This window comes from Saccopteryx leptura, chromosome X, assembly GCF_036850995.1.
Source record: "Saccopteryx leptura isolate mSacLep1 chromosome X, mSacLep1_pri_phased_curated, whole genome shotgun sequence".
In the NCBI taxonomy this organism is placed as follows: Eukaryota; Metazoa; Chordata; class Mammalia; order Chiroptera; family Emballonuridae; genus Saccopteryx; species Saccopteryx leptura.
In genome coordinates, this window is record NC_089516.1 from 16,235,278 (window position 1) to 16,306,887 (window position 71,610).

The 71,610-nt window shown below is 46.3% G+C and overlaps 1 protein-coding gene, 1 long non-coding RNA gene and 1 pseudogene across 2 annotated transcripts; 2 read left to right on the forward strand and 1 right to left on the reverse strand.

Moving 5' to 3' along the window:
• Positions 1-5,658: 5,658 nt before the first annotated feature.
• LOC136386162 (uncharacterized) lies at positions 5,659-24,596 on the reverse strand. Its single transcript, XR_010747898.1, has 3 exons — positions 24,370-24,596; positions 22,661-22,721; positions 5,659-5,939 (listed from the first exon to the last, which is right to left on the reverse strand). It is a non-coding gene; the product is annotated as an uncharacterized lncRNA (long non-coding RNA).
• On the forward strand, positions 17,866-19,255 carry LOC136385947 (jupiter microtubule associated homolog 1 pseudogene; annotated as a pseudogene).
• An 11,979-nt stretch (positions 24,597-36,575) lies between the features above and the next one.
• On the forward strand, positions 36,576-39,374 carry SAT1 (spermidine/spermine N1-acetyltransferase 1). Its single transcript, XM_066356987.1, has 6 exons — positions 36,576-36,839; positions 37,030-37,081; positions 37,171-37,254; positions 38,488-38,589; positions 38,692-38,732; positions 38,864-39,374. Exons 1-6 carry the CDS (start codon positions 36,774-36,776, stop codon positions 39,032-39,034), a joined length of 516 nt encoding a protein of 171 aa, XP_066213084.1. The 5' UTR covers positions 36,576-36,773; the 3' UTR covers positions 39,035-39,374.
• Positions 39,375-71,610: the final 32,236 nt, after the last annotated feature.

The window sequence follows — 71,610 nt, forward strand, 5'->3', positions numbered from 1 at the left end:
TGGCTTCATTCTCTAAGAATGGCTTCCTAGGCCCTGGCCAGTTGGCTCAGCAGTAGAGCATCAGCCCAGTGTGTGGAAGTCCTAGGGTTCGATTCCTGGCCAGGACACACAGGAGAAGCGCCCATCTACTTCTCCACCCTTCCCCCTCTCCTTTCTATCTCTCTCTTCCCCTCCCGCAGCCAAGGCTCCATTGGAGCAAAGCTGGCCCGGGCCCTGAGGATGGCTCCATGGCCTCTGCCTGGGGTGCTAGAATGGCTCCGTTACAGTGGAGCAACAGCCCAGATGGGCAGAGGGTCGCCCCCTGGTGGCGCATGCCAGGTGGATTCCGGTTGGGCTGGGTGGATTCTGGTTGGGCGCATGCCAGGAGTCTGTCTGCTGCCCCCTCGCTTCTCACTTTGGAAAAAATAAAAAAAATTTAAATTTAAAAAATTTAAAAATAAAAGAATGGCTTTCTCCATGTGATGAAACAAGCTCCTAAATGTTACATCTTACAACCACAGCCACATGCATAGAGATTAACCCAAAAATCTGCATCCCGAGTTCAAAAAGTCTTGAAAAGAGATTCATTGGCCCAGTTGGGATCAGGTACTGCCCCCCCCCACCTGGACTGGTTGACTTGTGGCAGCAGGGTAAGGTCTTAGGATCGGCCCATTTGACTCACAGCCAGGTCAGAATCTACTAACATGGCTACCTCCATAAGTAGTCACTCAGATGGGGATATAGAGCACTTTCAAGAAACCGAGTACTGGCCCTGGTCGGTTGGCTCAGTGGTAGAGCGTCGGCCTGGCGTGCGGAAGTCCCAGGTTCAATTCCTGGCCAGGGCACACAGGAGAGGCGCCCATCTGCTTCTCAACCCCTCCCCCTCTCCTTCCTCTCTGTTTCTCTCTACCCCTCTCACAGCCGAGGCCCCATTGGAGCAAAAGATGGCCCGGGCGCTGGAGATGGCTCCTTGGCCTCCGCCCAGGCGCTAGAGTGGCTCTGGTCGCGGCAGAGCATCGCCCCCTGGTGGGCAGAGCATCGCCCCCTGGTGGGCGTGCTGGGTGGATCCCGGTCGGGTGCATGCGGGAGTCTGTCTGACTGCCTCCCTGTTTCCAGCTTCAGAAAAATACAGGAAAAAAAAAAGAAAAGAAAAGAAACCGAGTACTGAGCAACCAATCTTGTAAATACCCATTGCAAATGTTATTTCAAGACGGAAAAAAATGATTTCATCACTTAGCTCACAAACCTCAGTTCTAACCTCAGGAAAACCCAGCTAACTAGCCAGCCCAGCATTTGTCCATGTGTCTACAATATCTCAACTGGCAGCATGCATAAAAATTTTTAAAAAGCTTCACAATTCTGATTCCTGGGCATGTGTGTTGTTGTAGGTTTTGGATAGCAGGAATGGGAAGACAGAGTGGTCACAAAATCAGACCAGGAAACATGCCATAGTTGTATAGTGGTGCGAATCACTGTCCATAAGTAACAAATTCTCCACCCCATCTTTATGGTGTTCTGTTTTATTCCATTAGTTCTAGTCTGATGTGGTGTCAAGGTAATAAAGCTGGCATCAAATGTATCATTAAAATAAAAGGCACCTAATCATACTTTGAGACAAACACATAAGATATTATCAGTGTCATTATTACAAGCAGAAGAATAAAATCCAATGACAAAACCTAACAATACCTGTTGTCAGTCCCATTTAGAATTATGAGTGAGCCTGACCAGGTGGTGGCACAGTGGATAGAGTGTCAGACTGGGATGCGGAGGACCCAGGTTCGAGACCCCGAGGTTGCCAGCTTGAGCTTGGCTCATCTGGTTTGAGCAAAGCTCACCAGCTTGGACCCAAGGTCACTGGCTTGAGCAAGGGGTTACTCGGTCTGCTGAAGGCCCACAGTCAAGGCACATATGAGAAAGCAATCAATGAACAACTAAGGTGTCACAATGAAGAATTGATACTTCTCATCTCTCTCCCTTCCTGTCAGTCCCTATCTGTCCCTCTCTCTGACTCTGTCTCTATAAAAAAAAAAATTATGAGTGAAAAGTATAGTATATCTAGTAGCCATCTTACCTTGGGCTGCTAAGCCATATATACTTTTGGATATCAAATTCAGGTAGGAACTGTTCTTGGAAAACTACGTCATCATCTTTTAAACAAATTGATTCATGCTATAATTGCATTAAGAAAGAAACCACTGTTTAAAATTTATCTTATTTCCCAGATTACATAGATTATACAAAAGGATATAGAATAAAGTTGGGAAGGAGAAGGAAACAATGGAAAGATATTTTCCCTCTAAAGCAGTGGTAGTCAACCTGGTCCCTACCGCCCCCTAGTGGGCGTTCCAGCTTTCACGGTGGGCAGTAGCAGAGCAACCAAAGCATAAATAAAAAGATAGATTTAACTATAGTAAGTTGTTTTATAAAGATTTATTCTGCCAAACTTAGCAAAAATCCGACATAAAGTACTTGGTAAGTAATTATTAGTATATGCTTCAACTTGCTGTAACTCTGCTTTATAAATTTTATAAAGTAAAGTTACTTCCCTACTTTATAAATCACCATGACTGTGGAGCCAGTGGGTGGTTAGAAAATGTTACTACTAACAGAGATACAAAAGTGGGCGGTAGGTATAAAAAGGTTGACTACCCTTGCTCTAAACCTTAAAGAAAGAACGGGAAAGACCGGTGAGAAGCAGAACCCGGGCGAGGTGATTTCGAAGTGGCAGTGATTTTTATCCCTTTCCCTGCCTTTCCTGAGCTCCACTTTTATGAGTGCTCCGAAAATGCAAGTGGCAAAATGTTAGTGTCTTTAGCAGTGCTCTTTTTATTCTAACAGTTTCCTCTTGCTTAAAAAATGGCATAAAATATTAAAACACAGCGTACTATTAGTGACATGGGATCAGGGGGCCTATTTAGGATAAGATATCTTCATTTCAGGGTGTCATCTTTTTTAAACTCCTTTAAAATTTTTTATTTATTGATTTCAGCAAGAGAGGAAGGAGAGAGAGAGACAGGAACATCCAGCTGGTCCTGTCTGTGCCCTGACTGGGGGTCAAACCGGCAACCTCTGTGCTTCAGGATGATGCTCTAATGGCTAACCAACCCAGCTACCCAGCCAGGGCTGAGCGTCATCTTCAATAAAGATGTCTCTTTCAATAAAATAGGGCTTCAATGATAAAGTGTCAGTGGCCGTATCCCCTCCCCATGCCTAGCCTTCCAATCATTCTTTTTTTTTTTTTTTTTTTTTTTTTTTTTTGCCAAAGACAAATTGATCAATTACTTTTTTTTTTTCTTTTTTTTTCTTTTTCCGAAGCTGGAAACGGGGAGGCAGTCAGACAGACTCCCGCATGCGCCCGACCGGGATCCACCCGGCATGCCCACCAGGGGGCGATGCTCTGCCCACCAGGGGGCGATGCTCTGTTGCATCCAGAGCCATTCCAGCGCCTGAGGCAGAGGCCACAGAGCCATCCCCAGTGCCCGGGCAAACTTTGCTCCAATGGAGCCTTGGCTGCAGGAGGGGAAGAGAGAGACAGAGAGGAAGGAGAGGGGGAGGGGTGGGGAAGCAGATGGGCGCTTCTCCTGTGTGCCCTGGCCGGGAATAGAACCCGGGACTCCTGCACGCCAGGCCGAGGCTCTACCGCTGAGCCAACCAGCCAGGGCCCTTCCAATCATTCTTCACCCTCTCATGCCCCCCACCCTCCCACTTATACCACTTTCTTCAACAAATTCAGTTCTCTTCCATTCATCCCTCACTCTGCACACTATTTCTCCCCATTCTCTTGCCCAGCCACTATCCAGAATTTTTTTTCACACCACCCCAACTGCTACCACCGCAGCTGGGAAACAGAACCTCCGTTCAGACCCCAGGGCAGCCTGTCCGGCTTGGCCAGTGTCGGAAAGCTGCTGTTTCCCATCCCAGGAAAACCAGCAACACCTCCCATAGTTACAGCCCACCTGGCGGCAGGGAACAGCTGTAAACATAACCGGGCATCTCTGCAGAAACTCACACTTCAGAGTGCACACAAGCTTCTGAAACTCGCTTTATAGTGAGGCTTTGTGACTTTCTAGATGCTAAAATCATGCCGGTTGTTTGAATTTCCACAGCACGCTTTCGGGTGTAAACTTGTACCCTGCGCTATCTGCAGATGGGGCCACACAAGGACAGGGTGAGACTGTAAGTATTAGTTTATGTTCAGAAACACTGACGCTGTTACAGCTGCTTTATCTTTATGTATATTTATGGGACGGATAAACTGTCTTGTTGGTTTTTACAAGTAGTTGATTAGGACATTGCTCAGGACACCACATATGGCGCCTGTTAGGCCTCATGGGTGGCAATGCAGAAAACAAGCCTGGGAGAAAGAAAGATCCTTATTCTACTCCTACAAAGTCTCTTTGCGTGCGCGCGCGCACGCACACACACACACAGCAATCTACTCTAATGGACTAGAATACATGTCTCAGGCCAAGCCTGCTAGAGTCTCGGTTTGCTATTAAATGCTCATTCAGAAGCCCTGGCCAGACAGCTCAGCTGGTTGGAGCAGTGTCCCAGGGCGTAGAGGGTGCCACTTAGGTCCCCGGTCAGGGCACACACAGGAGCAGCTCGATGTTCCCGTCCCTCTCCCTGCCTCTCTCTCAAAAAAAAAAAAAAAAAAGGCCCTGGCCGGTTGGCTCAGTGGTAGAGCGTCGGCCTGGCATGCGGGGGACCCGGGTTCGATTCCCGGCCAGGGCACACAGGAGAAGCGCCCATTTGCTTCTCCACCCCCCCTCCTTCCTCTCTGTCTCTCTCTTCCCCTCCCGCAACCAGGGCTCCATTGGGGCAAAGATGGCCCGGGCGCTGGGGATGGCTCCTTGGCCTCTGCCCCAGGCGCTGGAGTGGCTCTGGTCGTGGCAGAGCGACGCCCCAGAGGGGCAGAGCATCGCCCCCTGGTGGGCAGAGCGTCGCCCCTGGTGGGCGTGCCGGGTGGATCCCGGTCGGGCGCATGCGGGAGTCTGTCTGACTGACTCTCACCGTTTCCAGCTTCAGAAAAATACAAAAAAAAAAAAAAAAAAAAAAAAGTTTGCACATTCAGGGCCCTTCAGAGTACAAAGGCCTAGCCGTGGAAAACGAGAGAAAGCCTCACTCCCAGGAAGCCCAAACTGGATCTTTTGGTGATTGGAGCTGCTCCATTTCTAACTGAAGTCTGTGGCTTCCAGTCTGGAACTGTGAGAGTTGAAACACTCTGGATGGCAGGTGGCTGGGGGAGTGAGTGGCAGGGAGTTAGAGAGGGGTTCACTGCTGGTGGGGCACGCCCAGGAGGCTCAGAATTCTGGGGAACCATTCCTGGACCGAGCGCCCGCCGAGACCAAGTCGTTGGTTTGTGACACTACCTCTCCGTGCCTGCAGCCAACCTATGGGTTCTCGGCATTCCGGAGCAGGCCAGCCCACACCACAGAGAACTCGTGTTAGCTGGATTCAGTCCCCACCAGTTCCTGGGCTTCCCCTTTCTAATGCTGATGCCACCACCATTGAGTCTCCTCCCCATAGGCCTCCCACTTCCTCAGTCACTGCCACAAACACACAGATTCAGTGACATCTCAGAGACTAAGAATACAGAGATGAGTAAGGCACAGTCCTGGACCAAACAGGGGAAGCCAACAGCATGAGAGAGAGGGGAATGTGGAAACAAATCAATGTAATTTAATGACAGTAATTCTAATAGAGGAATATGCAAAGTGCCAGGATCAAACAGGGACAGTTTCTGACCTCTAGGAATTCACCCTCGTAGAGAAAAAAACCAGCAATGTAACCAAATGCAGTGTGCTGACTGCTAGGATGACTAATGCGCACAAGATCTCACAGGAAGCTGTGAATAATGCGTTCTGCTGGCAGGGAGTATTGATGGAGTCTTCGTGAAGAGGCTGGATCGGGGCCTGGAAAGCCACAGGCAGGAGGTGACATTTGAGAGTTCTTCCCTTAAAGAAAGAAAGACTAAATTATCCAAATTGAATTTTCCAGTTTTTTAACTAAACCCTTTGTCAAAAGGCTAAGAGAGCTTTCAAAACGTTATTAGGGAACATGTTTATTTGTCCTTCTGTGTCACATTATCACGCAGCCCTGCCTAATTTCAGTCTGTTTGTTTTCATTAAAGGTATGCATGGAGGCTGGCCAAGCACCACTTATCAACGGCCCAGTTGATTATTTCCTGGAAGGAGTGTTCCCTGAACAACCTAGCGGCTGTCACCATCACTACCAAGCCAGATGACTCCTGCAGTGGAGGCAACTAGGGCTGTGTTCTCAGCGAAGTACCAACCGTATTTCCCCATGTACAAGACGCACCTTTTCTCAACAAATTTGGGGTCTAAAAACTGGGTGTGTCTTACACAGTGATTGCAGGTTTTTTTACTTGCATTTCCTGCTTAAGGAGTTGTATGAATTTTATGATGAATAAAACTTGACTTTAGCCTGACCTGTGGTGGCGCAGTGGATAAAGCGTCAACCTGGAACACTGAGGTTGCTGGTTCGAAACCCGGGGCTTGCCTGGTCCAGGCACATATGGGAGTTGATGCTTCCAGCTCCTCCCCCTTCTCTCTCTCTGTCTCTCTCTCTCACTCTCTCTCTCCTCTCTAAAAAAGAATAAATAAAATAAAAATAAATATAAAAAAAACTTGAGTTTAATAAACTTTATGTAATTCATTTTTTTCCAATTTTGGGGCCTCAGAATGAAGATGCGTCTTATACACGGGGAAATAGGGTATGTTGAGTAGGCAGACATTACTTTCTGCTGCATTCTCAGAGGACTTAGTTCTATTCCCTGGGGGAGGTGACATGCCTCTCAGGATGGTTCCGAGCTGAGCCCTGCTCGCTGAAGGAGTGTCACCACTTCCTAACATGAACTCTGTCCCTGGGTAGACGGATCTCTGATCCATCTTCTCCGTGTGTCATGTCTGTCCAAGTCAAGACACACATCGTCACACGCCTACTTTGTGGGAGAAAGTCTGCTTGATGCTGGAGCCACAGACTACGAACAACAGTCCCTGCCTCGGGCTCACAGCTGGCTCCTGACCCATTTCACAGATAGAGAAACTGGGGCTCTTCACTCTCCGCTTTCTTGCTCTCGTCTGTTCATGCTGTAATGCTCCCTTCATCGAGTCCCTTCCTCCCTTCCTGGACTCACAGGGCCTTACTGAGGTCCTGATTCTTCTGAGAATGCCTTGACTATTGTGATCATTATTAACTTTTACTTTCTCAAATTTCTATTTCACTAAGTCTGTACTTGACAATTTATCATGTAATTATACTTTGCCTTGTATTATTTCTTTAATTATTTGAAGTGTCCATTGTGATACTCCAATGAAACTCTAAGCTTCTTGAAGATGGGAGTCATCTTGTAAATTTCAAGTCTGGGTACACAGTTCATTCTCAATATCTACTTCTATTTTAATTGATTGGATGACAGAAACCAACTTTTGAGCAGACAAGTAATGGAAAGAGAGGAATAGTGAGCAAAGCTCCCACCTTCAAAGGCTAGTTTGGTCCTAACCCAGCCTTCAAAAACTGCCAGATTGCCTGACCAGGTGGTGGCGCAGTGGATGGAGCGTTGGACTGGGATGTGGAAGGACCCAGGTTCGAGACCCTGAGGTCACCAGCGTGAGCGCGGGCTCATCTGGCTTGAGCAAAAAGCTCACCAGCTTCGACCCAGGGTCGCTGGCTCCAGCAAGGGGTTACTCAGTCTGCTGAAGGCCCGCAGTCAAGGCACATATGAGAAGGCAATCAATGAACAACTAAGAAGTCGCAACGCGCAACGAAAAACTAATGATTGGTGCTTCTCATCTCTCTCCGTTCCTGTCTGTCTGTCCCTAACTCTCTCTCTGTCCTGTAAAAAACAAAAACAAACAAAAAAAAACTGCCAGATTGCATTTAAAGAGCCTCCCACAAGAGCATAATATAAAAACAAAAGGACCTACACTATAGATCATATTTACAACCCACCTAATGAAGATTGGGTCCATCAAAGCAAAAAAAAAAAAAAAGTGAGTCATTGTACAGTACAACAACATAGTTAACCTGTGATAAATGTCAACCTCAAAAGCTATTCTCCACAGCAGCCTAACTTTAATTCAGTCAGTGTGTTATCCATGCATTAATCTAAACCCTTCGAGCTCCTATTAAATTAAAAATAATTGTTTTTCTTATTGCCATAAAGGGTTGTTTTTTCCTCCCCCTCCTACCCCTATTCCTGTGCCTCCTACAAAAGCTTAACAGAAGAGGGCATTTAGTAGGGAAAGAGACAAAAGCTCTTTGTAGCATTATAATGCATGAGAGCACATGGATGTTGGCAGTGGGAAAGGTCTGATTGTCTTGCAGCTTAACCTCTCTGAGAAAGGACCATAGTAAGAACCTCTTTCTTTTCTTCCCTCTTCTACTTACTTGCAAGATTCAAGCCCAAAGAAATCCTCAGTCCTTTTATACCCTCTAGCCTGTCTCACCAAAAGGAGCCGGATGACTGACATCCGCTGAAGGCTGAGGAGCGGAAGAAGTCCAAAGGGCTGGGTTTTCCCCGCGAACTGGGAAGACAGGCCCCTACTTTCTTCTGGTCTCTCATGGGAAGGCTGGAGTGGACATTTTGATCTGTGTTGCTTTGTGTCTATATTCCTTTTTTCCTATTACAGCCCATTTTTCCCCTAGTGCTTCCCTGGTACACTAGGTTCTGGAAAGGGAAAGGAAGGGAATAGCAGCTTAACTCCCACCCACCAATATGAGGCGAAGGCTTTTCACATTTGCATACCTGCTTCCAGCCTATAGTCAGCCAGGCCTGGCATGCTGCAGAAGGGCATGGAACCGTGAGCTCTTCCACTGACGAGAACGTGTCATTAAAAAAATTAAAATAACTCGTACAGAAAAAGAGAGTTCCGTTGGTAGAACCAGAAAAGCTTATGCAGAGTCTTGAAAGTTTTCTTTTACTTACTGGTTTGGCTCCTATACCTGACACAGTGCCTGATATATTGTAATTATAGAATAATATGAATTGAGCCTGGCCAGGCAGTGGTACAGTGGACAGAGCATTGGACTGGGACACAGAAGACCCAGGTTCGAGTCCCCGAGGTCACAGGTTTGAGTTCAGGCTTATCCGGCTTGAGTGTGGGATCATAGATATGACCCTATGGTCACTGGCTTGAACCCAAAGGTCACTGGCTTAAAACCCAAGGTCGCTGGCTTGAGCCCAAGGTCACTGGCTTCAGCAAGGGGTCACTCAATCTGTTGCAGCCCCCCAGTCAAGGCATTTATGAGAAAGCAATCAATGAACAACTAAGGTGCCGCAAGAATTGATGCTTCTCATCTCTCTCTTCCTGCTTGTCTGTCCCTCTCTCTGCCCCTGTTTCTCTCACTAAAATAAATAAATAAATAAATAAATAAATAAGAATAACATGAATTGACCAAATAACTAAATAGCAGTATGATAGCTACCATTTATCAAGTACTTACCTCAGGACCTAACATGTTGAAAAACACATAGTAAATATTTATTGAACAAACAAGGGAATGTGGCTGACCTGAAGTGGTGTAGTGGCAGGTAGAGCCTCAACCTGGAAGGCTGACGTTGTCGGTTCCAAACCCTGGGCTTGCCCAGTCACGGTGCAGACAAGAAGCAATTAATGAACAGCTAAAGTGAGGCTTAAGCCCCACTCTCTCTCTCTCTCTCTCTCTCTCTCTCTCTCTCTCTCTCCTCTCTCTGCAAAATCAATAAAATAAAATCTTTTTTTGAGAGAGAGAGAGAAAGAGATAGAGGGACAGAGAGGGAGAGACAAACAGGAAAGGAGAGAGATGAGAAGTATCAACTCATACTTGTGGCACCTTAGTTGTTCATTGACTGCTTCTCATATGTGCTGTGACTGGGAGGCTCCAACTGAGCCAGTGACCCCTTGCTCAAACCAGTGAACTTGGGCTCAAGCCAGTGACCTTGGGCTTCAAGCCAGCAACATTGGGCTTCAAGCCAGCAACCTTTGGGTCAAGCCAGCAATCATGGGGTCATATCTATGATCCCATACTCAAGCCAGCAATCCCACGCTCAAGCTGGTGAGCCCGCACTCAAGATGGTGACCTTGGGGTTTCAAACCTGGGTCCTCAGTGTCCCAGGTTGATGCTCTATCCACTGTGCCACTGCCTGGTCAGGCTAAAATAAAATCTTTTATATTAGCTGACCTGTGATGGCACAATGGATAAAGCATTAAATCTGGAATGCTGAGGTTCTCAGTTTGAAACCCCAGGCTTGCCCAATCAAGGCACATATGGGAAGCAACTACTATGAGTTGATGCTTCCAACTCTTCCCCATCCTCCTTTATCTAAAAATCAATACATAAAATCTGTTTTTGTTGTTGTTGACAGAGACAGATAGTCAGAAAGAGGGACAGATAAGGACAGACAGACAGGAAGGGAGAGATATGAGAAGCATCAATTCTTCGTTGTGGCACCTTAGTTGTTCATTGATTGCTTTCTCCTATGTGCCTTGACCAGGGGGTTACAGCAGAGTGAGTGACCCCTTGCTCAAGCCAGCGACCTTTGGCTCAAGCCAGCAATCTTGGGCTTCAAGCCAGTGACCTTTGGGCTCAAGCCAGTGACCATGAGGTCATGTCTATGATCCCACACTCAAGCCAGCGACCCTGCACTCAAGCTGGTAAGCCTGCACTCAAGCCAGCGAGGTCGGGGTTTCAAATCTGGGTCCTCTGGGTCCCAGTCTGATGCTCTGTCCACTGTGCCACCACTTCTTCAGGCAATAAATAAAATCCTTTAAAATTTTTATATAAAAAGAGGGACTAGCTATAGAAATAGTATGACTTATTGAGCCCTTATTGCTCAATTATCTTATTTAATCCTCACAACAAGCATTGATCGATAATCCCATTATTTCCATCTTATTGATAAGGAGATCGGGGTTTAGAGATATTAAATATCAAAATCCCCAAAATCGAAATGGCTAGAAAGTGATGGCTAACAAGCATTTTCTAAATAGCTATTACCAAACGCACAGTGAGTGGTGTCCCTCTCCACCAGAGGGCACAGTCTTGTACCCCAGTGTCACCCTAAAAAGCTGGATGATGCTGATAGGTCTGGGGAAGTCGCCTTGTGATCCGACGTAGAACAGCGATTGCTGCCAAAATCTGGGGCTTCTGCAGAGTCAGGGGAATCAAACTGGGAAATAAAAATTTGGATGAGGCCCTGGCTGGTTGCTCAGTGGATAGAGCATTGGCTGGCTCGATTCCAGTCAGGGCACACAAGAGAAGCAACCATCTGTTTCTCTTGCACCTCCCTCTCCTCTCCTCTCCTCTCCTTCTTCCCCTCCTGCAGCCAGCGGCTTGACTGATTTGAGTGTCAGCCCCATGTGCTGAGGATAGCTCTGTTGGAGCTCATCAGCCTCAGGTGCTAAGGCAGCTCGGTACTCGGGCATCAGCCCCAGATGGGGTTGCCGAGTGAACCCCAGCTGAGATGCATGTAAGAGTCCGTCTCGCCTGGCCTGTGGTGGCTCAGTGGATAAACCTTCAGCCTGGAATGCCAAGGTTGCCGGTTCGAAACCCCGGGCTTCCCTGGTCAAGGCACATACTGCAAGCAAGCAATGAACAACTAGCCTGAAACAACTATGAGTTGTTACTTCCCATTCCATGCTCCCCTTTCTCTCCTGTCTCTGTAAAATCAATAAAGTATTTTTTAAAAAAAGAGTCTATCTCTCTATCTCCCCTCTTCTCACCTTAAAAAAAAATGAATGATGGGCCCTGGCCGGTTGGCTCAGTGGTAGAGCATCGGCCTGGCGTGCAGAAGTCCCGGGTTCGATTCCCGGCCAGGGCACACAGGAGAAGCGCCCATCTGCTTCTCCACCCCCCCGCCCCCCTCCTTCCTCTCTGTCTCTCTCTTCCCCTCCCGCAGCCAAGGCTCCATTGGAGCAGGGATGGCCCGGGCGCTGGGGATGGCTCCTTGGCCTCTGCCCTGGGCGCTAGATTGGCTCTGGTCGCAACAAAGTGACGCCCCGGAGGGGCAAAGCATCGCCCCCTAGTGGGCAGAGCGTCGCCCCCTGGTTGGCGTGCCGGGTGGATCCCTGTCGGGCGCATGCGGGAGTCTGTCTGACCGTCTATCCCCGTTTCCAGCTTCGGAAAAATACAAAAAAAAAAAAAAAAAAAAGAATGATGAGCACACAATGCAATGAACAGTTCAAATGCTATAGGATGTTTACCTGAAACCTATGTGTTCCTAAGGACCAGTGTCACCCTATTAAATTCAATTGCTAAATAAAGTAATTTTAAAAATAAAAAGATAAGACAGTTTTTTAAAAAATCACCTAGAAACCTATAGTTAGGGCAATGGGAAGCCTACGGGGGCAGCGTGGTCCTTCCTGGCTCCCGGGCGTTCTTTTCAGGCGCCGCATTCCTTCATCTACCGCAGTCCATTTGGGCTGGACTCCATTCAGTTACCATTAGTAGTTTGCGTTATCAGTATGTTCTTGTTGTTGTGTTTTCTGTGTGGATTAAAGCTTTCCCCTGCCAGAAGGCTGAAGCCCTCACAGTGGCAAAGAAACTGTTAGAAAATGTTCCTCATTGGCGATATAACTTCCAAAACCTCTAGGGATCGAGGCATCCATTTCACTGAGCAAATCATATGAGACTTGACGAACAGTCTTGCCAACTTCTTGGAATTATCCCAGACCCTATCACCCTCAGTGATCAGGTGAGGTCGAGAAAACTAATGGGGAAACGGGATTCAAGCAGAACAAGTTGCATTACACAGGACTGACTGAGCTGATGAGAAGGGTCACGATTCTATGACTTTTTATTGGAAATGTTGCGCTTTTTGAAATCTTTTGTTTTCCAGATATAAGGAACTTACGTTCTTTACACCTTTGTAAGCAGTACTGAAACATTTACTTTTTTTCTCTCTAATTGAGCCCCTCAGACTATAACCGTGCAGAAATCTTATTTCCTAAGCCATATTTTCTTTAATTTGGCCTTTTTTCCCCCCCTTTGACTCAAACTGTCTTCACCTAGTGCCCTGTCTCAGCCACCTCCCTCTCCTTGCTTAATCATTAAGCCCTCACGACAATGAGGTTCTGGTCAGCATCTAGCAGCCTTAGGAACAAGGTCCTGGGTTTGTTGACCACTGCAACAAAGTTAAACATAATATCTTGGCCTCCGTTGTATTTTAGTCCCAGACCCAGGAAAGCAGAATGATCCCACACAACAAGTTCTTGTGAAATTAAACAGAACAACTCCATGGCTGACATCAGGACCAGATACAACAATCAACTACCCAACCAATCAGTACAGACCACAACCCTGACTCTGTCAGTCACCATGATGAACTACTTCTTCCCTATATAGGCCATCTCCTGGAAGCCATCAGGGAGCCAGCTTTGAGCATTAGCTAGCTGTGACTCTGGGTATGGTGTTACACCTTTAACAAACCCTTATTTTCTTGACTGCAAACTCCTATCTGTGTCTCATTGGACTTCGATGCGTGCACGCAAACAGTCCCCTTCAGTCTGCAAACAAGACTGAAAACTCTCAATGAGTGTTTTCATTTTCATGGCAATCTGTTTGCGTAAGTTCAGTAAGAATCTGTTCTCTTTATAACAGAACACAATTGGAAACCAGTTATATTGAAGGCTTTGACTTGAATGTCATATTTGAGAGAGACATGCATAGGCTCAGACGACCAGAAAGCTTTAAGGAATTGACTTTGGAAGCCAATAAAAACCCCTTGAAAAACAACCTGGTACCTTTCTTACATGGTTCACAGTAGTCATTCCAGGTAAGGAATGAAGGCTGTTTACCAGGAGATGCAAAGAGAGAACCTCAGGATACATTAGGGAACTCGAGAAGAGAGGAATAACCCCAAATCTACGCGTATTGTAGGTGAAGCCTGATGGCAAGTATGTGGGGTTTTTCCTGGCCTTGAGAGACCTTTTTAAGTTCAATCTGAAGATCCCTGGCCCTGGCCAGTTGGCTCAGTGGTATAGCGTCAGCCCGGCATGTGGAAGTCCTGGGTTCAATTCCCGGTCAGGGCACACAGGAGAAGCAACCATCTGCCTCTCTACCCTACCCCCTTCTCTCTCTTTCTCTCTCTCTCTCTTCCTCTCCTGCAGCCATGGCTCGATTGGGTCAAGGGCATCAGCCCTGGGTGCTGAAAATGGGCATCTAAAGGGTGCTAAAATTAGCTCGGTTGCAAGCATGACCTTAGAAGGCCAGAGCAATGGCCCCAAATGGGGGTTGTTGGATAGATCCCGGTTGGGTACACACAGGAGTCTGTCTCTCTATCTCTCCTCCTCTCACTGGGAAATGAAAAAAAAGATTCTTGCCTAACCAGGTGGTGGCGCAGTAGATAGAGCATCAGCCTGGGATGCAGAGGACCCAGGTTCGAAACCCTGCGGTCGCCAGCTTGAGCATGGGCTCACCACCTTGAGCACGGAGTCACGGGCTTGAGCATGGGATCATAAACATGACGCCACAGTAGCTGGCTTGAGCCCAAAGGTCGCTTGTTTGAAGCCCAAGGTCGCTGGCTTGAACGCAAGGTCTCTGGCTTGTGCCCAAGGTCGCTGGCTTGAGCAAGGGGTCATTGGCTCAGCTGCAGCCCCCAGTCAAGGCACATATGAGAAAGCAATCAATGAACAACTAAGGTGCCGCAACAAAGAATTAATGCTTCTCGTCTCTCTCCCTTCCTGCCTGTCTGATCCTATTTGTCCCCCTCTCACTACAACTACCCTTTTCCAAGGCCATGCAAGCCAGACTGGGACAACTGGGTGCAGACTTCAGAGTCATCATCACAGCTCATCTATGGACAGTCTCTGTCTGCTGCAGGAAGACCATCAGGGACATTGAAACTGCAGACCAGGAGCCTGACCAGGGGGTGGTGCAGTGGATAGAGTGTCGGACTGGGACACAGAGGACCCAGGTTCAAAAACCCCAGATCATCAGCTTGAGCACTGGCTCATCTGGCTTGAGCGCAGAGTCACTGTCTTGAGCCCAAATCGCTGTCTTGAAGCCTGAGGTCGCTGGCTTGAGCCCAAGGTCACTGGCTTGAGCAAGGGGTCACTCACTCTGCTGTGGCCCCCTGATCAAAGCATATATGAGAAAGCAATCAATGAACAACTAACGTGCCACAATGAAGAATTGATGCTTGTCATCTCTCTGTTCCTGTCTGTCTGTCCCTGTCTGTCCCTGTCTCTGACTCTCTCTCTGTCTCTGTCAAAAAAAAAAAAAAAAAAAGGAAAGAAAAGAAACTGCAGAACAGGAGACCCAATCAGGCTGTCGTTGCCTGACTGACTACTGCATCTGAAAATAATTCCAGACAGACATCTAGAAATCTTCTTGACTGCCTGCCTTTAGAAGTCAGAAACTGAGATTATAGTCTGTTCCAATCATTAACTTTCGTTTTTCCACAGAGATGCCTTCTTATTAAATACATGATTGCAGTCTGACCTGTGGTGGCGCAGTGAATAAAGCGTCAACTTGGAAATGCTGAGGTCGCCGGTTCGAAACCCTGGGCTTGCCTGGTCAAGGCACATATGGGAGTTGATGCTTCCAGCTCCTCCCCACCTTCTCTCTCTGTCTCTCTCTCCTCTCTCTCTCTCTCTCTCTCTCTCTCTCTCTGTCTCTCTCTCCTCTCTAAAATGAATAAATAAAATAAAAAATAAAAAAAATATATTTAAAAAATAAATAAATAAATAAATAAATAAATAAATAAATACATGATTGCGTATGCCATAGGCCTAACTTTGGGCACCCATCTGTACCACTGCCTTCTGAAATGAGATACAACCGTTTACCTGAACTGAAATTTTCTCAAGACTAAGAATGATTTAATGAGATACAGATACAATGAGTCACCCCAAGATGTGCCTCTGCGGTGCACAGATTGTTTTGAGCTAAAGGCAACTTTAGTAGCCATAGGCTCAAGAGAAACTTCTGCCCCTGCATTTAACTACCTAATACTTGAATAGAGGCCCTGCGTAAGGGGCAGAGAAAACTTGTACTGTATTTACTAAACACTTGCTCTTCTTGTCATCCTACAATGACCTTTTCTTCTTTTTTTTTTTTTTTTTTTGTATTTTTCTGAAGCTGGAAACGGGGAGAGACAGTCAGACAGACTCCCGCATGAGCCCGACCGGGATCCACCCGGCACGCCCACCAGGGGCGACGCTCTGCCCACCAGGGGGCGATGCTCTGCCCCTCTGGGGCGTCGCTCTGCCGTGACCAGAGCCACTCTAGCGCCTGGGGTAGAGGCCAAGGAGCCATCCCCAGCGCCCAGGCCATCTCTGCTCCAATGGAGCCTCGGCTGTGGGAGGGGAAGAGAGAGACAGAAAGGAAGGAGAGGGGGAGGGGTGGAGAAGCAAATGGGCGCTTCTCCTGTGTGCCCTGGCCGGGAATCGAACATGGGTCCCCCGCACGCCAGGCCGACTCTCTACCGCTGAGCCAACCGGCCAGGGCCTCCTGCAATGACCTTTTGAAGCCCCCAAGGTGCGTGGCCTCATCCTTAGTTCAGGATGTCTCACACGCCTCAATCTCCCTTTCTGTCTCTGCACCTCTCCTTCAGGTGAGGTCTCTGAGCCTCTCGTGTATGTAGGGTTCCCATACATACGCACGTATTAAATTTGGTTATTTTTCTCTTGCTAAAAAAATATCTAGAAACTTGCTGATCACAAGGCATCAAGTTGGACTCCCAGGTCCCCTCTCACATACCCATGCAGCGTTTGCCAGGCCTCCGGCCTGCATTTCTCCCTCTCCGATTTGTTTCCCCACTTGTTTCTCCATGAGGACGAATGTGTTCTACAGTTATTTTTACTTTTGTAAATTATAAAGTAATGACACATGGTTCTACCTTAATTAATGGATTATCGTTACATGGCTTCCCGACATTTTGCAAACAGAATCCTTGGAATCTGTCGTTTCAGACCGCTATCTCGGAATGTTACTTTTCCTAATCTAAGACTCTTTCCTATCTCATGCCAGTAAATAAAAACACTCATTTTCTACTTCTTTCCACTGGGTTTCAGAATGTATAACTATGTCATTGGATCCTCCAGGGAGATCTGAGTCTGTCTCATCTATTGGTTATTAGATCCTTACACACATTTCATCCTTATTCACCCTTGGTCCTGTACACCACAAAAGCAGTAAGTGACAGAGGACAGACATGAGCATGAAATTCCAAACCAGATGGTAAATATGTAAGCTGGTGCTGGGGTGGCAGGACCTTATTTTCTGTAACTGGGTGGACTATTCCTACTGGTCTGTTCTTGGCATGACACTAAAATAATGACACAGCAAGGTCAAAAGTGAAGATTAGCCTGACCAGGCATTGGCACAATGAATAGAACATCGGACTGGGATGCAGAGGACCCAGGTTCAAAGCCCTGAGGTCGCCAGCTTGAGCGCAGGCTCACCAACTTCAGCACAGGGTCACTGGCTTGAAGCTCAAGGTCGCTGGCTTGAGCAAGGGGTCACTTCTTCTGCTGTAGCCTCCTGGTCAAGGCACATATTAGAAAGCAATCAATGAACAATTAAGGTGCCGCAACTGTGAGTTGATGCTTCTCATCTCTCTCCCTTCCTGTCTCTCCCTATCTGTCCTCTCTCTCTCTCTCTTTTTCACACACACAAAAATATTTATTGATTTTACAGAGAGGAGGGGGAGGAGCAACTCATACTTGCTTCACTTGACGTGTTCAATGGTTGCTTCTCATATGTGCCTTGACCAGGCAAGTCCAGGGTTTTGAACTGGTGACCGCAGCATTCCAGGTTAACACTTTACCCACTCTGCCACCACAGGTCAGGCCCTGGGGCTGTTCTGTAATGACTAATTTGTACTCCTAAATCTCTTCACTTTTTTCACCCATCCCCCATCCCCTCTCCCATCTGGCGATGGTCAAAATAGTCTCTGTGTCTGTGAGTCTATTTCTGTTCTGCTTGCTTATTTTGTTTTTTAAGTTCCACATACAAGTGAAATCATCTGGCACGTGTCTTTCTCTGCCTGACTTACTTCCCTTAACGAACAGCCTCTAGGTCCATCCATGTGGTTGCAGATGGCAAGATTTTCTTCTTCATGGCTGAGTCATAGTCCAGTGTGTATAGGCACCGCTTCTTCTTTATCCATCGCGTATACTCTGTGACCCAGCATTCCAGTCCTAGGCAAATACCTTATAAATTATTTCTCCTGTACTCAAGGACATATAGAAGAACGTTCATAACAGCATTGTTTGAAATGGTGGGAAGAAAAGAAAGGAAGTGATCTAAATGTTCATCAATAGGAAAATTTGTTTAATCTTGAATCCTCTGAGGATGAATTTTAAATCAATTAGTTCAGCCTGACCAGGTGCAATGGATAGAGCATTGGCCTGGTACAGTGAGGACCCAGGTTTAAAGCACCAAGGTTGCCGGCTTGAGTGCAGGCTCATCCAGCTTGAGAGCATGGGATGGATGGCTTGAGGGCAGGGTCGCTGGCTTGAAGCCCAAGGTTGCTGGCCTGAGCAAAGGGTCACTGGCTTGGCTGGAGTCCCCCAGTCAAGGCACATATGAGAAAGCAATCAATGAAGAACTAAGGTGCCACAATGAAGAAATGATGCTGATAAATCTCTCTCCCTTCCTGTCTGTCGGTCCCTACTGGTCCCTCCCTCTCTCTCTCAAAAAAAATAGTTCATAATAATTACACTAATCACAGGGTTTCAAGATTAGTACTCCTTCCAAAGGATAGATGTAAATACTTATAATTTCGTTTATAGAGGCTCCTGCAGTGGTCGCCATCGAGGGGTGGGGAGCTGCTCTGTGCCCGTCGGACCCGAGTCTTTCCCCCTCTGCTCCCGCGCCTGCCTGCCTCGCTCCTCAGCACCGTGACCACCACCACACCTTCAGGGTGTCGAACCCAACGGCAGGAAGAGCCCCCGGGTTTTGCGGACTGGGTGGCAGATTCAGTTTTTCATCAGGCTTTGATGAGGCAACAGAACAACACATGAGGTGTCTTTGGAATGCCTGAGGAAAAGCCCCTCCATGGGCCAGGTGAGCAGGCGCTGATTCCAGTGGTGGCAGAGAAGGTCCTGAGTGCCCCGGGCCCCAGGGAACGAACTCTTCTCAAGCAAACCCTGGAGACTTTCTAGATCTGAAAGGAGGAGGTCACACTCATGCAAACACGGCCACAGACTCACAGGCCAGCCAGGGGCAGAGTGAGGAGAAGCGTGTGCCCGCTGTCCCTGTGCCCGGCCGGGTGGCGTCCCGAAGAAACCCCCAAGGTGGCAGGTCCAGCCTCGCTCTGGCCTAGCTTCGCCTGCCCTGAACGCTGTCATTTTGTTTGTTTTCTGCAAGTGTGTGAGCTGCACCATGTAAGCCTGACTGAACATCTCTGGGTTTGTCTCCTTAAAAAACAAGCACTTTAAGGCACTGGCCGGTTGGCTCAGTGGTAGAGCGTCGGCCTGGCGTGTAGAAGTCCCGGGTTCGATTCCCGGCCAGGGCACACAGGAGAAGCGCCCATCTGCTTCTCCACCCCTCCCCCTCTCCTTCCTCTCTGTCTCTCTCTTCCCCTCCCGCAGCCGAGGCTCCATTGGAGCAAAGATGGCCCGGGCGCTGGGGATGGCTCCTTGGCCTCTGCCCCAGGCACTAGAGTGGCTCTGTTCGCGACAGAGCAACGCCCCGGAGGGGCAGAGCATCGCCCCCTGGTGGGCAGAGTGTCGCCCCTGGTGGGCGTGCCGGGTGGATCCCGGTTGGGCGCATGCAGGAGTCTGTCTGACTGTCTCTCCCCGTTTCCAGCTTCAGAAAAATAAAAAAAATAAATTTAAAAAAAATTAAAAAAAGAAGCACTTTAAAACATAAAAATAAGTGCTTACAATGTAATATTTCCTTCTTGTATCCCTTTCACACATATGAAGAAGTTGAAACATTCCGAATATAGGAAACGTTCACCCTCGGAGTATTCACTGGAGAAAGCCGGGTGGCTGTCTGTCTCCCATGCTGGCTCACTGGGTTGAAATGCCTTGTTGAATTTACCATGGTTCAGGTACCGGCCCTAAATACTCAGGCCAGAAACTTGATCTGTCACTTCACTGAAATTCAATCAGTATCTCTAGCAGGATTCACATCAAACAAAAGACTGATAAATGAAATAACAATATAAATTTACTTTTCTTTCTTACTTTCTTTTTTTTAGGTGAGAGGAGGGGAGATAGTGAGACAGGCTCCCGCATATGCCCCAACTGGGATCCAGCAACTCCTATCTGGGGCCGAAGTTCAAGTACTGAGCTATTTTTAGCACCTGAGGCTGATGCACTCAGACCAACCGGAGCCATCCTCAGTGCCCGGGTGCTGATGTTTGAACCAATCTGAGCCACTGGCTGTGGGATGAGGAAGAGGGAGAGAAGGGGAAGAGAGAGGGGGAGAAAAGCAGATGGATGCTTCTCTTTGATGCCCTGACTAGGAATCAAACCCAGGCCAGGCCAACACTCTATCCATTGAGCCAACTGGCCAGGACCAACAATATCAATTTCTTAACTCACAGTGAGATGTGGGACTGCTTGGGGGCCACAAGAAACCCAATTACAATCAGAATATTTACTGAAAAATACAGAATCACTTGCATTCAGCTAAGATACTGACTAGAATTTAAGCATCACAAAGGCAAAGATTTTTTTTTTTTTTGTATTTTTCTGAAGCTGGAAACGGGGAGGCAGTCAGACATACTCCCGCATGCGCCCGACTGGGATCCACCCGGCACGCCCACCAGGGGGCGATGCTCTGCCCATCTGGGGCACCGCTCTGTTGGGACCAGGGCCACTCTAGCGCCTGAGGCAGAGGCCATGGAGCCATCCTCAGTGCCTGGGCCAACTTTGCTCCAATGGAGCCTCAGCTGTGGGAGGGGAAGAGAGAGACAGAGAGGAAGGAAAGGGGGAGGGGTGGAGAAGCAGATGGGCGCCTCTCCTGTGTGCCCTGGCCGGGAATCGAACCCGGGATTTCTGCATGCCAGGCCGACGCTCTACCACTAAGCCAACTGGCCAGGGCCAAGGCAAAGATTTTTGTCTGATTTTTTCTATCGCTAAAATTATTGTGGAGACTACAACAATACCCACAACCTTAGTGTATCAGCCCGACACTATAACCAACTGAGCTAACTGGCCAGGGCCTAAAATATCTGCTTTAAAAAAGAAGGAAAAAATGTTTTGTGAACTAATATGTTCTGCATAATGGCCTTTTCAACATTTTCTACTTTTACTAAGCCCACCTCTTTAAAAAAGAAATCTTCAAGTGTGGTTTATAGCTGCATGTTAATCGGGTCACAGATGAAGTCCACTTCTAAAGTGAGTCAGGGCTGTAAATAATTTATCCCAGATGATGGCTCTGGATTGGACCTTGTCCATGTGATGTCTGGCCAGGCAGATCAAACACGATGGGCAGAGTGCAACAGGCACTGGTATACTGGTCACCCAGCCTCTGTGATGAGTCCTGATTCTGTGGGCACTGGGGCAGGCCTCCTTGCCTGGAAAACATTAACAGAGCATTTCACATTTGTCATTCATGAGGAATGTCAAAGTTTCATGACAAAGGTCCTTGAATAAGAGAATGACCATGTGTAAGGGCAGGATAAAAATAGGTTTAGGGACATCCTTCTCTCACCCTTGAACCATTCACAGTTACTCTTACTAACCCACAAATTGTTATAAACCTTATGTTGCCAGGTAGACAGAAAGGAATACACATTCAGAGGGTACCTACTATATTCTCAGCACTCTACAAAGGACTTTACAACAGCCGTTATTATTGGCAACCCTAGGAGGAGACCGTTTTAAAGAGAGTCATCCTCAGATTCCAAAGCCTGTCCACAATCACACAGCTGATAACTGGCTGTGCTGGGATTCGCATCTAGGTCTGCCTGGTCTCAAAAAACCCTGCTTTGGCCCTGGCCGGTTGGCTCAGTGGTAGAGAGTCAACTTGGTGTGCGGAAGTCCCGGTTTCGATTCCCGGCCAGGGCACATAGGAGAAGCGCCCATCTGCTTCTCCACCCCTCCCCCTCTCCTTTCTCTCTGTCTCTCTCTTCCCCTCCTGCAGCCAAAGCTCCATTGGAGCAAAGATGGCCCGGGTGCTGGGGATGGCTCCTCGGCCTCTGCCTCAGGCGCTAGACTGGCTCTGGTCGCAACAGAGCGACGCCCAGGATGGGCAGAGCATCGCCCCCTGGTGGGCGTGCCGGGTGGATCCCAGTCGGGTAAATGCGGGAGTCTGTCTGACTGCCTCCCCGTTTCCAGCTTCAGAAGAATACAAAAAAAAAACACAACAAAAAACTCTGCTTTTTTCTGCCACACAGTGCACTCAACGCCACAGCTGGAAAGCACTTACAGAGTCCATTCCCTTTGGTCCCATGCCAACAGCGTGGCCTGTGTGAGCCTCGTGCTTGGATAAGAAAACCCATTCTTCCTGCCAGACGATGAGTGTGTATGCTGTCTATGAGGGAAGAGCATAGTGAAGAACAGTGGACCATTTTCAAAGTTCTGAGATAGCACTCATCTCCGAAAAAATGATGGTATTGTGATGCCCACACTCATTGACAAGACGCCCAGAGGGAATCCTCCATGAGCAGAAAGTCCTATGGCCTGTGGAACTGTTTCTGCAAAGAGTCCAGGACGGGGCAGCTTCCTGAAGCCTTTTAGGGTGACAGGGATCTCTTAGCAAGTTGATTGTTTACTTGTCTCAGGCTGTGGGCATTCCCGATCCATACTGTGGAGTCCTGCTTCTCAGTCCCGTTCCTGGTATGGGGGATAGGGACACAAGGCAGAGAGGGAAGACTTAGGAAGAGGAAGATACTGGGGAGACTGGAACTGTTGAGAGCAAGCATTCTGGCTGTAATTAAACAAATGTGTGCACTAAAGAATCTTGATTTGTGAAAAGAGGCCTGACCAGGTGGTGGCGCAGTGGATACAGCGTCGGCCTGGAACACCACTGAGGTTCGAGGTTTGAAACCTCAAGGTCGGCCCTGGCCGGTTGGCTCAGCGGTAGAGCGTCGGCCTGGTGTGCAGGAGTCCCGGGTTCGATTCCCGGCCAGGGCACACAGGAGAAGCGCCCATCTGCATCTCCACCCCTCCCCCTCTCCTTCCTCTCTGTCTCTCTCTTCCCCTCCCGCAGCTGAGGCTCCATTGGAGCAAAGATGGCCCGGGCGCTGGGGATGGCTCTGTGGCCTCTGCCTCAGGCGCTAGAATGGCTCTGGATGCAACAGAGCAACGCCCCAGATGGACAGAGCAATGCCCCCTGGTGGGCATGCTGGGTGGATCCTGGTCGGGCGCATGCGGGAGTCTGTCTGACTGCCTCCCCGTTTCCAGCTTCGGAAAAATGAAAAAAAAAAAAAAAAAGAAACCTCAAGGTCGCTGACTTGAGTGCAAGGTCACCGGCCTAAGTGTGGGACCATCAACATGACCCCATGGTCACTGGCTTGAGTCCAAGATCACTGAGGTGAGCAAGGGCTCACTGACTCGCCTTGAGCCTGCCAGTCAAGGCACATACAAGAAAGCAATCAACGTACAACTAAGTAGCCGCAATTATGAAGTTGATGCTTCTCATCTCTGTCCCTCCCAGTCTGTCTTGCAAAAAGAAAAAGAAAAAGAAAAAGAAAGGTGAAGAGGGAACCAAATGTGTTGAAAATTTACAGTTGTTTCTCTAAGCTCGTCTTAAGACAGTATTTGATAAAATCTGTTTTTAAACTTTCCATTTTGCCAGATCTATGTGGGCTATAATTACACAGTGATATATCATATTAAAAGAGCTCTTGCCTAAGAGTCAGGAGACCTCAGCTGTATTTCTGACTCTCCTACTTTCCAGCTGTGTGACCTTGGACAAGTGCTTTACCCTCTCTGGGCTTCCATTTTCTTAGATGAGGAATTTGGACTACAGAATCACTAACATTCTACGCTTCCATGATGACAAAAATCTCAACAATACAGATCGGAGGGCTTCATAGGAAGAAAAACCCTTATTCTTCCAGATTATATTTATCCAGGTCAGCTTTATTTAAATGGCTGATTTTATTCCCAGCGTCCCCTGAAACTCTGAATGAAACTGCATAGTTAACTCTTTTTTTAGTATAACAACATGTATCTTATCAATTTAATAGAATGTAGATGACACAGCAGGACATATGTAAAAATAAGTAATAATACCTGGCACTTAAGACTAAATGAAATCACGTGTGTAAAATGCCAAGCAAGGCACGCCACTCATAGCCGGCACTAAGAAATACTAGTTGTATATCTCGCTTCTTCCTCTCCGATAGCACCCTCCTATAATTAACCTTTTACGGAGACCTTGAAATACATTACAATTTCCTCAGTCCTGTGGTTGGGGCCCCTTCTGATCTTGCCCCGTTCTCCCACTTCCATCATCCCCCCAGAAGGAAGGACTCACCCCACATGGTCCACCTCCAGAATGAGTTCTCAGGTGATAGATAACCTCTGTTGTCCCGGCATCGGGCCCAGCACGTGGGTCTGTGCCTTGTTTCTCCAGCCTGCGGAGGCTGCTCAGGCGGAGCTCATGCCCCTGCATTTCCTTCTTTGAAGTATCCATTTCCCTGGATTCATTGTTAACATTTAATTGCCAGTTTATGAATGGGAAGCCGGATTCTAAACTTTAAAATCTCTTCTGTGTGCCCGGGGAAAAGAGGAGGAAAAGAGGAGGTGTCTTCTGCTTTGTGCACTAATAGGCAATTATTTCCTACGGTCTCATTATTTAGTAACTTCCATACTCCGATTCCTAGACGTGATATTTAAGGATAGGTGCGGGCGCTTTGCAAATTTCCTACATATTTCTGACGAGTTAAGCCTTGATCCATAAGTTGAGTCTTCCCTTCGGACATGACGCCAAAAGGGGAGAAAGGGTGGGCTGCCCGAGAAGGGCAGCCATACTGGGTGGGTGACTAATTGTGTACCTGCCCCTCAGTTCTGATTGTTTCTGTCCTTTTTCTCCAGAAGGATGAATGCCTTCTGATTGTAACTAGAACTGTGAGGGCCTGTAACTTTGAACTCTAAGTCCCTAGAGGGCATAGACTGCCATATTTATTTCAGCATTCCCCAAGCACAATGACCGTAATTTGTTGAATAAAAAGCAAGCTTTGTCTGTCCTGTGGTGGCAGAGTAGATAAAGCATCAACCTGGAATGCTAAGGTTGCTGGTTCAAAACCCTGGGCCTGCCCGGTCAAGGCACATGCAAGAAGCAGCTACTACGAGTTGATGCGTCCTGCTCCTCCCCCTCCCTTCAAGATGGCCCCCAGGGTGCTGTCTCCCAATGTTTACACCTCTGTGATCCTCTGCTTGAGTGTGGGCAGGACCTGTGATTTGCTTTCTTTTTTGTGTGTGTGACAGAGACAGAGAGAGGGACAGATAGGGACAGACAGACAGGAAGGGAAAGAGATAAGAAGCATCAATTGTTCGCTGCAGCACCTTAGCTATTCATTGATTGCTTTCTCACATGTGCCTTGAAAGGGGTGAGGCTCCAGCAGAGTGAGTGACCCCTTGCTCAAGCCAGCGACCTTGGGCTTCAAGCCAGCAACCTCTGGGCTCAAGCCAGTGACTATGGGGTCATGTCTATGATCCTATGCTCAAGCCAGCGACCCTGCACTCAAGCTGGTGAGCCCGCACTCAAACCAGATGAGCCCACACTCAATCTGGCAGCCTCAGGGTTTCGAACCTCAGTCCTCTGCATCCCAATCCAGCATTCTATCCACTGCGCCACCACCTGGTTAGGTATGATTTGCTTTTAATAAACAGAATATGCTGAAGGTGATAGGTTGTCACTCCCATGATGTTGTTGCATTATGTGAAACTCTGTTGCCAGGCAATGAAAGCAAAATAGACAAATGAGACTATATCAAATTTTAAAACCTTTGCACTTTATTATTTTTTATTTTTTTTGTATTTTTCCAAAGTTGGAAACGAGGAGGCAGTCAGACAGACTCCTGCATGCGCCCAACCGGGATCCACCCGGCATGCCCACCAGGGAGCGATGCTCTGCCCATCTGGGGGTCACTCTGTTGCAACCAGAGCCATTCTAGCGCCTGAGGCAGAGGCCATGGAGCCATCCTCAGTGCCCGGGCCAACTTTGCTCCACTGGAGCCTTGGCTGTGGGAGGAGAAGAGAGAGACAGAGAGGAAGGAGAGGGGGAGGGGTGGAGAAGCAGATAGGCGCTTCTCCTGTGTGCCCTAGCCAGGAATCGAACCCAGGACTCCTGCACGCCAGGCTGACGCTCTACCACTGAGTCAATTGGCCAGGGCAACCTTTGCACTTTAAATAAAACAACCAACAGAGTAAAAAAGCAACCTACTGAATGGGATAAAATATATATTTTTAGAGAGAAAGACACATAGACAGACAGGAAGGGAGAGAGATGAGAAGCATCTACTCATAGTTGCATCACTTTAGTTGTTCATTGATTGCTTCTCCTACATGCCTGACCAGAGGGCTCCAGCCAAGCCAGTGACCCCTTGCTCAAGCCAGTGACCTTGGGCTCAATCCAGCAACCTTTGGCTTCAATCCAGCAACCTTTGGACTCAAGCCAGTGACTTTGGGATCATGTTGATGATCCCACGTTCAAGCTGGCAACCTCAGGGTTTCAAACCTGAGTTCTCAGTGTCCCAGGTCAACGCTCTATCCACTGAGCTACAACCTGATCAGGAGGGAGAAAATATTTGCAAATCACATCTCTGATAAGAAGTTAATATGCAGAATACAAAAAGAGCTCAACAACAACAACAAAAACACCTGATTTTAAAATGGGAAAGAATTTGAATAGACGGCTCTCCAAAAAAGATATAGAAATGGCCAACAAGCATATAAAAAGATGTTCAAAGAGGGTTGGAAAGTAGTAAAGGTAAAGAGGGTCAAATATATAGTGACAGGCCCTGGCCGGTTGGCTCAGTGGTAGAGCGTCGGCCTGGCGCCTGGCGTGCAGAAGTCCCGGGTTCGATTCCCGGCCAGGGCACACAGGAGAAGCGCCCATCTGCTTCTCCACCCTCCCCCTCTCCTTCCTCTCTGTCTCTCTCTTCCCCTCCCGCAGGGAGGCTCCATTGAAGCAAAGATGGCCTGGGCGCTGGGGATGGCTCCTTGGCCTCTGCCCCAGGCGCTAGAGTGGCTCTAGTCACGACAGAGTGATGCCCCAGAGGGGCAGAGCATCGCCCCCTGGTGGGCAGAGCGTCGCCCCCTGGTGGGTGTGCTGGGTGGATCCCGGCTGGGCGCATGCAGGAGTCTGTCTGACTGTCTATCCCCGTTTCCAGCTTCAGAAAAATACAAAAAATATATATAGTGACAGAAAATGAATATACAGATCACATATCATAGAAATGTACACTGGAAACCTATATAATCTTATTAACCAATGTCACCCCAATAAATTTAATTTTTAAAAAGATATTCAACATCACTAATCATCAGAGAAATGCAAATCAAAATCACAATGATATATTACCTCACACCTATTGGGATGACTACTATCCAAAAAATAAAAAGACAAGCCTAGAACATAACAAGTGCTGGCAAAGATGTGGAGAAAGGGGAGCCCTTATGCACTGTTGGTGGGATTATAAAATAGTGTAGCCTCTATAAAAAATACTACAGAGGTTCCTCAAAAAATTCAAACCATAACTACCATATGATCAGCAATCCTACTATAGATATATATCCAAAAGAATTGAAAACAGGGTCTTTTTTTAATGTTTATTTTATTGAGAGAGAGAGAGAGAGAGGTACAGGAACTATTCCTGCATGTGCCCTCACCAGGGATTGAACCAGCAACCTCTGTGCTTCAGGACAATGTTCTAACCAATCGAGCTATCCAGCCAGCATGAAAACAGGATCTTGAAGAGATATTTGCACCCCGATATTCATTGAACCATTATTCATAATTATCAAAAGATGGAAGGAACTGGAATGTCCACTAATGGATAAAGAAATGTGGTATATACGTATAATGGAACATTATTCGGCCTTGAAAAGGGAAATTTATATGTTAAGCTACAACATGAATGAATCTTGAGGACATTATACTCAGTGAAATAAGACAGTCACAGAAAGACACTGTGTGATTCCACTTACATGAGGTAGGTCTAAAGTACATACTCACCCCGGCCAGACAGCTCGGTTGGTTAGAGCATTGTCCAGAAGTGTAGAGGTTGCTGGTTTGATCCCTGATCAGGGCACAGACAGGAACACACCAATGTTCTTGTCTTTCTCTCCCTTCCTCTCTCTCTCTTCCCTCCTTTATTGCTAAAATCAATTTTTTAAGAAGTACATACTCAAACTCATAGAGACAGAGAGAAGAATGTTGGTTACCAGGGGCTGAGGGAGAGGGCAATGGGGAGTCGTTCAATGCATACATACAGAGTTTCACTTATACAACTTCTAGAGATCTGTTACCCAATAATATGCATTTAGTTAGCACTCCTACATACATATAAATGGTTAAGATGGTCAATTTTTTAATGGTTATGTGAGGTTTTTTCACACAAAGCAGACTGTATCTTGCCAGCAGACTACTCTAACGATTTTCCTTGCTGGCTTGATGAAGTAAACGGCCATACTGGGTGAGCCAAGGTGACAAGAACAGCAGGCAGCTTTGAAGAACAACGGGCAGCCTCAACCGACACACAGCAAGAAGCCAAGGCCCTTTGTCCAGGAAGGAACTCTGGCAATGTCCACAGGCTAAGCTCGCAAGCGCATTCTTTCATGGTCACACTCCCACGTGAGAATGCAGCCTGGTTGACGCCCCGGGCTAAGCCAAGCCCCGCCTCCTAAAACTAGAAACCACAATAATACATGCCTGTAAATTAAGCCACTAGATTTGCATTAATTTACGTGACAACAGATGATTAATACAAAAGAGATGCTGTAAGACAACTGTTACTGGACTAAAAGGGCTGGTTCACCTGCCTGCAACCAACCAAGTCCCATCACATGCGAACAGGAGCTTGCAGCAAAGAACCTCAAGATTTCTAGTTAAGGAAATGGCACCAAACTTGGAATCAGGTGAGTGACCACTCTAAGACCTAGTTCCCAGGTAGGGGTACATCATCAGTACAGCTGGTGCAGATCTCAGCATGGCACTCCTTACTCTGTTTTTGCCACTTTTCTGGGGCTAGAGCTGATATCCAACTGAGCCCCAGATGTTCTCTCTAGTTTGACTGAAACTCTGTCTCTGGGGTCAACAGCTCCAAGGCTTTGTTCCCAAGATTCTTTGATGTTCATAAGAACATCACTGTCCTGAGGGCTGAATGCTTACGAGGAGTGGACGTGCAAGGGAGGAGGCGCCAGGTGAGTCAGGGGTTGGATGAGGCCTGTTTGAATGGAAAGGAAAGAAAGGAGACGAGGTCATAGGAAAGAAATGAAGCATCTGCGCGGTTACACAACCTGCTTGCAAAGAGCTGCCTCGCCATTGTGAAACCTTGAAATAAAACGTATTCATAGACTAGACCAATGACCAATCTTAAGTCATAAACAAAACCAATACACAAGACCAATCTTAAGTCATGAACATTCATAGCCTTGGAATATGTCCATGTCTTTGTCAAAAATCACTCAGCCTCTATATCTGGTTTCCAGGGGGCCATCTCTGTGGACTGTGGAAAACGGCCAGTGTGCTCGCCTCGCCACATAGAGCACTAGACAGGAAGAGAAGCGCCATAATCATATCTGTTCAACTTCAACCAAAGGGTCTCTCTGGTCTGTCTGCCACAACTTTCTGTGATCTTCAGTAAGAGAGCCCCATGGATTGTCATTCTAACAGCTGGGGATAGATAGAGGCCACCAAGGCAAATAGGTCTCATCTTATAAATAGATCAGGGCAGCTTGGGATGACTCCTTACCCCGGGGGGGGGGGATCTCTGCCCCTGTCTACTGATACAGCCTTTCAGCCTTTGGTTTGCTGTAGGTGTTCCTGTGCGAGGGTCAGAGATGAGCAGCGCTGGGCACACCCACGAGAATTCAAGCACGATCACCCTATACAGCAGGGGTCCCCAAACTACGGCCCACGGGCCACATGCGGCCCCCTGAGGCCATTTATCCAGCCCCCGCTGCACTTCCGGAAGGGGCACTTCTTTTATTGGTGGTCAGTGAGAGGAGCATAGTTCCCATTGAAATACTGGTCAGTTTGTTGATTTAAATTTACTTGTTCTTTATTTTAAATATTGTATTTGTTCCCATTTTGTTTTTTTATTTTAAAATAAGATATGTGCAGTGTGCATAGGGATTTGTTCATAGTTGTTTTTTTTATAGTCCGGCCCTCCCAACTGTCTGAGGGACAGTGAACTGGCCCCCTGTGTAAAAAGTTTGGGGACCCCTGCTATACAGTATCTGCATCTTCCCAAACAGCATTTACCATGCCAACCTCCCTCTCTGGCCAAGGGGCTACTTATCCCTCCTTCTCTTTCTTCTTTATTGATTGATATTTTTGAGAGGGGGTGAGAGAGAGTGAAAGAAATATTGATTTGTTGTTCCACTTATTTATGCATTCTTTGGTTGATTCTTGTGTGTGCCCTGACTGGGGATTGAACCCACAACCTTAAATGTATTGGGACGATGTTCTAACCAACTGATCTGCCCGGCCAGGGCCTCCAGTTTTCTTGTATACATTGCTGTAATAAACAGAAAGATAATGACACCTTTCATCACAGTTTAATAGGCATGTTGGATAGCTTCACTTTGGCACCAAAACCAACAGAATTCCTTCCTTCCCAGCTCTACCCCTTCCCAGCTCTGACGTTTTTGTAACCCAGCTGAGCCTCCCCTTTGCTCAGCAGTAAAGATGGGGCTAACATTACCCATTTTGCAACAGTTGTAAGGAACAATGAGTGTGAATCACCCAGGAAGTGCCTTGCATTTCCCTTCCTATTCTCCCCGACTCAAACCGAGTTACTGGAATGCTTTCTCACAAAGATTAATTATGTTGTAGTACACTACATACAAACCTCTAAAACTAAACTGTATACCTTGAGGGCCAGTTTCAAAACTTAGTTCTGCTTTATAACCCCCAAGTACCTAGCACAAGACAATAAATATTTTTTGATTTGTTGACTCATTAACCAAGTTAAAGTATTCCAAATGCTCAGCAGTTTATCCATTTTTTATGCAGTTTTAAACATATGCATTCCAATATCAAGAGGGGTTACTGTTGGTCACCCATTGCATTTATCTATGATTCACTGCCATGAAGAAAATGAAGATGTCTTAGGGTTCTAAGCTTCTGCACATGCACAAACACAACCACAACAGGCTTTCTTTAGCCATCTGTTTTTCATGACAGGCTCTTCTTGTCATAAGGACAAAGTAAAGCATAAGAGCACAAAAAATTGGAAAAACAAAATAAATAGAAAAAAGATGGTCCTCGCCCTGGCCGGTTGGCTCAGCGGTAGAGCGTCGGCCTGGCGTGCGGGGGACCTGGGTTCGATTCCCGGCCAGGGCACATAGGAGAAGCGCCCATTTGCTTCTCCACCCCCCGCCTCCTTCCTCTCTGTCTCTCTCTTCCCCTCCCGCAGCCAAGGCTCCATTGGAGCAAAGATGGCCCGGGCGCTGGGGATGGCTCCTTGGCCTCTGCCCCAGGCGCTAGAGTGGCTCTGGTCGCGGCAGAGCATCGCCCCTGGTGGGCAGAGCTTCGCCCCTGGTGGGCGTGCTGGGTGGATCCCGGTCGGGCGCATGCGGGAGTCTGTCTGACTGTCTCTCCCCATTTCCAGCTTCAGAAAAATACAATATATATATATATATATATATATATATATATATATATATATATATATATATATATATGGTCCTGGCTGGTAAGCTCAGTTGTAGAGCATCAGCCTGGCATGTGGATGTCCCAGGTTCAATTCCCAGTCAGGACATACAGGAGAAGTGCCCATCTGCTTCTCCACCCCTCCCCCTCTTGCATCTCTCTCCCTCCCTCTCTCTCTCTCTCTCTCTCTCCCCCCCCCCCACTCCTACAGCATGGCTCATTTGGAGCAAGTTGGCCCCAGAAGCTGAGGATGGCTCCATGGCCTCTGCCTCAGGCGCTAAGAAGATCTTGGTTACTGAGCAATGGAGCAATGCCCCAGATGGGCAGAGCATCATCCTCTAGTGGGCTTGTGGGTGGACCCTGGTCAGGGCACATGCGGGAGTCTGTCTCTACCTCACCTCCTCTCACGGAATAAAAAGAAAAGAAAAAATATGCCTGACCTGTGGTGGTGCAGTGGATAAAGCGTCAACCTGGATCACTGAGGTTGCCGGTTCAAAATCCCAGGTTTGCCTGGTCAAGGCACATATGGGAGTTGATGCTTCCTTCTCCTCCTCCCTTCTCTCTAAAAATGAATAAATCTTAAAAAATATGTATGGCCTGACCTGTGGTGGTGCAGTGGATAAAGCGTCGACCTGGAAATGCTGAGGTCGCCGGTTCGAAACCCTGGGCTTGCCTGGTCAAGGCACATATGGGACTTGATGCTTCCTGCTCCTCCTTCCCCCTTCTCTCACTCTCTCTCCTCTCTAAAAATTAATAATAATAAAAAAAGACACTTTAAAAAATATGTATGTATATAATGCATTTTAGTGAAACCATCAATATTCTGAAAAATTAAGTAACCTAAACCAGAAATGGTTTGTTTTTACTTCAAGTAGGCAGCTATCACTACAGCTTAGTCATGGAGGTCTACTTTACAGTCATCAGTAAATCGGTAACAAGTTCTCCTAAGTCCTCCTGCATGTTAGACCAAAGCAGTGGAGGCAAGAACCTATGAATGATCATCCATGTGTCATGGTGTCAGGAAGGACACCACCTGCAATAGCTTAGACCAGTGGTAGTCAATCTGGTCCCTACTGCCCATTAGTGGGCATTCCAGCTTTCATGGTGAGCGGTAGTGGAGCAACCAAAGTATAAATAAAAAGATAGATTTAACTATAGTAAGTTGTTTTATAAAGATTTATTCTGCCAAACTTAGCGAAAATCCAACATAAAGTACTTGGTAAGTAATTATTATTATATGCTTTAACTTGCTGTAACTCTGCTTTATAAATTTTATAAAGTAAAGTTACTTCCCTGCTTTATAAATCACCATTACTGGGGAACCAGTGAGCGGTTAGAAAATTTTACTAACCAAGATACAAAAGTGGGTGGTAGGTATAAAAAGGTTGACTACCCCTGGCTTAGACAATTGAGAATCAACGATATTTTTAAAGATGATTGAGAAATCTGAACATATGTACCCTGATTTATCAATGTCACCCCATTAAAATTAATTTTTTTTTGTATTTTTCTGAAGCTGGAAACGGAGAGAGACAGTCAGACAGACTCCCGCATGCGCCCGACCGGGTTCCACCCGGCACGCCCACCAGGGGCGACACTCTGCCCACCAGGGGGCGATGCTCTGCCCCTCCAGGGCGTCGCTCTGCTGCGACCAGAGCCACTCTAGCGCCTGGGGCAGAGGCCAAGGAGCCATCCCCAGTGCCCGGGCCATCTTTGCTCCAATGGAGCCCTGGCTGCGGGAGGGGAAGAGAGAGACAGAGAGGAAAGAGCGGGGGAAGTGGAGAAGCAAATGGCTGCCTCTCCCATGTGTCCTGGCCGGGAATCGAACCCGGGTCCCCCGCATGCCAGGCTGACGCTCTACCACTGAGCCAACTGGCCAGGGCTCCCATTAAAATTAATTTTTTTAAAAAAGATGATTGAGAAAGATATTTTGTAAACTGCCACGATGACTCGCTATGCATGACATCCTCAGAGGGTGGAAACGTAACAGGGAACCTCCTTTTGCTTTCTTTTCTACATATAGGATGTTCCCAGCAAAGGCTGAAAACCACTTGCTGAAATTTTTTGGGGGGGAGGAGGGTATTTGATGATTGTTCAACCTCTCATTTTCAAGACGAAAACACAATCTGGGCAGATAGCTCAGTTAGTCTGAGCACTGTCCCGAAGCACACAGGTTGCCAGTTTGATCCCTGGCCAAGACACATACAGGTACAGATTGACGTTCCTGTCTCTCCCACTCTCTCCCTTCCTCTCACCAAAATCAATAAATAAAGGCTGAAAACACTGCAGGCCCCTTTGGTGCTTTCTCTTTTTAAATTTTGTTTTTATTGATTTTTAGAGAGAGAGGATGAGAGGGGGGGGAATATCAATTTGTTGTTCTGCTCATGTATGCGTTCATTGGTTGATCCTTATATGTGCCCTGATCGGAGATTGAACCTGCAACGTTGGTGCTTCAGGACTATGCTTTACTGAGCTACCTGGACCAGAGGCTACGCTTTCTCTTTGACTCATTCAGAAACCCAGGCAGGGCAGCTGAAGCAAGACCCTCAGGAAGGTCTGTCTGGAAAAGTGGGTTGTAAAAGGAAAACTCTATCTGCAAGAGGCTTCAATACTTGTTCCAGTCGGTACAATCCAGGAATAGCTATATTATTATTATTATTTTGAGAGAGAGAGAGGGAGGAAGGGAGAGAGACAGGAACATTAAGCTGCTCCTGTAAGTGCCCTGACTGGGGAATTGAACTGGCAACCTCTGTGCTCTGGGACAACACTCCAACCAACCAAGCTATCCTGCCAGGGCTTAATTTTTATTGATTTTTAGAGAGACAGAGAGAGGAAGGGAAAGAGAGGGCAGGGGGAAGGGAAGCATTTGTTCTTCTACTCAGTCGTGCATTCATTGGTTGCTTCCTGTGTGTGCCCTGACCAGGACTCAAACCCACAACCTTGTTTTGGGACAACGCTCTTAACTGACTTAAGCTAACAAGCCAGGGCCAACATTCTAATCCAACTTTTATCAAACATTTTGCTCTCAGAACATTTAAAAAGTTATTGAATGTAAAAATGCTTATCTTCATAAATGTCAGAATACACAAACACACACTCATTTGTCGCCAGAGCAAGGCTATCATCACACATCCTGAAAATTTATAATTATCTCAAAATAAATAAAATGTAAAGGGTAAAGAGAAGCACAGAAGATGGAGCAAGTAAGGATTACAACAACTCTCAAAAGCAATGGAATTCAAAGATAGTCAGATGTCATCAATATGCTGAAAGGAAATAACTTCCAACCTCAAATTCTAGCCTGGCCTGTGGTGGTGCAATGGATATAGCATAGACCTGGAACACTGAGGTCGCGGGTTCAAAACCTTGCACTTGCCCAGTCAAGGCACACACAACAAGCAATCAATGAACAACTAAAGTAGAGCAACCAGGAGTTGAAACTTCTTGTCCCCCTCTCTTCTCTCTGTAAAAATCAATAAATATTTTACAAAACAATCTGAAAGCAGTAAAATAATTCCTTGAAGAATTTTAAGTTGAATTAAAGACATTTAAGGCCCTGGCTGGTTGGCTCAGTGGTAGAGCGTCAGCCTGGCGTGCAGGAGTCCCAGGTTCGATTCCCGGCCAGGACACACAGGAGAAGCACCCATCTGCTTCTCCACCCCTCCCCCTCTCCTTCCTCTCTATCTCTCTCTTCCCCTCCCGCAGCCAAGGCTCCATTGGAGCAAAGTTGGCCCGGGCACTGAGGATGGCTCCAATGCCTCTGCCTCAGGTGTTAGAATGGCTCTGGTCGCAACAGAGTGACGCCCCAGATGGGCAGAGCATCGCCCCTGGTGGGCATGCCGGGTGGATCCCGGTCAGGTGCATGCAGGAGTCTGTCTCTCTGCCTCCCCGTTTCCAACTTCAGAAAAATATAAAAAAATAAAAAATAAAAATAAATAAAGACATTTAGATAAGCAAAACACAATTTTTCAAAATGACACCCTCACTAAAGGAAATTATGAAGAGTGTACCTCAGGCAGAAGGAGTGTTTCCACAGGACGATCAGAGATTTAAGAAGGGAAAAAAGTATAAAAAAGCATTCTGTTAACTCTAAAAATTACAAGTACTGGATGAGGAGGGGAGGGTTACTGAGCAATCCAAATATGTAGTTTACCTTAGGAAATTCTAGGAAACATGAGAACATCCAGGCCCTGGCTGCATAGCCCAGTTGGTTAGAGCACATACAAGAATCAACTAATGAATGCATAAATAAGAGGAACAACAAATCCGGGTTTCTCTCTCTCCCTCTCTCTCTAAAGTAAGTTTTAAAAAACTCTTTTTACAAGCACCCATTCCTTTAGTCATCTGAGTGATGACTAAATCACACATCAGGTTGCCCCTGGAAAATTCCAGAGAGATTGAAAAAGGCAAATGACGTGTTAGTATTATTATGAAACCAGTTTTGACACTCCCTGAAAGGATCTTGTAACCCAAAGAGTCCTCCAGATCACACTTTTAGAACCGCTGCTCTAATTCCGCCATTGCCCAGGGCCAGGTCTCCCGAATTTCTTTCCGTGATTGGCCAAGGAAGAAACAGCCAAGTCACTCACTGATTGGAAGAAAAGGGGAACCACTTCCTTTCGCAAAGATAACTGGGGACGCCTAGGCTCCGAGGTCGGGCTTCCGGGCAGGCCCCGGAAGACGCCGCTAGAGGGCGCCGCCGGAGTGCCAGCCGTGCGCCTCGCCGCCCCCGCCCCCGCCGGACGGTTCACACGCGCACCGGAAGAGAGGGAGGTGCCCGAAAAAAGGGGCGGGCGCATCCTCATTGGACGAGGTGGCACCGCCTCACGGCCCGGGGCGGTGCTTCTTCGGGCTGAAAAGCCGGGTAGGCAGCGACCCAACGGGCAGTTGCAGCCCAACGTGAACAAGTGCATTCGCCGCTCACCGAGGCTCCCCGGGTCATGGTGCCAGCCTGACTGAGAAGAGGAAGCTCCCAGGAAACGAATGAAGAACCACTTTCTCCTGTTGTTCAAGTACAGGGGCCTGGTCCGCAAAGGGAAGAGAAGCAAAAGACGAAAATGGCTAAATTCGTGATCCGCCCGGCCACCGCCGCCGACTGCAGTGACATCTTGCGGCTGATCAAGGTAGCGGGGGGCGCGGGCGTTCCCGGGGAGGGACGGTACGGGGGCGCGTTTCCGGCCGATCAGGGTCCCGGGCAGGTCCCCTGCTCCCCCCGCCGCCCCCACCCCCGGTCCCCGGTCCCTGTAGGCTGGCCGGGCCGGAGCCTCTTACTAAGTTTTCTGCATCTTTTCCTTTCTCGGTGCATCGCTTCAGGAACTGGCTAAATATGAATATATGGAAGAACAAGTTATATTAACAGAAAAAGGTAACGCCACAGTGGCGGGGCGGGGGAGGAGCGTCGGTTCCTGTCGCCTTCACCGAGACCAACACTGTCCCTGCTGCCCTTTCTTGCAGATCTGCTGGAGGATGGTTTCGGAGAGCACCCCTTCTACCACTGCCTGGTAGCGGAGGTCTCCAAGGAGCACAGCACTCCGGAAGGTAACCACCCGCCCCTTCCAGAAGCCAGAGAGATCTAGTGTTGTGGAAACGTAGTGTCTGCTGTGTAGAGCCACAGACAACACAGGCCGTAGTTACTGAGAAGTTGGCCAGAAATCATAGCCAGCCAGTGTTCAAACTACTGAGGGAATAAAATAGATGTGCACACTTAACTAGGGTGGGTGAAAAGAGCTGTTTAAGTAAGTATCAGAGTTCCGTGGGGACCAGGAAGAACTTGAGCTGTTTAAAAGTAAGTATCAGTGCTGTGGAGACCTGGAAGACTTACGTATGTCACTTGTTGTAATTCAGTTTCTTAAATGGTTCTTGTTTGACCCTATCGTAACTTTTTTTTTATAATCCTGTTAAATCACTTTTTTTTTAATTTGTCCCAATCTTCAGGTTACAGTCTCTAGCTTCGCCATGTACATGGCCCTTCCGTGTACATGGATGGGCGGGGAGGTAACTAAAAGATCCTTTACACAATAAAGTAGATGATCATGATAAAAATGAGGTAAGGCCCTATTATCACACACTTAAAACACGGTAGATCAGAAATTCTATTCTGCTCGCTTCCTGGGTTTGCAAAGGAGTATAAAATGGCAAGAAAGTTTAATTTGAAACCTTTGCCTCCATTTGGAATTATAGACACCCAATAAACGGGGATCTGATTTTTGCTGGTCCCTATTAACAGGCAGAACAGCAAGAGGAAGTTGTTCGGGTGGGTGCTCAAGTTTTTTTGTTTTGTTTTGTTTTTGTTTTCTGGAGTCTGTTCCCCAAGCTAGAAGAACTGAGCAGAAAAAATAAGGGATGAAGTGTTTTTAGAGAGAGGTGGAGGTTACATAATACCTGTTTCTGGATACCTCCGCTGCTTCTGGCATAAAAACAGGGGTGAGCAAATTGAAAATGTTTTAATTGGAAGGCAAGTTCTGAAATTAAACGTTGCACTTTGGGCCTAATGTCCCGACCTTAAGGAAGCAGAGTTTCTGAACTACAAGTATTTACTATTCTGAACTGCCGTGTAGCCTTATTCCGAAGTCACCATACCACTATATCAATAGGATGTGAATAATGTTTAGTTTAAGACCATAGCAGTTGTGCTCTGGCAAGTAATGAAAGTATTCTCGCTAATACATGCATGTATATTATTTTAAAAAACCTATGGCAGGCTTCAGATTTTGCAACTACAACGTTTATGAATCCGTTTCAACCATTGCTCATGTGATACTCTGATTACAGGACACAGTGTTGTTGGTTTCGCCATGTACTATTTTACCTATGACCCATGGATTGGCAAGCTCTTGTATCTTGAGGACTTCTTCGTAATGAGTGATTATAGAGGTATGGTTGCATTCCTGGGGGTGGTTCTAAAGAGAAATCGGGGACTTGAAGTCCTTTAGGTGCGTTTTTTTGGTTTTTTAATGGTCCTTCTCTTTGTTTTAGGCTTTGGGATAGGATCAGAAATTCTGAAGAATCTAAGCCAGGTACGTCTTGGGTTTTGGCTTCTGGATTTTTTTGAGGGTTACTGGTTATTTTAATGACTGAGTCAAAACTGGGCCCTGGGAAGCGGCTGAAAGATGACGCAGTTTGTGCCTCCTGCCCCCGTGTACAACAGGTTGCCATGAAGTGTCGCTGCAGCAGCATGCACTTCCTGGTAGCAGAGTGGAATGAACCATCTATCAACTTCTACAAAAAGAGAGGTGCTTCTGATCTGTCCAGCGAGGAGGGATGGAGACTCTTCAAGATCGACAAGGAGTACTTGTTAAAAATGGCAGCAGAGGAGTGAGGAGTGCTGGTGTGGACTACACACTTCCATTCTATTTTAGAAAAAATTCTCAACTTATCTTGCTTTCTATCATGTTTGTAGTGAAATAATAGAATGAGCACCCATTCCAAAGCTTTATTACCAGTGGCGTTGTTGCATGTTTCAGATGGAGTCTCTAAGATGGCAGTGCAGTTTGGAGTCAGATTTATTGTTGAACATCTTTTGATAAACAACTGGTGGTGTGATCTTAATGTATATGAAAAACTTCATTCTTGTGAGTCACTTAAATGTGTACAATGTACACACTGGTACTTAGAGTTTCTGTTTTGATTCTTTTTTAATAAACTACCCTTTGATTTCACTTTTCGGTGTAAGCATTTTTACTAATATTCTGTGTCTTAAGACTGTTTTCTTACTGTTGAATGCAAAATAAAAATGGCCAAGAAACCTAACCTAAAACTTTGTAATTGTTTAAACAAATCCGGAAAGCAGCCAGGGTTTTATATGTAGCAACACCAATAAAATAACTTGACATCGATGACACTGGACATTTTACCTGCATAATTTTTGAGAGCTTAGAGACTGACACCCACCATAAGTAAGCCCATTTGTTACACAGGTAAGGAGTTTGAGGGGGGCTTCTAAAACACTAGGGGGAACTAGATCTTGCCCACAACAATGTCATCCTACATAAAATACTGTTCAGAAGGCAAAATGGATCACTTGGCTAACTAGGCAAGCACAGAAATCCCCGTGTGTTTACAGAACACTTCCAAACAGGCCGGAGTTGGACACAGGTCCTAATAAAGGAAATTAGCCCCCTATTTGAAGGGCAGTCAGTGGTACTGTGGGAAAACAATGGCTTTCTAGGAGGAGTGCTTAAAACCACCGGGAGAGAAGAAGTAACAAGTTTTCTCCAGGGTTGAAGATGGAGGGGCATAAGGAAGAGACAATTTTAGATAAGTCAACTCCTTTTATTACTCATTACATTGATCTAAATTCCTAAACCCACTAATTACCCCAATAAGGAAAACGGTAGTTAATAAGAACCATAGTACTGATTTCCAAGATTAATGTTTTCCAAAAGAACTTGACAGATACCTGAAAAACAAGACTCCCTTTCTTCTTTGTGTTCTCCAGGAAATGAATACCGGGCCCTTCAGGGGGAGGTGGCTCTGGCCGGCACTCCTTCGTGTCATTGTGCGCTACGGCTTCCTAAATGAGAAGGCCCAAACAAGTGTGATCCTGTATTGGATTTAATATGGGGGAGATTTGGGATGTACTGGTGGCTCAGACAACCTTCCACCAGAACAGGTTTACAGAGTCTGTTTCAACCAGGGTCCGGCTAGGTGGCAAGTAAGTAAGACACTGGCTAGCTCACAAAAAAGGTGAACTGGAGACATTTTGAAAACTGTTTCGGAAAGTGGACCTCTAAGGAAAACGACATGCTGACTATGGTTAAACATGTGAATAAATTACATTAACCAAGGGACTTAAAATAATGCTGCTTTGTTTTCTCATTCTTCTTAGAGCTTAACCCTAAAGGCCCCGTGTTATCACCACTAACGTTTTTAGGAAGTTTTTGAGTCCAGTTTAAAGAAGTCCCTTAAGCGTAATATGAGAAGCTGAAACCACAGCATTGCTGACAAAATGTTCATCTCAATCACAGACACCTCTTGAAAAAACAATGATAAATCTGTAAAGCTTGAAATCACTGGGCAAGTAAGAAAACACGTTCTGGGGAAATGATGTCAAAGGAAATAAACAATGATAAACCTGGAAAAGGAGAAAAATCCATGTAAGCAACAGTTCTGTAAAGATTACAGTTGCTATTTTATCAAAATATCCCTGGCCCTGGCCAGGTAGCTCCGTTGGTTAGACATTGTCCCGATACGCCAACGTAGCAGGCTCTATCCCCAGTCAGGGCACATACACGACTCAACCAATGAGTGCATAAATAAGTGGAACAACAAATTGATGTGGTTTTTTTTATTTGAAATTTATAGTTTTATGAGGTGAGGTATGAAGCCAAAAGATATTGAGAAGTAGCTTTAAAAGATAAAACACTGAGTAACTCAGCAACGAAAAGAAATGAACAACTGCCTGGCCTGTGATGGTGCAGTGGATAGAGTGTCAACCTGGAATGCTGAGGTCGCTGGTTTGAAACCCTGGTCAAGGCACATAGAACAAGCAAGCAATGACCAACTGAAATGAAGCACCAGGAGTTTATACTTCTCACTCCCCACCCTCTCCTCTTTCTATAAAATCTTTTTTTTTTTTTAAAGAAGAAATGAACAATTAACCCATAGAGCAATGTGGATGAATCTCAAAAACATTATGCTGAGTAAAAGAAATCAGACAGAAAAAAGTGCAAGAGCAGATCAGTGGTTTCCTGGGACACACATTGGTGTTTCTCTCTCTCTCTCCCTCTCCTTCCTCTCTCTAAAAACATGTTTAAATAAAATTTTTAAATACTTATTTGTAAGTTTATTCTAGCCCTTAAAAAAAAACAAATCAGCCTGACCAGGCAGTGGCACAGTCTTATAGACATGACCCCGTGGTTGCTGGCTTGAGCCCAAGGTCGCTGGCTTGAACAAGGGGTCACTCACTCTGCTGTAGCCCCCGGTCAAGGCACATATGAGAAGCAATCAATGAACAACTAAGTTGCCGCAACGAAGAATTGATGCTTCTCTTCTCTCTCTCTTCCTGTCTATTTGTCCCTGTCTGTCCCTCTCTCTGTCTCTCTTTCTAAAGAAACTAAAAAAGATTTTATACAGTTCACCCCTTAACCCCAGTGGATGCTTAAAACCACAGGTAGTACCAGGCCTTACATGTACTATGTGTTTTCCTATACATACAACTGATGATAAAGTGTAATTTCTAAATCGGGCACAGTAAGAGATGACCACCATCACTAATAATAAAACAGAATGATTATAACAACATACTGTAATAAAAGTTATGTGAATGTGACCTGAGTTTCTGTTTCTCTCTCAAAATTTCTTATTGTACTGTACTCATCTTTTCACCAAAAGAAGGCAATTTACAGCTTCCCTTTGGCCAGCGTCACTACTCTTGCACTTTGGGGCCATTATTAAGTTAAATTAGGGTGACTTGGCCTGACTGTGGTGGTGCAGTGGATGAAGGGTCGACCTGGAACACTGAGGTCACTGGTTCAAAACCCTGTGCTTGCCTGGTCAAAGCACATGTGGGAGTTTATGCTTCCTGTTCCTCCTCTCTCTCTCTCTCTCTCTCTCTCTCTCTTTTTCTCTCTCTTCTATCTAAAATTAATAAATAAAATCTTTTTAAAAATTAGACTGACTTGGAGACAAGCACTGTAATGCTGTGACAGTCCATCTGATAGCCCTGATGGCTATAAATCACTAAAGGGTGGGGGCGGTCTATAATGTGGAGATGCAGGACAGACGGACGATTCTTGTCCTGGGTGGGATAGAGCGGGACTGTGCGAGATTTCACCGTGGTACTCAGAACCATGCACAATTTAAAATGTATGAGTCATGTATTTCTGTAATTTTCCACTTAATATTTTTGGGCCGTAGATGACTGTGTAACTGAAACAGTGGAAAGCAAAACCGAAAATAAGGGGGGGCCTATTGCACTATTGAAAGGAGAAGTAGCTGGGTTTGTCTGCAAACAGGCTTGTGACATCCTGCCAGAAATCTGATTACAGGGCCCATAGTAGAGTCATGGTCTGTCAGCCACGGTCTGTCATTGTCCCGGCCATAGCCCAAAATCATCAACTGCTTAGATTTCACAGGACAGCCTTTCCAGGGAAAGAAGGTTGAGTCTTTTCCACAGAAATGCCGAAGCAACAATTGAGAAGAAAACTAATGATTTATGAGTGCCTTACAGCCATTGTACCGCATCCTATGTGTCCCCAACAGGGCCTAGATGGATGGCATTATCACTGCTCCTTGAGATCAGTGGCTGCTCAGTAGAAACTGAGGGAGCTGGCCATGCCTTGGCACACATGTGCCATCCTCCTGACCGCGGCAGACCTGGCTTCCTGTTCAGAGTCTGCAAGTGACCGTGTCTGCTCCGAGGATTCTGTTTGCTTGACTGGCATCATCTTCGTTTTGTTGTTTCATCATCTCTTCCTGTGGACAGTCACCTCAGGGTGACTTGTGCTTCATTGCCATCCTTTTGTGCTGCAAGTCTGGGCTTCAAGCCATCCAGCATCCACAGCTCATGCTGACAGGCCTACACCCTCATTGGATCCACCCCCGTCATCACTGACTTGGATGCCCACCTCTCAAAGACCACCAAATGCCCTCCTTCCTAATGTTCTCCCAGCATCCTATTTCCTCATCACCCCTTTCTTTACTCTTTTTTTATTTTTTATTTTTGAGAGAGATAGAGACAGGAACATTGAGCTGTTCCTATATGGGCCCTGAGCGGTGAATTGAACCAGCAACCTCTGTGCTCCGGGACAACGCTCCAACCAACCTAGCTCTTCGGCCACGGCTTATTTTTTTATTGATTTTTAGAGAGGCAGAGAGAGGAAGGGAGAGAGAGGGGAGGGGAAAGAGAAGCATTTGTTCCACTCAGTCATGCCTTTTTTGGTTGCTTCCCATGTGTGCCCTGACTGGGTATTGAACCCACAACCTTGTTTCGGGATGATCTCTTAACTGACTGAGCTAACTGGCCAGAGCACCTTTCTTTCTTGGGGCTCACATTGGTCCAGAAGATGTTTTAGTGGCTTCCACATGATTATCAATAATATATCAACAATAATATCAATGATAATAAATAAGAACATTTAGTAAGTACTCACCAAGACCTAGGCATCATGTTTAGCGCTTTCTATATATTACTTACTCATCTAATTCTCACAAACATCCTATGTGGTGTGTACTCTTATTAGTCACTTTTTAAAATGAGAAACTAAACCTCAGAGAAGTTAAGTTGTTTAAGGGCACACACTAGGCCTGGGAATCAAACTCCAAACCAAGTTTCTCAAATCTTTGGGTGTTCACTGCCATATGTTCAGAAAACCTCATATTCTCTATAAAATGATTAAATTTGGAGCTCTTTTGGATTACACTCTAAAGAATAATCATTATGGCCCTGACCGATAGCTTCATTGCTTGGAGCATCGTCCCTATACGTAAAGGTTGCTGGTTCGATCCCTGGCCAAGGCACATACAGGAACAGATCGATGTTTCTGCCTCTCTCTCTCCCCCTTCCTCTCTTTCTAAAATCAATACTTAAATTATAAATAGTAATAATAAGCAATCATTTTAAGTATTTTCTGGATCATCAAAATCAGAAATCTTTAGTACTGGCTGCACGTTAGAATTGCCTAGAAAGCTTTTAAGAAATACTAATGCCCACCCTAGAGACTCCTAATTTAATTACAATTTTAATGGGCATTCCCAAGTGAGGCCACAGTTGAGAGCCACTGATCTAGAAAATCATCTTGTAACCAAATCCTATTCACCATGTTAGTACAGCCGTGATGCTTACCTTGGCACCACGTCATTGACAGTGAGCTTTTGCCCAGCAAAGGTCAACTGAAGTGACGTCACAGTGCATCAAGGGGAACCTCCTGGCAAGTCCTTAGAGAAACATGGTGGGAGAAATGTGCCGTCCAAGCACGTACAGTGCCAAAACCAAGAACCTCTACCCCGGCCATCAGCACCGTGTTCGTCAGTATGTAGCAACTTCATTTCCCCAAAAAAATCCTCCCTCACATTCAATCAGTGTTGTTCATTTCCACTTCATTAGCTTGGTACTTTTGTTTGTATTTGATTTGTAAATATATATATTGGTTTTACAGCTATATAGAAGTTAGGAACATAAAATGTTCACATCTAGATGTATGTCAGTAGTAAGTAATATAATAATTTCAAACTCACCAGAGGACTGTGAAAATTCTTTCCTTTAAAAGGGGTCCATGGGCCCTGGCCGGTTTGCTCAGTGGTAGAGCGTCGGCCTGGCGTGCGGGAGCCCCAGGTTCAATTCCCGGCCAGGGCACACAGGAGAAGCACCCATCTGCTTCTCCACCCCTCCCCCTCTCCTTCCTCTCTGTCTCTCTCTTCTCCTCCCGCAGGCGAGGCTCCATTGGAGCAAAGTTGGCCCAGGCGCTGAGGATGGCTCTGTGGCCTCTGTCTCAGGAGCTAGAGTGGCTCTGGTTGCAACAGAGCGACGCCCCAGATGGGCACAGCATTGCCCCCTGGTGGGCGTGCCGGGTTTATCCCGGTTGGGCGCATGCGGGAGTCTGTCTGACTGCCTCTCCGTTTCTGGCTTTGGAAAAAAAAGAAAAAAAAAAGGGGTCCATGGTACTCAAATCATTGTCATGACCATAACGCAATACTGCCTGTTTCTGTCTGGTGGGGGGTGGGGGGAAAGCCAAAGGAGCCTGATCCGTGGTGGCGTGGTAGGTAAAGCACTGACTGGAAGGCTGAGGTCGCTGGTTTGAAACTGCAGGCTTGCCCAGTCCAGGCATGTATGAGAAGCAACTACTGCAAGTTGATGCATCTCTCTTCCCTCCACCTCTCTCTCTCTCTCTCTCTCTCTCTCTGTGCCTGTCTCTCTAAAAATCAATAAATAAAGTCTTTTAAAAAATAAGCCAGCCTGACCAGGCAGTAGCGCAGTGGATAGAGTGTCAGACTGGGACGCGCAGGACCCAGGTTGGAAACCCCGAGGTCGCCGCTTGAGCACGGGCTCATCTGGTTTGAACAAGGCTCACCAGCTTGAGCCCAAGGTTGCTGGCTTGAGCAAGGGGTTACTCGGTCTGCTGTAGCCTCCTGGTCAAGGCACATATGAGAAAGCCATCAATGAACAACTAAGGTGCTGCAACGAAGAATTGATGCTTCTCATCTCTGTCCCTTCCTGTCTGTCTGCCCCTATCTGTCCCTCTCTTCGTCTCTCTCTGTCTCTGTCACACATAAAAAAGAAAAAGCCAAAGGTGTAAGAGGTAAGACTTTACCAATTGGGCCCCAACTTGATCAAATTCAGGTTTTATTTTTCAGCAAGAATATTTCATACATGATTTTTTCCTACCAAGAGGCATATAATGTCTTGACATCTCTTTCTGTGATCCTAGCAGCCATTCAGATGAATATCTAGGTCCACTGACTCATTAGAAGTTCCAAAGTGATGATATTATATTTCTACCATTCCTTCTTTGTTAGTTAAAATATTTCTTTCTATAAAGAGAACCTCCCATCTTGTATTTTGTTATCATAAAGTACAGTTTACCTAGCAAAGGCAGGATAAATATTCGATTCTTGTACTTACCAAATTTACCGAATTTCAGAAGAATTGGCTTCTCCAATTTGGACTCACTCCTTACCCAAGTATCATTATTATTAACTTATGGACTTTTACGGACTTTAAAAATTTCCTGTGTCTTAATTCACTGCCACCCTATTCCTTACTGGAGCTCAGATTACCCATATTGTTCAGTGCGAGCTTCTTCAAGTTGGCTGCAGAACCCTTTGGACACGACCCCAGAAGCCTTTCTTGGCCTCCTCACTTTTAAGATGTCCCAGGTTCATCTGGCATATTTCCAACCCAAGCCCTGACATCAACGTCCAGGTGATTCTGAGTTTCAGAGGCTCCTGGAGAAGCACCATTTCTAGGGAGCAAGCAGTGCACACAGCTCTGTTTTGATAATGCACAGGCGCAGCAGGGAGGGCCTTTTCAGTGGGGACTAAGAGAAGGGTATTCTCTTCCAGCTTAGCTCAGGGAGGCTTTCTGAGTGGGCCAGGACTGACTTCGTCCACCTTGTTGCTTATACTGCTTTCTTTCATCTAGTGAATCAATATAACAACAACAAAAGTGGTTTTGAAACAGCTAAATCCACAATGACAATGATCCTTGTTTGCAGACAGACAAGGTCCAGAGGCAGTTTGGGGCTGCAGGCAAGAACATTCCACTTGGGGTCAAAGGAAACTGAATGACAACCGGCTCTTCTTCATTTGGGGGAATAAAAATAAACTTCATTTACGGGAGTAAATAAACTACCTCAGAGTTGAGTTGAGGGTTAAATAAAATGATGAGTATGGAGGTACAGGGCATGTATTATTAATGTATTCTTTTTTTATTTTATTTTTTTTAAGTGAGAGGAGGAGAGATAGTGAGGCAAACTCCTGCATGTGCCCCGACCAGAATTTACCTGGCAACCCCCATCTGGAGCCAGTGCTCAAGTACCAAGCTATTTTTAGCACCTGAGGCTGATGCTCAAACAAACCGAGTTATCCTCAGCACCCAGGGCCATGCTCAAACCACTCAAGCCACTGGCTAAGAGAGGGGGAGAGGAAGAGAAGGGCAGATGGAGGGGGAGAGAAGCAGATGGTCGCTTCTCCTGTGTGCCCTGATTGGGAATTGAACCCAGGACATCCATATGCCAGGCCGATGCTCTATCCACTGAGCCACCAGCCAGGGCCACATTATTAATATATCTTATGATATATACAGGGTAGGCCAAAGTAGGTTTATAGTTGTGAGTACATGAAACACAGACTTTATTCCTTTATTATTATTTATTAATTCTTATATTATTTTTCACATGAACTACTGTAACCCTACATTGCCCCCACCCTGTATACTTAGAGCACCCTGTCAAGAGTATCGAGTATGTGCCAGATGCCTTGGTGATTTTATTCCATCCATCTCCGTAACAATAGTGAAGGGCATTTGATGGGTGATAGATTATGCCATCCCGAAATATGCCACATTGGCATAAGGATTATTTTTGAACTAAAGGCACTTGAAAAACAGCAGATGCAAAAAGGGCACTCTAATCTCCCATTTTCTTTCTGAAAACAGGAGATAAAAGTCCCATGTGAAAGTGCCTTCCTTGTGCCAGGGGAAAAGAAACATTCTTTGAAGGGCAGTCAAAGCAGAGAGAATTATGAACAAACTGTAAAATAACCTTTTCTTTAGCGTCCCAATATATTTTAGTTATTTATACAGAATTGTCTGTCTGTGGTCAACCCAGTACAATCACCTTCAGGCTTTGCACTTCTTTGTGTCTTCATTTCCTTATAAGGGCTGCCATGTCATGTAAAAGTTATATTGAATTCATTTGTATACTTTTCTCCTGTTAATCTGTTTTCTGTTCACTAAATTCTCAGGACCAGCCAAAGACCCCAAGAGAATAAAGGTCAAGTTCTGCCTTCCACACATATACATACCACTGGTATGCTTAAACCAGCAGAAGGTGGGAGGGGGCGCCTTGGTGTGTAGAATTTCCTGGTTAACAAGGTGGAATACTTCCATCAAGGCAGATTTCAAGCTACCAATGGTTTTAACAACTGGCTTGAAAAATTCCCGGACTATTTAACAATCGGCTCTCCCAAGCTGGCAGGAGCCGGCTTCAGCACACCACCAAATGGGGCCCATTTTAAATGAGAAAACTGGCTTAGAGAGGTTGAGCAACTTGGCTTCACTGCAGGGGCTGCTGGTCCAGGCGGTCAACCAGGTCTGCGGCTCCACGCATGGGCACTCTCTCTGACACACCTTCCCTTCTCTAAGCAGTTGCTCCAGACTATTTGACCTCGGGTTTACTTATTTATTTATCCTTTTGTTATAGTGATGTGCATAAAAATGTCCACCTCCTTGACTGTCAACATCTCGGGATCAGGGATCTTGTGTACCATAATCTTTTTTTTTAAATTTTATATATTGATTTTAGAGAGCGAGGAAGGGAGAAAGAGAGAGACAGACAGGAACATTGAGCTGTTCCTGTATGTGTCCTGACCCGGGGTCGAACCAGCAACCTCTGTGTTTCAGGTCAAACGAAGCTCCAACCCACTGAGCCATCTGGCCAGGGCCTGTGTCTCACAATCTTTATACTCCGAGGGTCTTGTTCCATGCACACATGCAGGGGACACTCTGTAAACAATCAGCAGATAAGGGGAGTGTGCCCTGGTCAGAGAGCACGGCTGGTTGGAGTGTCACCCCAATACTCAAGGGCTGCCGGTTTGATCTCAAGTCAGGGAACGTACACGAACAGATCAATGTTTTTGTTTCTCTCTTTCTCTTCCTTCCTCTCTCTCTAAAATTCAATTTTAAAACATAATGAACAGAACAAACCCACCCCCATTTTAGGGGGCAACAGAGATAGAATCAACTCGAATGTCACCCTTTACTTGTAACAGGTACCCATCTTGAGTCTCAATGTAATTAGAAAAAAGAAAGTTAATCGTTGTAAAGCACTTTCTACACCCCACGCACTATAAATGGCTTATGTCATGTAATCCTTCTAACAAAACCAGCCCTTTGCATATGAGGAAGACAGGGTGTAGGGAAGCAACCCATTCCGTGCTATCTAAGCAGAGGTGATGGGGTGGGATTTGACCTGGGCAGCGGGACGCCACACACACCTCGACTCTGTCTCGTTTAACCAGACACAGTGGCCTGTGGTCATCACTACGGGGGGCGCTCTGGGGCTGTGTCTGTCACCTGGACAAGGTCTTGCCCGTGCTCCCATTAGGTCTGGGAGGAACAGGGGAACGCGGGCCTCCGACCACCTACTCCCGGCCTCACTGCTCAGCAAGCTCGGCGAGGAATTCATCTTCTCCACGGAAGACCTGTTTCAAGGCAACGCGAGTGGTTCGGGAACCAGCCCGTTCCACTCTCTGTTCCTCAAATGGGATTGAGTTCTGTTACTAGAAACAAAAATTTGATCTCCTAAAATTTTTACGTGGGCCTCCAAGGAGTTGAAAACAAAAATCATTTTCCAGTTTTTCTGGCTTCAAGCCTGATTCCAGGACATGATCCAATACTGGTCACCATCCAAATGTCTGTCAGCCAGACGGTCGCTGTGTACTCTGGCATATAGTACTGAGGCAGTCTTGTGCAATGTTGTTAAAGCATTATGTTATAATTATACCCCGGCCTTGTTTCCTGCACGCCTTGCAGATGCTTATCCACCAGCAGGGTTAGCTGACAATCACTCAGAACAAGCCTGGACAAAAGAAATAATAGCGGTAACCCTGAGGAACTTCTGAAAGAATATACAGCTAATGTTCCAGAATGTTCAGCCGGTTCAATATTTTCGTATAGCTCAGTCAAAAATTATCAGGTAGCATTTTTACCCTCCGATTCTGCCTTTGACTTTTATTTGGGGTCTCATGCCCAGAACAATCACTCCACTCCTCTATATCTTAAAATATGTGGCCTTAAAACATAAAACAGCCTGACCAGGCAGTGGCACAGTGGATAGAGCATCAGACTGGGACACAGAGGACCCAGGTTCGAAACCCTGAGGTCACCAGCGATGAGCGCAGACTCACCAGCTTGAGCATGGGGTCCCTGACTTGAGCTTGGGATCACAGATGTGACCCTGTGGTTGCTGGCTTGAAGCTTGAGCCCAAGGTCACTGGCTTGAGGAAGTGGTCACTCGGTCTGCTGTAGCCCCCTGGTCAAGGCACATATGAGAAAGCACTCAGTGAACAATTAAGGTGTTTCAACAAAGAATTGATGCTTCTCATCTCTCTCCCTTCCTGTCTGTCTATCCCTATCTGTCCCTCTCTTTGTCTCTGTCACACACACACAAACAAAAAGAAAAAACAAACAAACAAAAATACATGAAACGGTGGGGGGGATTCTTGCAGTGCCTCAGTCCCCGATCCCAACACCACTCCACCCCCTGGAGGAGCTAAACTGTGGAGTGCTGTATCCGTGTAGTCTGTCACACCTGCCACGGCGGGGCTGCCTGCCCGGGGCCCTGCTGCTCCTCCTGGCGACGGCAGTGAATGGGAGCAGAGTTTACATCCCAAACTAGGCCTCTTTGGGATATTGATTATTTCAAGCTGGTTGTTTTTAAGAAACAAAGACTGAGGGAGAACCTTCTACCTCCTCCCTTTCCCCCAACTGCCTAAAAGAACTTAGCTAGAGGACCAGCTGCAGAAAAGGAATCTGTCATTATCGGTAAACACAGTTCAATAGGAACTAGGTGTGACTGATAGCAAGAGACCTATCAAGGCTCCCTCGTTCGAAGTTCTCTCGGTGTGCCATTGGCATTTTTTAAAAATTGATTTTAGAGAGAAAGGAAGGGGGAGAGAGAGAAAGAGAGAAAGAAACATTGATTTGTTGTTCCACTTATTTATGCATTGATTACATCTTGTATATGACCTGACCAGAGATTGAACCTGCAACCTTGGAACCTTGGTGTATCAGGACAATGCTCTAACCAACGGAGCTACTCAGCCAGGGCTCTGTGCCCTGTTGCTAAAGATGGCCCAGCAAACAGCTGTTCACCAAACACTGGTGTTTCCAACTCCATGCGAATTGCCTCCCTCCCCTTTGAGGTCCCAAGGGACACACCCCTTCTCCTTAGCTCAAGGTGGCATCCAAGCCTCAATGGCCTGACCTAGCCTCAGGCTTCATGTTCTTAAGGAATTCAGTTAGTTTCTCCTGTTAATCTGTCACATGTCATCTTAGTTATTTGACCAGCCAGAAGAACTCAGTAGGCGAAGAGGACTTTTTCTCCTCCACCACAGAAGGAAAGGGGCTGTGTCGTGGTCACGGACACCAGTGGTCACAGACACTGCTCTCGGGCCAGATGGAACTCTAGGGAAATGTCCCGCCCAGCTCCAGGAAAGCGGTGAGGAGAAAGGCCTTGCAGGAGGAATGTAGGTGACGGCGTGTGTGGCTTTCATTCCGGTCTGTGATTTAAGGAGTTTCTGAGCAGGTTTTAATTAACCTCCCGCTGAAACCTGCTCAACAAGCTTTGCAACCCAGGTTATTGTGTTTAGTATTTTTCCGGGTGCATTGTCCTAGGCTTGAATTTCATCAAGTTTATTATTCTTTCTTACTACAACTCAGTGGGAAAAAGCAAAGTGTACATTTTAAAACCTAGGTATTTCCTGGTAATGATTTGTAGGAAAGAATATCTTCCTGAGATTTGGACCAAGAAAGGAAGTGGAAATTGAAAGTTGACATTTACCAGTGATAAGAAAAAAACCAAAAGGTTTTTTTTTAAAGACCATGCTTTCCTTCCAATGAAATATACACAATCTTTTAGTTCAAATGATAATTATTTGAGACTTAGCTCTTAAAACAAACCCTTAGATATCAAATGCTCCAACCCATAAGGGACAAATTCAGAACAGTTTCTGTTTCTTTTAAGTCTATTCCATCACTGCCTGCATTTCAGACTAAAGCACCACGTGATTTTTCTGCAACAGTAACCACTGAATAATAATCACTCTGTCCTCAAAGGAGCCACTGAGAAGAACGGGCTTTGAAAAAACTTGAAAAGATGTAGGCTGCTGCAGTGGCCTCTCTTCCAGAGTCCTTACAATAACCTCTTGATATGATTTCTCATCAATCACTCTCTGTGGTCATTTATATAATAAGCCTCTGCCCCAAGCATAGAGGAGTCACCTCGCTTAAGGCCTTCGAACTGGGAGACATTTGCCACTTCAGGTATATGAGAATTTTCCAGGGGACTGAGTTTCGGGAACTTAAGTTTCTAGGCCTCAAATTTTATATATACTCTTTCTGGAAATAATTCGCATGACAATGCTCCTGAGGTGAAGAAGTCAGACTCAGTTCTGTTTGCCCGTCGCCCCTTTCATAATTACCCTTCTCCCACTTGCCTTAAAATAAGAAAGGTGTGCCTGATCAGGTGGTGGCGCAGTGGACAGAGCGTTGGACTGGGATGCGGAAGACCCAGGTTCGAGACCCCAAGGTTGTCAGCTTGAGCGCGGGCTCATCTGGTTTGGGCAAAAGCTCACCAGCTTGGACCCAAGGTCGTTGGCTCAAGCAAGGGGTTACTCGGTCTGCTGAAGGCCCGCAGTCAAGGCACATATGAGAAAGCAACCAATGAACAACGAAGGTGTCGCAACGAAAAACTGATGATTGATGCTTCTCATCTCTCTCCGTTCCTGTCTGTCTGTCCCTATCTATCCCTCTCTCTGACTCTCTCTCTGTCTTTGAAAAAAAAAAAGTGTATGCTCATCTATCCTGAATCTTAGCAGAATGTGCCACCTTAAAGTGTAAGAGCTATGGGGCTTTTACACTTGAATATATTCTATATATATATTCAGGAATATACAGCTCATGGGGGAATAGTTCCCTTAGAGTTTGGTCAGTGTGCGGGAGGAAAAATTCTTTCCCCTCTACCCTCTAGGTTCTTGGCTGAGACCCCCCTGCAATGAGAGAGACAGATTACTAGGAGGAAAGCAAACAGAAGTTTAATAATAGGTACACCTCCTGCCTACACGTGAGAGGCTCAGGATAACTGAGCGGCTCCCCCACAGGGCCCAAGCTTCCACCGTACAGACTAGCTGCACTAAAGCCAAAAGATGGTGGGGTGGGGAGCCACTTATGGGAGGTGACCAGGCACAGCCCAGTAAACAAGGGTAAGGGCGCTGTGCACCTTCAAGTCAGTGCCTTGTCCACTGATAAGATCTGGAGATCCAGAGTCAGCCTCCTCTTCCTGGTACAGAGCGGGAGACACCCTGACAAACGCACATTTCCCTTCTAAAGGTGCGTGAGTCTCACAAAAGGGTAACTTGTACTTCAGTTTTCAGAGTTGCTCCTGCGTCTGTGGTTCTTAAAAATAACCAGCTCAAGGGAACCCTTACGCCAAAGAGCATATTTTGGGGCACGTGTTCTCATCCCCGTCGCCAGTGACCCCTGGGCTCCTCAGATTGCTTAGGAGCACAAACCAAGGTTTCGTTTCAAACTCTCCCAAGAGGCTCCGGAGCAGGCCAATTTAAAGATCCTCTTTTTGTAGGGATATAAGTGGTACAATAGGGAACTACTGGTTAGAGTGTCAGCAGTCAGTCAGCTGGGGGCGTAACCAGAACTTTCCACAGAGAGATTGCTCAAGTATTTCAGCAGGATTGTTGATGATCTCCCAGAAGAGGGCTGCAAACGACATTAGACATAAAGTTCTATCTCAGAGTAGATTTGAGACAATTTTCTCTCTCAAGGCCTGAAAAAAAGAGCTTTGGTAAAAAAAAAAAAAAAAAAAAAAATTAAGTATAGTGATAGAAATGGCAACTTAGTTTATCCAGGTGACAAACTACTTTGAGCATTAGAAGTGAGATAATATTTCAAGTTCATTTGAACAGAAAGAAGTCAGATTTTCTTTAAAGATTTCCATTTCCTGCCTGACTAGGCAGTGGTGCAGTGGATAGAGTGTTGGACTGGGACACTGAGGTCCCAAGTTCAAAACCCCGAGGTCACTGGCTTGAGTGTGGGCTCACCAGCTTGAGCACGGGGTCGCTGGCTTGAGTGGGAGAACATCAAAAAATGGTTTCATGGGCCCTGGCCGGTTGGCTCAGCGGTGGAGCGTCGGCCTGGCGTGCAGGGGACCCGGGTTCGATTCCCGGCCAGGGCACATAGGAGAGGCGCCCATTTGCTTCTCCACCCCCCACCTCCTTCCTCTCTGTCTCTCTCTTCCCCTCTCGCAGCCAAGGCTCCATTGGAGCAAGGATGGCCCGGGCGCTGGGGATGGCTCCTTGGCCTCTGCCCCAGGCGCTAGAGTGGCTCTGGTTGCGGCAGAGCATCGCCCCCTGGTGGGCAGAGCGTTGCCCCTGGTGGGCGTGCCGGGTGGATCCTGGTCAGGCGCATGCGGGAGTCTGTCTGACTGTCTCTCACCGTTTCCGGCTTCGGGAAAGTGAAAAAAAAAAGAAAAAGAAAAAGAAAGCAATCAATGAACAACAAAATTGCTGCAACTACAAGTTGATGCTTCTCATCTCTCTCCCTTCCCATCTCTGTCTCTCTCCCACTTAAAACAAAAAAGATTTTCATTTCCCTTTTTCCAGCTCTTGGCTAAAATGTCACTTTCCTCAAGAAGCCCTCCCAGACCACCTACCCATCTCCTATTATACATTCCACTAACACCTCCCTCCTGCGCGCTCCCCAGTTGTGACTTTGACGAAGATCTGTCTCTCACCTGACCTGTGGTGGTGCTGTGGATCCAGTGTCGAGCCGGAAGGCTGAGGATCCAGGTTGGAAACCCCGGACTCGCCTGGTCAAGGCACATCTGAACAGCAGCTACTATGAGTTGATGCTTTCCTCCCCCCCCCCCTTATCCTTCTCTCTCTAAAAAGCCAATAAATAAAATCTTTAAAAATTACAAAAAAAAAAAAAAGACCTGTCTCTCCCATTAAAGCCCAGCCTCCATGAAGGCAAGAACCACGTCCCTTTTAGGTCCACACTGTTTGGTGGCAGGAAGAGGGCTAACGTTTGCCACCATTCCTGAAATGTCGGTTTGATTGGGCTAACTGGTTTGATGGTGGGGACTGGCTTTGCCATTAGGTTAAGAACAGGCATTTTTCATTACTTGAATGAGCTGAATGAGCCTTGCCAAGATTTTGAAGCAACAAGAATAGATTAGGCCTGGTCTGTGGTGGTACAGTGAATAAAGTATTGACCTGGATGCTGGGGTCACCAGTTCTAAACCCGGTGTTTATCTGGTCAAGACACATACAACACACAATCAATAAACAACTAATGTGAAGCAACTATGAGTTGATACTTCTCGAGCCCTTCCCTCTCCTCTCTCTGTAAAACCAGTAAAATAAAATCTTTCAAACAATTATATAAAAAAGTATAGATTTAAATTATGTGCATAATGTACAGTACACCAGGAAATCACATTCCTTGCAGCTATTTTAACCTATGATTTTACAAATGTGTCAGTTTGAAATTGGGGGAAATTTTTTAAATTTAACAGACAAAATAAAAGGTGTGAGGGGCTACCACGATTGTTCAAAATTCCTTTAGGGCATATTCAAGCAAACATGTTTGAATGAAACTGAAACAGTAGAAGCCATACATTAACGCGGGAGGCAAGCACTTTCCCTGTTCCCAGGCGTCAGCCAGCATCTGCTGGAACACATTGGGTGACGGGGAAATTACTCGCTACGCAGTAGCTCAAACCTTTGTTGGAAGACTCCACTTATGAAACAGTTCAGCTAGCTTCCCGCGGGACGCTGTCTCTTTGTTGCTCCCATTTACCCAATTGTTTCCTTAATTCTGCACCAGGGCTGGAATAACTGGTACCCACTGCATGGGTTTTTTGATGATTCCAAGATGGACATTCAGATATTCAGGCCTTCAATCATTCTTTACTAAATATAATTGCTTGAAGATCCTTGTTCCCCTTCACCTAATTAACCCCTACACTTCTTCAGTAATCAGCTTGAATGTCACTCCCAAAACCTCTAAGCAATGTGTCCATTTTTTACACAGTGATGGGGGTGGTAAAGGAAAATATACAGCCTGTCCTTATACAGCTTGGCCTTTTTTTTTTTTAAATTCTGAAGAAAGCCACCTCCCAGCCCTTCCACCTACACTTCATTGGCCGGGATGTGTCCTGCAGCGCCCCTCCATGGTAAGGGAGGCTGGGACTTCCAGCATTTTGCTTTCTAGTTACTCTATTTTAAGTAATTGAGAAGATTGAAGGTAAACTAAGCCACCAGCCAACAAACTAGTTATTTAAACTACACAAAACAAACCTTTGACACTGTAAAACTATACAACTTTCTAATGGAGTTAAAGTGAAAATGTTAAAGGTTCACCAAAAAAAAAAAAAAATGCAAACTTTCAAAAAAATAAAAAGCCATATATATGGCCAGACATTGCTTTGTTCTTTAAAAAAAAAAAAAAAATTTTTTTTAATTCAGTGAGAGGAGGGAAGGCAGAGACAGACTCTTGGATGCGCCCTGACCTGGATCCATCTGGTAAGCCCACTAGGGGGCAATGCTCTGCCCATCTGGGGCGTTACTCCATTGCTCAGAAACCGAGCTCTTCTTAGTGCTGAGTCCAAGGCCATGGTGCCAGCCTCAGCACCTGGGGCCAACTTGCTGCAATCGAGCCATGGCTGTGGGAGGAGAAGAGAGAGAGAGAAGTGATAGGGGAGGGTTAGAGAAGCAGATGGGCGCTTCTCCTGTGTGCCCTGACTGGGAACCTAACCCGGAACTTTCATGCACCTGGGTGGATGCTCTACCACTGAGCCAACCGGCCAGGGCCTGTTCTTAAAATTTTACAATGATTTCTCTTTCCACTTCCAACTGCAGCTATCCTACCACAAAAGGTGAAATGGCCGTGACTTTTGTGTTTTCTAATAAGCATGTAAACCAGAAATTCTTAAAATATACTGTAAATTGTGGGTCACACCATTACATGACTTGGTCTGCTCTGTGGAACACTGGCAGTTTCATTTCCTGTTAAGGAAACAATATCTTCAGAACTTAGACAAACCTTTGCCTTTACTATTTGAGTACTGAAAATAAACAAAGAAAAATATAAAACATATTTATGTATATTTGAGCAAGAGAATATCAGATGTTTTCAGGATTATTTTTTAAAGTTTAGAATGGGATTATTTGTTCCGACTAAAAACAATGATCTTTTAATATGACGACTTAAATGGAAGGTTTATTTTTGAAGCTGTTCTGGCTGATGCTGTTGGATTTGTGCCTAACTTCTTTCTTTGGGACAAAGAGAATCACAACATCCTCCCAGTCTCCACACTCCCACCTGGACTCTCAGAGTGGAGTCTGAGGCGGCTCTGGGAGTAAGCGTCCCCATTCTCCCGGTATACCTGCACACAGCATCCTAGCAACTTTTCGAGAAGTTTTTCATTCTGAGTGTTTTGTTTAAAAAAGTTCGAAAGAAGATATAGTGAAAATTCTGAAGGATAAGGAAGATGAGAAAGAGAAAGCACTTAAAAACAGAATCACATGACTTGTAAGCAGGGAAGGGGGAAAGATCAAGGGAGAGCCAGGGTGGTGAGAACGCAGAGAAGCCGGCAGGGCAGACAGGTGACCACACACTGATCACTTTCTGAATTGTTTGTACTGTTCTGGGGTCAGCGTGACAATGATGTTAATCTAGCATCCTGTAGACAGGGCAGGAGGACTACATATAGGGTTGTTTGGTTTCTAGTTTTTGTTTGTTTGTTTGTTTGTTTTAAATAGAACAATCCAGATTTTGAGTTTTCTGTCTGGAAAGCAAAAAAATCAGAATTCTAAATCTTGTGGCCTATAGTGGCTATAATTTTGGCCTAGCCTACTCCCAATTTCTCTTCTTTTGCTCTTTTTTTTTTTTTAGATTATTTATTTATTTATTCATTTTTATTAGAGAGAGAGGGGGAGAGAGAGAGGGAGAGATAGAGAGAGAACAGGAAGCATCAACACCCATATGTGCCTTGACCAGGCAAGCCCAGGGTTTTGAACCGGCAACCTCAGCATTCCAGGTCGACGCTTTATCCACTGCACCACCACAGGTCAGGCGTCTTCTTTTGGTCATTTGCAGAACTTGCACCTACATGGTCCTGTTGTCCTGGTAAGAGTGTTAGTTGCGATGTCTCGCCCCTCTCCAAACTCCCCCAGCCCCAGGAGTTGGCTCAAGGCTGGGTACTCCCCGTGTCTCTCAGCTCAACTATTTTCAGATAATTCACAGGCTCGAGGCAATAGCCTGGGGCTGTTGGCTGGCACCCTCAGAGCCTCAAGGGAGCACTGTGGCAGAACGCAGCCAGGCCTGTGGGAATTGGAGCCAAGCAGACTGGCACGGTGGTTTGAGAGGCTTCTCCTTCCTGGCATCCCTACCCATGCCCCATCTTGAACTCCCAGCCCAAGCTCCACCCCAGCCCGCGGGGATCAGGCCCCGCGCCAACTCTCCGACTCCGATGTTAGGCCCTGCTTGCAGACAGGCTCATGTGATTGAATGTTACCAGGGGCAGCTCTTCTCGCCCCTAGTCCTAAGTGGCTGTTTCTCCTGCCTGCTGGCCTATGCAGCACAGCCCTGGCAATGCAGTAAGGTCACAGGTAAGACCTGTTCAATTCAATCCTTTTCCAGTGACAGAATGTAAACTAAGACCAGAAGGTGTTTTTTGTACTAAGTGATCACACTAGGTGGCTGTTTAAGAAACAATCCTTACTGGGCTCAACTTACATTATCACCTTTAATCTTCACAACCAATCTGTGAGGTGGATGTTCAAGTTTATGACCTTGGAATTCTGAACTGAGGAGTCATAAACTGCAATAAACACCAGTACCTCTGACTTTAAATTGTACATTGGAAAACACACTGCCCATTAACAACTCCTCTTCACACACACAAGCGTGTACGCGTGCCCGGCCACCAACCAACTAGCACAGTTAGCCAATTTACACCCTATTATTATTCCTAGTATCTGAGGGTTAAAGGATGTTCAAGGACAAGGCCTTACATGCAGAATAAACAGATTATCCACTTGAGTTTCATTAAATGCATTTTCCAAGCAACAAAATGTGCAATTCAACACAGAAAAACTAAGCGCTCATGCAGATAACATTTTCTCGGGGACTGTGGCCAGCCCTGGTCACTGCCTCCACAGGACAGGCCTCCTTTCGGGGGCTGACGGAAGGGAGCGTAAGCCAGCTGTTACTCTAGGACCTTCCAGAACTGCAGCTGTGACCCTTCACAATATAGCTGACCTGGGCTTTGCATTCGCTTTGACTTCATTTATGTGTTTAAACCCAAAGTTGCAAATAACAGGAAATGAACCACAAGGTTAGCCAGTTAACATCAAAGGTGGAAGGAGACCAGGAGGCTGACTTTGAAAAGAATTATACCTAGCGTGCGGAGGACCCGGGTTCGATTCCCGGCCAGGGCACACAGGAGAAGCGCCCATTTGCTTCTCCACCCCTCCGCCGCACTTTCCTCTCTGTCTCTCTCTTCCCCTCCCGCAGCCAAGGCTCCATTGGAGCAAAGATGGCCCGGGCGCTGGGGATGGCTCTGTGGCCTCTGCCCCAGGCGCTAGAGTGGCTCTGGTCGCAATATGGCGACGCCCAGGATGGGCAGAGCATCGCCCCCTGGTGGGCAGAGCGTGGCCCCATGGTGGGCGTGCCGGGTGGATCCCGGTCGGGCGCATGCGGGAGTCTGTCTGACTGTCTCTCCCTGTTTCCAGCTTCAGAAAAATGAAAAAAAAAAAAAAAAAAGAAAAGAATTATAAGGGGAAACACTCCAGTTAGAGTGAGCCACAAGCACTCAATACTCACTAGAACCACAAGAAGCACATTCTGCGGGAACCGTCAGTGGACACTCCAGCTAAAGAGAGACTAGAGCTCTCTGAAAAGTGTAAAGTGCCATACAAATGTGACATATAGAACATAAGCCATAGTTAGGGCAAATACTCATAAGATGGAAAAATGGTTTCTCAATGGAAATTCATTGCAGGGCAAACCGATTTACAGTACACACATTTTATCCACTTGTTCTTTCTTATAGAGAGAATGATCCTTGAAGGATATTTATTCTTACTTATATTTATCAGACTATGAATGTCACAGATTATACAGACTGCATGGTACTTTAACTTGGAAATGAAAGTGTCGTTTTTTTAATACAAATGTTAAGTGGAAGTCAGATGGACAAGAACTATATGATTTCTCTCATGCGTGGGATATAAAATAAAAGCAACAAGTGAACAAGGCAAACTCATAGACACACAACAGCATGGTGCTTACCCGAAGGGTAGGGGCGGGGGAGGGTGAAGAGGGTAAAGGGGGTCAGATACAAACACGGTGACGGACGGAGACTAGAGTTTGGGTGGTGGGCACACAGTGGAGTATAGTGTTGATGTATTAGATGTGTACACCTGAAATTCATATACTGTTATTAACCAATGTCACGCCAATAAATCTAATTGAAAAATGGTACATTTACAAATCATGCTACTGCAGAGAAAGCAGTAGTAATCCGCTTTCTCTCTTCAGCCCAGTGGCTCCCAGCCTTGAGGAGCTTTACAAACATTGTGAGGCTGGGTCCCCCTAGAAAAAACCCAATGTTCAACATTAGACTGTTTAAGACAGACATCCCCAAACTATGGCCAGCGGGCCGCATGCGGCCACCTGAGGCCATTTACCCTGAGGCCATTTATCCAGCCCTCCCCGCACTTCCAGAAGGGGCACCTCTTTCACTGGTGGTCAGTGTACTGGAGTATGTGGTGGCCCTCCAATGGTCGGAGGGACAGTGAACTGGCCCCCTGTGTAAAAAGTTTGGGGACCCACGGTTTAAGAGATGGTGTGGACGAAAAAGGGACTACCTGCCAAGGCCTGACAAGCTCAGGGGAGGCCCGCATGGTGGGTTATAGACTCAGAGACCTGAAGTAACCACACAGGATGGTCTGCAATAACAGCTTCCTAACTGAAAGCAAGCCCTGTCCTAGGGCAGTATTTTTCCTCCCAAAGGTCAGCGTTTACTCTGAGCCTGTTGCCCTTTTGCATCTCAGATAACATAGCAGATAGCACGCCTTGGGAATGTCAGGGTAATCCCCTCTGGCCAGACCCCTTGGGCAGTCTCCCAGCAGAACCCCAGACCACAGAACCGAGACCACAGACCCGCTTGTTATCTGGTTCCCCGCATACCATCTCAACGTGCTCTAAGTGTTCATCCTTAACTATCCTGTACCCACTAATGCAAGAGAGGTATGTGGTTATCTGTTCTATTCTTTACCCAATCCCAGAGATTTCCCGCTTTGCTCCTTCCGCCTCCCTAATCCGTCACCCACGGATTTTGCGTAACCTGATGACTCTCCTTTGATTCTGGTGCATGAAGTAAGTGGCGAAACTGCCGTTTTCCAGAGCAGCATTTCCTCACTCCCTTGAGACTTTGCTTCCTGGCAATTGTCGTCAGTTTGGCTCAAATAAACTCATAAAAATTCTTTCAGGCTTGGATGTTTATGTTGACAATGGATGGTGTGTGTGTGTGTGTGTGTGTGTGTGTGTGTGTGTGTGTGTGCGCGCGCGCGCACGCTGCGCTGGTGTTACGGTGTAGCAAGCAGTGCTGACCTCAAACTCACTGCTAGCGCTGTCTGACCAAAAGCACACGCAGCCATAAAAATGTGTACGCAATGGAGCAAATGCGGGGGCTTTGATTTCACTCTCCTTTTATTTCACTTGCCTAACAATTTAAAAAGAGCCAGGAGAGAAGAAAGTGACTTCTAATTTTCTTTATCTGACGACTCATTCTGATAAAGGAAAATGAGGTCTAGTGAGAAAAAGCCAAAAATAGCAAAAAGAAGTGAAAAGCAGATTGCAAACTTTCAAGTCTGATCTCAGACTGCTACCACCTCATTCTGATAGTTTCAATTTGATATAAATTCGGCTCCACCCTTTTGTTCTCAGCGTCTTCCAAAAACATCAGTGTTTCCTTGATGTCCAGGTCAGAACCTGCAGACATTAAGATTTAACATATCTCTGCATTAAAACTGAAAGAGGCAAGAATGTGGCATTTCCTCAAAAAGATAAAAATAGAACCACCACATGACCCAGCCACCCCCCTCTGGGCATTTACCCGAAAGAACTGAAAGCAGGGTCTCCGAGAGATATCTGCAGCCCCACAGCCACAGCGGTACTCACAACAGCCAGGAGGGAAAAGCGCTCGGGGTCTGTCCGGAGGAATATGTGGGGTGGAAAATATTCCACCCCAACAAAATGGGGCCACACACCCCGTGGAATGCTAGTCAGCCTTAAAGAAGGATTTCCTGTCAACATGCGGCCGTGGGTGAACCTCAAGGACATTTTGCCAAGTGAAATAAGCCAGTCACGGGAGACAGATACTATAGGAGTCCATTGATATGAAATATCTAAAGCAGTCCGATCCATAGAAACAGAGAAGTAGAATGCGGGTTACCAGGGGCTGGGGGAAGGAGGAAACAGAGTTGGCAAGTCATGGGTGTACAGAAAAGCAGAATGCGGGTTACCAGGGGCTGGGGGAAGGAGGAAACAGAGTTGGCAAGTCATGGGTGCACAGTTCTACTTTCGCGAGATAAAAAATGTCTGGAGAGCTTTTCCACATCAATACAAATATATTGAATATTAAGGAGCTGTACACTTAAAAATGGTTAAGATGATAAGTTTTCTTTGTTTTTTATCACAATTAAAAAAAAAATCTTGCCCTGACAGGTTAGCTCAGTCAGTTAAGAGCATTGTCTAGAAAGGACAAGGTTGAGGGTTCTATCCCTGGTCAGGGCAGACGTGGAAGCAACCAATGAACGTACAACTGATTGGAACAACAAATGAACGCGTCCCTTGCCCCTCCCTGCCCTCTGTCTCCCTTCCTCTCTCTGTCTCTCTAAAAATCAATAAAAATTAAGCCCTGGTCAGATAGCTTGGTTGGTTGGAACATCGTCCCAGAGTGCAGAGGTTGTTGGCTCAAATTTCCAATCAGGGCACATAGAGAAAGAAGAAGAAAAGAAAAGAAAGAAAAAGAAAGAAAGAAAGAGAGAGAGAGAGAGAGAGAGAGAAGGGGAGGGAGGAAAGGAAAGGAAGGGGAAGGGGAAGGGGAAGGGGAGGGGAAGGGGAAGAGGAAGGGGAAGGGGAAAGGGAAGGAGAAAAGAAATCTTGGTTTTAACCCTGGCTGGGGGCTCAGTTGGTTGGAGCACCCTCCCATACACCAAGGTTGCAGTTCCATCTAGATCAGGGCACATACAGGAGTCAACCAATGAATGCATAGATAAGTACAACAACAAATCATTATTTCTCTCTCCCCCCCCCCGCCCTTACTCTGTCTCTAAAAAAATCAATCAACTTAAAAAAAATCTGCCCTGACTGGTGGTGCAATGGATAGAGCACCATCCTGGAGCACCAATGTCACCAGCTCAGTGCCAACTTATTCCAGGGGCACCAGCTCAACCCCCAAGGTCACCAGTTGAGCCTTGGTCAGGGCACATATGAGAAGCAATCAATGACACAACAAATTTGATGCTTCTCTTTCCCGTCCTCTGTAAAAGAAAAAAAAATCTTGCCTGACAGGTATTGGTGCAATGGATTGAGCATCAGCCCAGGACACTGAGGGCCCTGGATCAAAACCGTGAAGTTACCAGCTTGAGCGTGGGCTTGCCAGCCTGAGTGCCAGCTTGCCAGCTTGAGAGCGGGGTCACCAGCTCAAGCACAGGGTCATCGGCTTGAGTGCAAAGTCACCGGCTTGAGCACAGGATCATCAACATGATCCCAAGGTTGCTGACTTGAAGCCCACGGTTGCTGGTTTGAGCCCAAGGTCACTGGCTTCAGCAAGGTGTCACAGGCTTGGTATGAGCAACCCAGTCAAGGCACATATGAGAAGCAATCAATAAAATCAACTAAAGTGAAGCAACTACACATTGATGCTTCTCATCTCTCTTCTCCCACACCCCTTCCTGTCTCTTTCTCTAAAAAAAAAGAAGAAAGAAAAAGATCTTGGTTTCAATCGGGGTAACTTCAAGGAAGAAAATTCGGAAGACTATTTCACTGCTCCGGGAACCTCTGGGAAGGCTGAAGATGCAAACTTTGGCAATAAGAGTAATCTAGACTGGGCCCCAGTAGGTAGCTCAGTTGGTCACAGCATCATCCTGGTATGCCAACGTTGTAGCTTCAATCCCCAGTCCCTGGTCAGGGCACATACAAGCAAGAATCAGGCAATGAATGCATAAATGGTTGGAACAACAAATGATGTTTCTCTTTCTCTCTCCCTACTTTCTTTCCAGGCAATGAATGCATAAATGGTTGGAACAACAAATGATGTTTCTCTTTCTCTCTCCCTACTTTCTCTCCTCTCTCTCCTCTCTTTCTCTCTCTCTCTCTCTCTTACAAAATCAATAAATAAAGGCAAGGGAAGTAAAGGCAAAAATAAGTGAATGGGACTATATCAAACTAAAAAGCTTCTGCACAGCAAAATAGACAACAAAAAGGCAGCCAAACAAATGGGAGATATTTACAAACAACAGTTCTGATAAGGGGTTAAAAGCCAAAATATATGAAGAACTCACAAAGCTCAGCAACAAACAAGCAAAGAAGCCAATTAAAAAATGGGGAGAGGCCCTTCATGGGAGACACTTCAACAAATAGCTATATGAAGAGATACAAACAAATACATATATGAAGAGAGGCTCATCTTCACTAGCTATTAGAGAAATGCAAATGAAAACTACAATGAGATATCATCTCACACCTGTTAAATTGGCTGCTTGTTATCAACAAGACAGGTAATAACAAGTGTTGGAGAGGCTGTGGAGAAAAAGGCACACTCATTCACTGCTGGTGGGAATGTAAACTGGTACAGCCAGTATGGAAGACAGTATGGTGGCTCCTTAGAAAATCAAGAATAGAGCTACCATATGACCCAGAAGTTCCCCTACTGAGTATATACCCAAAACATTCAACAACATTGCTATGCAAAGACACATGCACCCCCATGTTCATCGCAGCATTATTCACTATGGCCGAGACATAGAAAGAATCAAAGTGTCCCCCAACAGAGGCCTGGAGAAAGAAGATGTGGTACATATATACAATGGAATACTACTCAGCCATAAGAAATGATGACATAGTGACATTTACAACAACGTGGATGGACCCTGAGAACATTATACTGAGTGAAATAAGTAAATCAGAAAAAGCTAAGAACTGTATGATCTCACACATAGGTGGGATAGAAAACTGAGACTCACGGACACAGATAAAAGTGAAGTGGTTCCCAGGGGGAGGGAAACTGGGAGAGTTAAGAGAGACAAGTATATTGTGACAGAAAATGATGTGACTTTGGGTGATGGGCACACAACACAAACAACTGTTCAAATGCTATAGAAATGTTTACCTGAAACCTATGTACTCTTATTGGTCAATGCCATCCTATCAAATTTAGTTTCTAAATTAAAAAAAAAGAACAAGCAAGGCTGGAAATCAAGAAATTGGCTGCTCCCTTGAAGTTGGAGAGTTTTCTGTGTTCCATTGACTGGGAAGCACCCAGTAATAAATCTCAGGTTTGTAAAATTCATAATAAAACCAAACCAAAAAACGAAGGAAGGCCGCAGTAAAAGAAGTCAAAGGGTTTCGGCAGCAGGTGCACTGCGTTCTAAATTAGGACAGGAACAATTATACGATTACAGACTCGGAAACAATGAAAGGCAGAGGACTCGGCAGTATTCCTGAACGAGACTCCATTGTAATGTATTTTGACCTAAGTCTGAGTCTGTTCTCATTGTATTTAAAAAAAAAAAAAGTCTTTGGTGGGAACTAAAAACAAAATCTGATTCATATTGACTTTTTTCCCAAAAGTTACACAAAGGGAAGTAATAATGCCAACTGTGAGAACTGAAGTGGAAACCAGATCTCAGCCCAACAAGAACCACCAATGGGGACAATAGACAATAACTGTGACTCTAATGAAATTCATTTCTCAGCTGAAGGCACTGGGGCCCATATTTCTCTTTGCTCTATTCTTAGTAACAAACCTAACTTTTTCCCTTTCAGGGAAACAGCTCTCCTCAGTTTGAAACAATAGATATTCACACTGCATTCCATATTTTCTGGGCTCTCAGTGTTGCCAAAAATGTCATGGCCTCCTCTCTTCCTCCACGAGCTATGACTGAGATTTCCTCTTCTGCGTGGGTCACAGCTGTTTTCAGGACGTGAGTACACAGAGGTGGGGTAAGTAGCACAAATCTATGTGGGGGGGTGTGTGAAAAGTGAGGGAAGGCTCAAAAGCTGTCACCTACTTATCCTTTCATCTCCAGTGCTAAGCTTGCCATTGACTAGCATTCGGTACATGTTTGCTGAATGAATAAGACAAACAAATTGGACATCTTATACACATCAAAAGGAGCTAAGGTGCATTGCCACTGCTCAATAAATGCTAAGGGAATGTGTGGTACAATGAACTGCAGTTCCTAGTGACCTTGCCAGCTATTGTCTTTCAGGCTGTTGTGGTAGCTGCCACCAAATATTTACTCTCCAATTCTTTCTCAAATTAAAGAGTCTCAGTTTTGCACTGGCTAGTTGGCTCAGTGGATAGAGTGTCAGCTTGGCATATGGACATCCCAGGTTCGATCCCCGGTCAGGGTACACAGGAGAAGTGACCATCTGCTTCTCTCCCTTTACCCCTTCTCTCTCTCTTCTCCTCCCACAGCCAGTGGCTCGATTGGATCTAACGTCAGCCCTGGGCACTGAGGGTATCTTGCTTGGTTCTAGCATTGGCCTCAGGCACTGATGATAGCTTGTTTGGTTTGAGCATCAGCCCCAGACAGCAGTTGCCAGATGGATCACAGTCAGGGCACATGTGGGAGTCTGTCTCACTATCTCTCCACCTCTCACTTAAAAAAAAAAAAAGAATCCCAGTTTTTCAGTTGGCATACTGCTTCCAAGCTAAAAGACTACATTTGTCAGGCTCCATTTCAGCTAGGTTATGTTATAGTCAACAAGTAAGCTGAAGTAATGGGTGGAAGTCTTGGGAGGGAGGTAGCATGTGCTCCTTCTTCTCCTCTTCTATTCTACAGTTTAAAACTATGATGTGATGGCTGGAGCTCCAGCAGCCATATGAGACCACAAGGATGAGGATCATAACTTAGAGATGGCAGAGTGAAAAGCTGGAGGTGGTGGCCTGGGTCCCTTATGACTTTGTCGCATGGCTTTGTCGCATCAGTCCTGGACTGCTTACTTATCAACTTTTGAGAAATAAACTTCTGTCTTTTTAACCACTAGTTTTGGAGTCCTATTACAGCTGAAGCCAATCCTAACTAATATACTGTGATCTTAGAAAATACAGAACTAGGGAAGAGATCTTAAAACCTACATCCTCTCTCCCTTTCCTCTCGTCAAGACATCAAACTCAGTCTAGGAAGGGTTCCCATCCTCTACCTCACAAAGGCATCCCAACTTAGATTATTTTCATGATATATTCCTGTATAACAGCTAAGGTAACTTAACTTGACCGGTGGTACCCTAGCTCCTGACTCCTCTTCCCTGCTCCTAGAAGCCGTGGTGCTTAGCATAGACTCCCCTTGGCCTATCTGCCTCCCTCACTCCCGACCTATTCTATGTCTTCTTTCTCCAGATGGCAAAATTGTCCAACACTCCCTTGCAATTTAATTGAACTAATTCACAATAAGAGAGTGAATGGCTAATACAGCAGTCCCACCTGATTTGAGGGTGGGTGTCACGAGACCCCCGGTGGATGCCTGAAACCGTGGATAGTACTGAACCCTATTATACTATGTTTCTTCCTGTGCATGCTTACCTATGACAAAGTTTAATTAATAAATTAGGCACAGTAAGAGATTAACAACAAAATATAATAAAATAGGAAATGTTAAGAATATGCAGTAATAAAAGTTATGTGAATGTGCTCTCTCACATAATCTTATTGTACTGTACTCACCCTTTTTCTTGTGATGATGTCCGATGATACAATGCCTACGTGATGAGATGAAGGGAGGTGGATGACGTAGGCACTGTGACGTAGTGTTAGGCTACTAATGACCTTCTGATCTGCTTCAGGTAACTCTGCCTCACTGAGCCACGACAATGCCGATGGCTGGATCCCAGGAACAGGTGATGTGGATGGATGGGGATTCTTGAAAGTTGAAGGTTTTCTTGCAGAAAAAATTTGGAAGCACTGTAATTAGAAATTGTTCTCTCTTAGCCTGGCCAGGTGATGGCGCAGTCGACAGAGTGTCAACTTGGGACGCTGAGGACCCAGGTTCGAAACCCCGAGGTCACCAGCTTGAGCATGGGCTCATCCTGCTTTAGCATGGGGTTGCCAGCTTGAGTATAGATCATAGACGTGACCCCACGTTGGCTGGCTTGAGCCCAAGGTCGCTGGCTTGAGCAAGGGGTCTCTGGCTCTCTGGAGTGCCCTCGCATCAAGGCATGTATGAGAAAGCAATCAATGAACTACTAAGGTGCCACAGAACTAAAAATTGATGCTTCTCATCTCATCTGTCTCTCTTCCTATCTGTCTCTCTCTCACTAAAAAAAAAAACAAAAAACAAACAAACAAACAAACAAAAAACCCAAGTTATTGTCTCTTTAACTCATTGAAGTGTTGCCACAGAGGTTGTAACCCTTTGGTGATTACACAGGTGACCTTAATGCTGTGTTTCATCCTGAGAATCATATTCCACAATTTTTGTAAAATGAGGGTGACTTGAACGCTAGCACTGTGATACCACAACAGTTGATCTGATAACCAAGATGGCTACTAAGTGACTAATGGTGGTGGTGTGGGGGGGTATGTGGCCTGGAGACGCTAGACAAAGGGATGATTCACATCCCGGGTGGGACAGAACAGGTGGCATGAGATTTCATCACGTTATTCAGAAAGGTGTGCAATTTTAAACTTATGGATTGTTTATTTCGGGAACGTTTTATTTAATATTTTTGGACCGTGGTTGACTGCGTGTAACTGAAACCACAGTAGAGAAAACAGAGATGAGGGGACAGCTGCAGTGTTCATCTGAGGAGGAGGACAGGAGGGCACACCCCATATGAGTATGTAATTCTGAATACATTTGTAACAGGTGGGGGAGAGTGAGTGGAACAGGGCTGTGAAATGTGTCCAGGCCACACAGACAGCGAGTCACACCCCTGGGTCATGAGCCCAGGCCTCCAGCTCCTGGTTCAGCGTTCCTTCCTTCAAGCCAGGGGTCAGGTGCCGTGGGCACTCCACTTCAGAATCAGTGTTACCATGTGCAACGTCACTACGAAGGGCACGGAGAGGGCGAGACGTGCACCTTACAAGATCTGCCAAGTTGGGCGTCTGTTGGCAGAGCCCAAGCCACAGAAGGCCACAGGAACGGGAAGCACAGGGCGGATCATGGGCTGAACTTTTGACCCAAAGGCTCCGAGGGGCACATGATGAGAAAGTAAAGCAGCTCACATTGTGTGCACATGTGAGCTTCTGTTGTGTGGTTATTTCAGGGAGGCTTCCAAGGAAGGGATGAAACGAGGTAGGACGCATTTCTAGTGCTTCTTCTAGGGCCGAGTTTTTTATGTGGGTCCTGTATCTTTCTGGTGATATTCAGAAATAATAAGGTGTATAGAAATCTGTTTTGTTGTTTTATTTTGGTTTTTTTAAGTGAGAGGAAGGGAGATAGAGAGACAGACGCCTGCATGTGACCCAACCAGGATTCACCTGGCAACCCCCTGTCTGGGGCTGATGGTTGGACCAACCAAGCTATCCTCAGTGCCCAGGGCTGATGCTCACACAAATCAAGCCACTGGCTACGGGAGGAGGAGAGAGAGAGAAGGGGAAAGGGAAAGGAAGAGAAGCAGATGGTCATTTCTCCTGTGTGCCCTGACCAGTGATCAAACTGAGGACATCCATATGCCAGGTTGATGCTCTATCTACTGTGCAAACCAGCCAGGGCTAAAATCTGTTTTTTTGTTTGTTTTTTTTTCTTTTTTTTTTCTGAAGCTGGAAACAGGGAGAGACAGTCAGACAGACTCCCGTATGCGCCCGACCGGGATCCACCCGGCACGCCCACCATGGGGCGACGCTCTGCCCACCAGGGGGCGATGCTCTGCCCATCCTGGGCGTCGCCATGTTGCGACCAGAGCCACTCTAGCGCCTGGGGCAGAGGCCACAGAGCCATCCTCAGCGCCCAGGCCATCTTTGCTCCAATGGAGCCTTGGCTGCGGGAGGGGAAGAGAGAGACAGAGAGGAAAGCACGGCGGAGGGGTGGAGAAGCAAATGGGCGCTTCTCCTGTGTGCCCTGGCCGGGAATCGAACCCGGGTCCTCCGCACGCTAGGCCGACGCTCTACCGCTGAGCCAACCGGCCAGGGCTAAAATCTGTTTTTTTAATGTGGTAAAATTTACGTAACACAAAACTTAGCATTTTAACAATTTGTAAGCATACAATTCAGTGCCATTAAATACATTCACACTGTTGTGCAACCATATCCATCATCCATCTACAGAAATCTCATCTTCTCAAACTGAGAGTCTCACCCCATTAAACACCAACTTCTCACTCCCCTCCCTGCAGCCACCGGCAACCCCTCCTTTCTGTCTCTATGAATTTGATTAGCTGTCTCATATAAAGTTGAATCATACAGTATTTATCCCTTTGTGTCTCTCTTCTTTCACTCAGCACATCCTCAAGGTTCATCCACGTTGTAGCCTGTGTCAGAACTTCACTTGTTTTTACGACTGAATAATGTTCCATTGCGTGGATGCATATAGAAATTGTTTTTAAGGAAAAAAATCCATACATACACACTCATTTACATATATTATGCATACAGTCACAGCTGACCTGGGAAGTAGACACAGTAGCTTTAATACCTATGGTGAACATCATGTCAAAACAGATGACTTCTCCCTAGGAGGCAACGGAATGATTACACAAAAGTTGACTTTTGACTAGACCTTTAAAAACAATGAAGACAGGAGCCCTGGCCGGGAGACTCAGTGGATAGAATGTCATCCCAGTGCTCCAAGGTCATAGGTTGGATCCCCAGCCAGGGCACATATGAGAAGCAACCAGCGAGTGCACAACTAAAAGGAACTAAGTGGAATAATAAGTTGATGCTTCTGTCTCTCTCTACCTCTCTCTCTCTCCCCCTTTCACCCTTCCATACCGCCCTCTCACTCAAATCAATGAAAATCAAAACGAAGACAGGCCATTCAGACTGGTGACCTCAATGGCAGGGCTGAAACTCTCAGGGGTGGGGTGGGGGGGCTGGTGCTCCAATCGCAATGGCTACAAAACAAATTATCCCAAAACTTGGAGGCATAAAAACAACCATCATGCGGCCCTGGTGGGTTGGCTCAGCGGTAGAGTGTCGGCCTGGCGTTTGGGGGACCCGGGTTCGATTCCCGGCCAGGGCACATAGGAGAAGCGCCCATTTGCTTCTC

What these genes read in the sequence shown, in the direction of transcription:
- SAT1 (XM_066356987.1), top strand. Translation starts at nt 36,774, where the DNA reads ATGGCTAAATTCGTGATCCGCCCGGCCACCGCCGCCGACTGCAGTGAC. An exon ending in ACATCTTGCGGCTGATCAAG is followed by an intron (nt 36,840 to 37,029) that starts GTAGCGGGGGGC and finishes GCATCGCTTCAG; the next exon opens with GAACTGGCTAAATATGAATA. An exon ending in GGAGCACAGCACTCCGGAAG is followed by an intron (nt 37,255 to 38,487) that starts GTAACCACCCGC and finishes CTCTGATTACAG; the next exon opens with GACACAGTGTTGTTGGTTTC.